Source organism: Pseudophryne corroboree, unplaced genomic scaffold (genome assembly GCF_028390025.1).
Source record: "Pseudophryne corroboree isolate aPseCor3 unplaced genomic scaffold, aPseCor3.hap2 scaffold_611, whole genome shotgun sequence".
Classification (NCBI taxonomy): Eukaryota; Metazoa; Chordata; class Amphibia; order Anura; family Myobatrachidae; genus Pseudophryne; species Pseudophryne corroboree.
The window spans coordinates 111,798-183,886 of record NW_026970207.1 but is presented as its reverse complement, the minus strand read 5'-3'; the positions used below and the strand labels follow the sequence as shown (position 1 = coordinate 183,886).

The 72,089-nt window shown below is 36.8% G+C and overlaps 7 non-coding genes across 7 annotated transcripts; 5 read left to right on the top strand and 2 right to left on the bottom strand.

Moving 5' to 3' along the window:
- Positions 1-24,909: 24,909 nt before the first annotated feature.
- Positions 24,910-24,983, bottom strand: TRNAN-AUU (transfer RNA asparagine (anticodon AUU)). The gene has a single exon. It is a non-coding gene; the product is annotated as a tRNA-Asn (tRNA).
- A 2,262-nt stretch (positions 24,984-27,245) lies between these two features.
- Positions 27,246-27,319, bottom strand: TRNAN-AUU (transfer RNA asparagine (anticodon AUU)). Its single transcript has one exon. It is a non-coding gene; the product is annotated as a tRNA-Asn (tRNA).
- Positions 27,320-31,713: 4,394 nt separating this feature from the next.
- On the top strand, positions 31,714-31,787 carry TRNAN-AUU (transfer RNA asparagine (anticodon AUU)). Its single transcript has one exon. It is a non-coding gene; the product is annotated as a tRNA-Asn (tRNA).
- Positions 31,788-43,409: 11,622 nt separating this feature from the next.
- TRNAN-AUU (transfer RNA asparagine (anticodon AUU)) lies at positions 43,410-43,483 on the top strand. The gene has a single exon. It is a non-coding gene; the product is annotated as a tRNA-Asn (tRNA).
- A 5,774-nt stretch (positions 43,484-49,257) lies between these two features.
- On the top strand, positions 49,258-49,331 carry TRNAN-AUU (transfer RNA asparagine (anticodon AUU)). The gene has a single exon. It is a non-coding gene; the product is annotated as a tRNA-Asn (tRNA).
- Positions 49,332-55,105: 5,774 nt separating this feature from the next.
- On the top strand, positions 55,106-55,179 carry TRNAN-AUU (transfer RNA asparagine (anticodon AUU)). The gene has a single exon. It is a non-coding gene; the product is annotated as a tRNA-Asn (tRNA).
- Positions 55,180-63,292: 8,113 nt separating this feature from the next.
- TRNAN-AUU (transfer RNA asparagine (anticodon AUU)) lies at positions 63,293-63,366 on the top strand. The gene has a single exon. It is a non-coding gene; the product is annotated as a tRNA-Asn (tRNA).
- The last annotated feature ends 8,723 nt before the right edge of the window (positions 63,367-72,089 follow it).

Here is a 72,089-nt window from a genome sequence, read left to right as displayed (position 1 = left end):
AAGCAATTAATCTCTCCTTGCACAAACTGGCTCTACAGAGGCAAGATTTCCACCTCATCTTCACCCTCCGATATATCACCGTGTACATCCCCCTCCTCACAGATTATCAATTCGTCCCCACTGGAATCCACCATCTCAGCTCCCTGTGTACTTTGTGGAGGCAATTGCTGCTGGTCAATGTCTCCGCGGAGGAATTGATTATAATTCATTTTAATGAACATCATCTTCTCCACATTTTCTGGATGTAACCTCGTACGCCGATTGCTGACAAGGTGAGCGGCGGCACTAAACACTCTTTCGGAGTACACACTTGTGGGAGGGCAACTTAGGTAGAATAAAGCCAGTTTGTGCAAGGGCCTCCAAATTGCCTCTTTTTCCTGCCAGTATAAGTACGGACTGTGTGACGTGCCTACTTGGATGCGGTCACTCATATAATCCTCCACCATTCTATCAATGTTGAGAGAATCATATGCAGTGACAGTAGACGACATGTCCGTAATCGTTGTCAGGTCCTTCAGTCCGGACCAGATGTCAGCATCAGCAGTCGCTCCAGACTGCCCTGCATCACCGCCAGCGGGTGGGCTCGGAATTCTGAGCCTTTTCCTCGCACCCCCAGTTGCGGGAGAATGTGAAGGAGGAGATGTTGACAGGTCGCGTTCCGCTTGACTTGACAATTTTGTCACCAGCAGGTCTTTCAACCCCAGCAGACCTGTGTCTGCCGGAAAGAGAGATCCAAGGTAGGCTTTAAATCTAGGATCGAGCACGGTGGCCAAAATGTAGTGCTCTGATTTCAACAGATTGACCACCCGTGAATCCTTGTTAAGCGAATTAAGGGCTGCATCCACAAGTCCCACATGCCTAGCGGAATCGCTCCGTGTTAGCTCCTCCTTCAATGCCTCCAGCTTCTTCTGCAAAAGCCTGATGAGGGGAATGACCTGACTCAGGCTGGCAGTGTCTGAACTGACTTCACGTGTGGCAAGTTCAAAGGGCATCAGAACCTTGCACAACGTTGAAATCATTCTCCACTGCACTTGAGACAGGTGCATTCCACCTACTATATCGTGCTCAATTGTATAGGCTTGAATGGCCTTTTGCTGCTCCTCCAACCTCTGAAGCATATAGAGGGTTGAATTCCACCTCGTTACCACTTCTTGCTTCAGATGATGGCAGGGCAGGTTCAGTAGTTTTTGGTGGTGCTCCAGTTTTCTGTACGTGGTGCCTGTACGCCGAAAGTGTCCCGCAATTCTTCTGGCCACCGACAGCATCTCTTTTCACGCCCCTGTCGTTTTTTAAAAAATTCTGCACCACCAAATTCAAGGTATGTGCAAAACATGGGACGTGCTGGAATTGGCCCAGATTTAATGCACACACAATATTGCTGGCGTTGTCCGATGCCACAAATCCACAGGAGAGTCCAATTGGGGTAAGCCATTCCGCGATGATCTTCCTCAGTTGCCGTAAGAGGTTTTCAGCTGTGTGCGTATTCTGGAAAGCGGTGATACAAAGCGTAGCCTGCCTAGGAAAGAGTTGGCATTTGCGAGATGCTGCTACTGGTGCCGCCGCTGCTGTTCTTGCGGCGGGAGTCCATACATCTACCCAGTGGGCTGTCACAGTCATATAGTCCTGACCCTGCCCTGCTCCACTTGTCCACATGTCCATGGTTAAGTGGACATTGGGTACAGCTGCATTTTTTAGGACACTGGTGACTCTTTTTCTGAGGTCTGTGTACATTTTCGGTATCGCCTGCCTAGAGAAATGGAACCTAGATGGTATTTGGTACCGGGGACACAGTACCTCCAACAAGTCTCTAGTTGGCTCTGCAGTAATGATGGATACCGGAACCACGTTTCTCACCACCCAGGATGCCAAGGCCTCAGTTATCCGCTTTGCAGTAGGATGACTGCTGTGATATTTCATCTTCCTCGCAAAGGACTGTTGAACAGTCAATTGCTTACTGGAAGTAGTACAAGTGGGCTTACGACTTCCCCTCTGGGATGACCATCGACTCCCAGCGGCAACAACAGCAGCGCCAGCAGCAGTAGGCGTTACACGCAAGGATGCATCGGAGGAATCCCAGGCAGGAGAGGACTCGTCAGACTTGCCAGTGACATGGCCTGCAGGACTATTGGCATTCCTGGGGAAGGAGGAAATTGACACTGAGGGAGTTGGTGGGGTGGTTTGCGTGAGCTTGGTTACAAGAGGAAGGGATTTACTGGTCAGTGGACTGCTTCCGCTGTCACCCAAAGTTTTTGAACTTGTCACTGACTTATTATGAATGCGCTGCAGGTGACGTATAAGGGAGGATGTTCCGAGGTGGTTAACGTCCTTACCCCTACTTATTACAGCTTGACAAAGGGAACACACGGCTTGACACCTGTTGTCCGCATTTCTGGTGAAATACCTCCACACCGAAGAGCTGATTTTTTTGGTATTTTCACCTGGCATGTCAACGGCCATATTCCTCCCACGGACAACAGGTGTCTCCCCGGGTGCCTGACTTAAACAAACCACCTCACCATCAGAATCCTTCTGGTCAATTTCCTCCCCAGCGCCAGCAACACCCATATCCTCCTCATCCTGGTGTACTTCAACACTGACATCTTCAATCTGACTATCAGGAACTGGACTGCGGGTGCTCCTTCCAGCACTTGCAGGGGGCATGCAAATAGTGGAAGGCGCATGCTCTTCACGTCCAGTGTTGGGAAGGTCAGGCATCGCAAACGACACAATTGGACTCTCCTTGTGGATTTGGGATTTCAAAGAACGCACAGTTCTTTGCGGTGCTTTTGCCAGCTTGAGTCTTTTCAGTTTTCTAGCGAGAGGCTGAGTGCTTCCATCCTCATGTGAAGCTGAACCACTAGCCATGAACATAGGCCAGGGCCTCAGCCGTTCCTTGCCACTCCGTGTGGTAAATGGCATATTGGCAAGTTTACGCTTCTCCTCCGACAATTTTATTTTAGGTTTTGGAGTCCTTTTTTTTCTGATATTTGGTGTTTTGGATTTGACATGATCTGTACTATGACATTGGGCATCGGCCTTGGCAGACGACGTTGCTGGCATTTCATCGTCTCGGCCATGACTAGTGGCAGCAGCTTCAGCACGAGGTGGAAGTGGATCTTGATCTTTCCCTAATTTTGGAACCTCAACTTTTTTGTTCTCCATATTTTATAGGCAGAACTAAAAGGCACCTCAGGTAAACAATGGAGATGGATGGATTGGATACTAGTATACAATTATGGACGGACTGCCACGGTTAGGTGGTATAAAAAAACCACGGTTAGGTGGTATATATTGTAATACAATTATGGATGGACGGACTGCCTGCCGTGTGCCGACACAGAGGTAGCCACAGCCGTGAACTACCGCACTGTACACTGGTTGATAAAGAGATAGTAGTATACTCGTAACAACTAGTATGACTGACTATGACGGTATAAAGAATGAAAAAAAAACCACGGTTAGGTGGTATATATTATAATACAATTATGGATGGACGGACTGCCTGCCGACTGCCGACACAGAGGTAGCCACAGCCGTGAACTACCGCACTGTACACTGGTTGATAAAGAGATAGTAGTATACTCGTAACAACTAGTATGACACTATGACGGTATAAAGAATGAAAAAAAAACCACGGTTAGGTGGTATATATTATAATAATACAATTATGGATGGACGGACTGCCTGCCGAGTTCCGACACAGAGGTAGCCACAGCCGTGAACTACCGCACTGTACACTGGTTGATAAAGAGATAGTAGTATACTCGTAACAACTAGTATGACTGACTATGACGGTATAAAGAATGAAAAAAAAACCACGGTTAGGTGGTATATATTGTAATACAATTATGGATGGATTGACTGCCTGCCGAGTTCCGACACAGAGGTAGCCACAGCCGTGAACTACCGCACTGTACACTGGTTGATAAAGAGATAGTAGTATACTCGTAACAACTAGTATGACTGACTATGACGGTATAAAGAATGAAAAAAAAACCACGGTTAGGTGGTTTATATTGTAATACAATTATGGATGGACGGACTGCCTGCCGAGTTCCGACACAGAGGTAGCCACAGCCGTGAACTACCGCACTGTACACTGGTTGATAAAGAGATAGTAGTATACTCGTAACAACTAGTATGACTGACTATGACGGTATAAAGAATGAAAAAAAAACCACGGTTAGGTGGTATATATTATAATACAATTATGGATGGACGGACTGCCTGCCGACTGCCGACACAGAGGTAGCCACAGCCGTGAACTACCGCACTGTACACTGGTTGATAAAGAGATAGTAGTATACTCGTAACAACTAGTATGACACTATGACGGTATAAAGAATGAAAAAAAAACCACGGTTAGGTGGTATATATTATAATACAATTATGGATGGACGGACTGCCTGCCGACTGCCGACACAGAGGTAGCCACAGCCGTGAACTACCGCACTGTACACTGGTTGATAAAGAGATAGTAGTATACTCGTAACAACTAGTATGACACTATGACGGTATAAAGAATGAAAAAAAAACCACGGTTAGGTGGTATATATTATAATACAATTATGGATGGACGGACTGCCTGCCGAGTGCCGACACAGAGGTAGCCACAGCCGTGAACTACCGCACTGTACACTGGTTGATAAAGAGATAGTAGTATACTCGTAACAACTAGTATGACTGACTATGACGGTATAAAGAATGAAAAAAAAACCACGGTTAGGTGGTATATATTATAATACAATTATGGATGGACGGACTGCCTGCCGACTGCCGACACAGAGGTAGCCACAGCCGTGAACTACCGCACTGTACACTGGTTGATAAAGAGATAGTAGTATACTCGTAACAACTAGTATGACACTATGACGGTATAAAGAATGAAAAAAAACCCACGGTTAGGTGGTATATATTATAATACAATTATGGATGGACGGACTGCCTGCCGACTGCCGACACAGAGGTAGCCACAGCCGTGAACTACCGCACTGTACACTGGTTGATAAAGAGATAGTAGTATACTCGTAACAACTAGTATGACACTATGACGGTATAAAGAATGAAAAAAAAACCACGGTTAGGTGGTATATATTATAATAATACAATTATGGATGGACGGACTGCCTGCCGACTGCCGACACAGAGGTAGCCACAGCCGTGAACTACCGCACTGTACACTGGTTGATAAAGAGATAGTAGTATACTCGTAACAACTAGTATGACTATGACGACGGTATAAAGAAAGAAAAAAAAATACCACGGTTAGGTGGTATATAATTATACAATTATGGATGGACGGACTGCCTGCCGAGTGCCGACTGCCGACACAGAGGTAGCCACAGCCGTGAACTACCGCACTGTACTGTGTCTGCTGCTAATATAGACTGGTTGATAAAGAGATAGTATACAACAATATACTACTATACTGGTGGTCAGGCACTGGTCACCACTAGTCACACTGGCAGTGGCACTCCTGCAGCAAAAGTGTGCACTGTTTAATTTTAAATTAATATAATATTATGTACTCCTGGCTCCTGCTATAACAACCTGCAGTGCTCCCCAGTCTCCCCCACAATTATTATAAGCTTTTATACATTGATGTGCAGCACACTGGGCTGAGCTGAGTGCACACAGACTGAGTCACACTGTGTGACTGCTGTGTATCGTTTTTTTCAGGCAGAGAACGGATATAGCAGAGAACGGATATATTAAATAAAAGTTAACTTAACAACAACTGCACTGGTCACTGTGGTAAACTCTGTCTGCACAATCTCTCTCTCTCTCTCTCTCTTCTAATCTATTCTAATGGAGAGGACGCCAGCCACGTCCTCTCCCTATCAATCTCAATGCACGTGTGAAAATGGCGGCGACGCGCGGCTCCTTATATAGAATCCGAGTCTCGCGAGAATCCGACAGCGTCATGATGACGTTCGGGCGCGCTCGGGTTAACCGAGCAAGGCGGGAAGATCCGAGTCGCTCGGACCCGTGAAAAAAAAGTGAAGTTCGTGCGGGTTCGGATTCAAAGAAACCGAACCCGCTCATCTCTACTTAGAACACTTCTTGAATTAAGACACAACCTGCAAGAAAAAGTATGCAATATGGGTGAAAAGGCAAATGTCAAAGGTCTGATACAAGTGACCAGCTCCACACCTTGCACCACATAGCGTTATGTTAAACTGGGATATGTTCTTTTTTGGTGTGTGTGTGTGTGTGTGTGTGTGTGTGTGTGTGTGTGTATGTGTGTGTGTGTGGGGGGGGGGGGGGGGGGGGGGTGCCAAAGGAAATTTTTGCCATTGGCTCCTTTGGTCTAGAACCAGCCCTGATCACAAAATATTTTTGTCTGAGCAGACTGGACACTGATCAGCGTTGGCTCATTCTCAGCCCCCCGCCCAGCCTCTGCTGCCAACAGACTGCTATTAGCTAGTTAACCTTCTGCCTTCCCTATCTATGACACAGACTGCTGCTAATGCTACCAGAATGTTCCCAGTGGCTTCACACCAACAGTGAATCCCAGCCGATGATGTAGGGCAGCGTGTGGGGGAGGGGGTCAGTTGCTGTGGCTCCAACATGGTAACCGCCAATGGACTGCAATGCTTTATCGAAAGGGGGGGCGCCAGTCCCTTACTTTGCCAGGGGCGCTTGGACCCCTAGCTACACCTCTGTTGACCCTAACCGATACCCCTAAACTAACCATAATTCCTGCAGTAAAAATCCATGTTTCTATGTATATAGGGGGTCATTCCGAGTTGATCGCTTGCTGCCGTTGTTCGCTGCGTAGCAATCAGTTGAAAAAAAATGGCTAATCTGTGCATGCGCATGCTCCGTAATGTGCATGCGCATCGTACGGGTACAAAGTCCATTGTGGTTTTGCACTAGTTCTAGCGATTATTCCAATCACAGAACAGGCCACAAGGAGATTGACAGAAAGAGGGCGTTTCTGGGTGTCAACTGACCGTTTTCAGGGAGTGCTTGGAAAAATGCAGGCGTGGCAGAAGAAATGCAGACGTGGCTGGGCATTCGCTGGATGGGTGTGTGACATCAAAAGCCGTCCCTCGGTTGTTAGAATCAACGCACACGAAGTGTAACTACAGTGCTGGTCTTATTTTGAAACGATTTTGCAGGCGCTCTGCTACTCAAGTATTCGCACTTCTCCAAAGTGAATATACACTCTCCAGTGGGCAGCGACAATGCGTTTGCATGGCTGCTAAAAACTGCTAGCGAGCAATCAACTCAGAATGACCCCCATAGTGTATTGCAAGAAAATATCTGTAAATCCAATGGTACCGTAAGTGCGGTATATACTCGCACTTCTTTGCGGGGTGAGAACATCTCCCCTAAGTGAAGTCAGCCCTATGAATAGAGTTTGTGTGATCCCTGTGCAGCAGTCACAGAAAGGGTTCATCTCTGCAGTTTATCACTCAAATTACATTGCTGCATTTTTTCTAGAAGTGGATCTGAGAGCTGTTACCCGCAGACCAGCTACAATAATTATCCTGGGTACTCACTAGACCAGTGGTTCTCAAACTGCACCCTGGGGTGCCTCAGGACACTTGCAGGGGTGCCTTGGATTGGTGGTCCAGGACCAATTCAAAATATTTATAGTTAGTGTTATAGGCAAAACCAGTGCTGTTGGCTGGCAATCATAACATATGTGCACAAGCAGAAGCAAATCCTGTCCCCTACCAAAGGGCCAGTGCTAGGGTATTTGGCGCCTCCCTGCAAACTATTAATTTGGGCCCTCTCTCCAATACTTAATAAAGGGACAGTGCGCTCCTTAAAAAAAGAAGGTGTGGTATCACAAGGAAGGGGCATGGCCACACAATAGCACCCCAAATCAAAATACGCCACACAGTAGCACTATCTTATTGTCATTACACCGCATGTAATAATAATAATAATAATAATACCCACAGTCGCAGTGCCCTTTATACACATAACCACCATATCAGTGCAGTTTACACACATAATGCCAACAGTAGCAGTGCCCCTTCTACACATGCCCACGGTGGCAATCCTTTACATGGCAAATATCAACCTGGTTTTGCCATGTAAAGGATTGCCACTTTAAAAACAAACAATCAAACAAACAAAAAAAAAAACAACAGGAAAAAACACAAAATCTCTCACTTTCTGATTCTCACACCCTATTACATTCCTCCCTATATATTTAAATGTTTCTATTACTGTATGTTCCCTCTTCCCTTCTCCAAACTATACACATCAACATTTTTTAGTATTTCCAGGTAAGTTTTGTGATGTAGGCCATGCACAATTTTAGTTGCCCTAATGTATTTACAGCCTTCTGGAGATATGGCTTCTGGAACTGAACACAGGATTCTAAATGTGGCTGTACCAAGGACCTATACAGTGGCATTACAGGTTGAGTATCCCTTATCCAAAATGCTTGGGACCAGAGGAATTTTGGATATCGGATTTTTCTGTATTTTGGAATAATTGCATACCATAACGAGATATTATGGTGATGGGACCTAAATCTAAGCACAGAAGGCATTTATGTTTCATATACACCTTATACACACAGCCTGAAGGTCATTTTAGCCAATATTTTTTATAACTTTGTGCATTAAACAAAGTGTGTGTACATTCACAGAATTCATTTATGTTTCATATACACCTTATACACACAGTCTGAAGTTCATTTAATACAATATTTTTAATAACTTTGAGTATTAAACAAAGTTTGTGTACACTGAGCCATCAAAACACAAAGGTTTCACTATCTCAGTCTCACTCAAAAAAGTCCGTATTTCGGAATATTCCATATTTCGGAATATTTGGATATGGGATACTCAACCTGTATTACTTTTTTCTGCTACTGGTTCTTTAACCTATGCAAACAAGCATCTGACTTGCCTTTCCTATTGCTTTGTTACATTGCTCACCTGAAATAGTAATACTTAGATAGCTTTCCTCTTGCCATTATAATGCCCTTAATATTATAGTTAGCCTTTGCATTTTTGAGACGTGTATGATTTTGCATTTTTTGGCATTAAATGTTGCCATGTTCTTGACCATTCCTCTAGTCCAGGGGCGGAACTGCTCTGGCAGTCAACGGAGTCAGTTGCCGCCGGGCTCCAGCCCTAAAGGGGCTTCCTCCATTGCCCCCCGGCTGTTACGTGCCCTTCCTACTAAATAGACAAAGGCGCTACCAGCAGGGTCTCGCAGTTTGTACATTCCATGCCGTAACACCCTTCTTTCCACCTTCACAATGAAGCTATTGGTACTTTGCAAAAAAAAAATTATTAGCATTGCAACTCAGCAGATCTATGCAGTGTGCAGCCACACACTCCATATATCTGCTCAGCCACAAAGCTGATTATTTCTTCACAAAGTACAAGGTGAGCTCCAAATAGAATTCTCTAGCTTAGATTATACCTTTCTATGCAAGGGTAAATAGTAGAGATGAGCGCCTGAAATTTTTCGGGTTTTGTGTTTTGGTTTTGGGTTCGGTTCCGCGGCCGTGTTTTGGGTTCGAACGCGTTTTGGCAAAACCTCACCGAATTTTTTTTGTCGGATTCGGGTGTGTTTTGGATTCGGGTGTTTTTTTCAAAAAACACTAAAAAACAGCTTAAATCATAGAATTTGGGGGTCATTTTGATCCCAAAGTATTATTAACCTCAAAAACCATAATTTACACTCATTTTCAGTCTATTCTGAATACCTCACACCTCACAATATTATTTTTAGTCCTAAAATTTGCACCGAGGTCGCTGTGTGAGTAAGATAAGCGACCCTAGTGGCCGACACAAACACCGGGCCCATCTAGGAGTGGCACTGCAGTGTCACGCAGGATGTCCCTTCCAAAAAACCCTCCCCAAACAGCACATGACGCAAAGAAAAAAAGAGGCGCAATGAGGTAGCTGTGTGAGTAAGATTAGCGACCCTAGTGGCCGACACAAACACCGGGCCCATCTAGGAGTGGCACTGCAGTGTCACGCAGGATGGCCCTTCCAAAAAACCCTCCCCAAACAGCACATGACGCAAAGAAAAAAAGAGGCGCAATGAGGTAGCTGTGTGAGTAAGATTAGCGACCCTAGTGGCCGACACAAACACCGGGCCCATCTAGGAGTGGCACTGCAGTGTCACGCAGGATGTCCCTTCCAAAAAACCCTCCCCAAACAGCACATGACGCAAAGAAAAAAAGAGGCGCAATGAGGTAGCTGACTGTGTGAGTAAGATTAGCGACCCTAGTGGCCGACACAAACACCGGGCCCATCTAGGAGTGGCACTGCAGTGTCACGCAGGATGTCCCTTCCAAAAAACCCTCCCCAATCAGCACATGATGCAAAGAAAAAGAAAAGAAAAAAGAGGTGCAAGATGGAATTGTCCTTGGGCCCTCCCACCCACCCTTATGTTGTATAAACAAAACAGGACATGCACACTTTAACCAACCCATCATTTCAGTGACAGGGTCTGCCACACGACTGTGACTGATATGACGGGTTGGTTTGGACCCCCCCCAAAAAAGAAGCAATTAATCTCTCCTTGCACAAACTGGCTCTACAGAGGCAAGATGTCCACCTCATCTTCACCCTCCGATATATCACCGTGTACATCCCCCTCCTCACAGATTATCAATTCGTCCCCACTGGAATCCACCATCTCAGCTCCCTGTGTACTTTGTGGAGGCAATTGCTGCTGGTCAATGTCTCCGCGGAGGAATTGATTATAATTCATTTTAATGAACATCATCTTCTCCACATTTTCTGGATGTAACCTCGTACGCCGATTGCTGACAAGGTGAGCGGCGGCACTAAACACTCTTTCGGAGTACACACTTGTGGGAGGGCAACTTAGGTAGAATAAAGCCAGTTTGTGCAAGGGCCTCCAAATTGCCTATTTTTCCTGCCAGTATAAGTAGGGACTGTGTGACGTGCCTACTTGGATGCGGTCACTCATATAATCCTCCACCATTCTATCAATGTTGAGAGAATCATATGCAGTGACAGTAGACGACATGTCCGTAATCGTTGTCAGGTCCTTCAGTCCGGACCAGATGTCAGCATCAGCAGTCACTCCAGACTGCCCTGCATCACCGCCAGCGGGTGGGCTCGGAATTCTGAGCCTTTTCCTTGCACCCCCAGTTGCGGGAGAATGTGAAGGAGGAGATGTTGACAGGTCGCGTTCCGCTTGACTTGACAATTTTGTCACCAGCAGGTCTTTCAACCCCAGCAGACCTGTGTCTGCCGGAAAGAGAGATCCAAGGTAGGCTTTAAATCTAGGATCGAGCACGGTGGCCAAAATGTAGTGCTCTGATTTCAACAGATTGACCACCCGTGAATCCTTGTTAAGCGAATTAAGGGCTGCATCCACAAGTCCCACATGCCTAGCGGAATCGCTCCCTTTTAGCTCCTTCTTCAATGCCTCCAGCTTCTTCTGCAAAAGCCTGATGAGGGGAATGACCTGACTCAGGCTGGCAGTGTCTGAACTGACTTCACGTGTGGCAAGTTCAAAGGGCATCAGAACCTTGCACAACGTTGAAATCATTCTCCACTGCACTTGAGACAGGTGCATTCCACCTCCTATATCGTGCTCAATTGTATAGGCTTGAATGGCCTTTTGCTGCTCCTCCAACCTCTGAAGCATATAGAGGGTTGAATTCCACCTCGTTACCACTTCTTGCTTCAGATGATGGCAGGGCAGGTTCAGTAGTTTTTGGTGGTGCTCCAGTCTTCTGTACGTGGTGCCTGTACGCCGAAAGTGTCCCGCAATTTTTCTGGCCACCGACAGCATCTCTTGCACGCCCCTGTCGTTTTTTAAAAAATTCTGCACCACCAAATTCAAGGTATGTGCAAAACATGGGACGTGCTGGAATTTGCCCATATTTAATGCACACACAATATTGCTGGCGTTGTCCGATGCCACAAATCCACAGGAGAGTCCAATTGGGGTAAGCCATTCCGCGATGATCTTCCTCAGTTGCCGTAAGAGGTTTTCAGCTGTGTGCGTATTCTGGAAAGCGGTGATACAAAGCGTAGCCTGCCTAGGAAAGAGTTGGCGTTTGCGAGATGCTGCTACTGGTGCCGCCGCTGCTGTTCTTGCGGCGGGAGTCCATACATCTACCCAGTGGGCTGTCACAGTCATATAGTCCTGACCCTGCCCTGCTCCACTTGTCCACATGTCCGTGGTTAAGTGGACATTGGGTACAACTGCATTTTTTAGGACACTGGTGAGTCTTTTTCTGACGTCCGTGTACATTCTCGGTATCGCCTGCCTAGAGAAGTGGAACCTAGATGGTATTTGGTAACGGGGGCACACTGCCTCAATAAATTGTCTAGTTCCCTGTGAACTAACGGCGGATACCGGACGCACGTCTAACACCAACATAGTTGTCAAGGCCTCAGTTATCCGCTTTGCAGTAGGATGACTGCTGTGATATTTCATCTTCCTCGCAAAGGACTGTTGAACAGTCAATTGCTTACTGGAAGTAGTACAAGTGGGTTTACGACTTCCCCTCTGGGATGACCATCGACTCCCAGCGGCAACAACAGCAGCGCCAGCAGCAGTAGGCGTTACACGCAAGGATGCATCGGAGGAATCCCAGGCAGGAGAGGACTCGTCAGAATTGCCAGTGACATGGCCTGCAGGACTATTGGCATTCCTGGGGAAGGAGGAAATTGACACTGAGGGAGTTGGTGGGGTGGTTTGCGTTAGCTTGGTTACAAGAGGAAGGGATTTACTGGTCAGTGGACTGCTTCCGCTGTCACCCAAAGTTTTTGAACTTGTCACTGACTTATTATGAATGCGCTGCAGGTGACGTATAAGGGAGGATGTTCCGAGGTGGTTAACGTCCTTACCCCTACTTATTACAGCTTGACAAAGGGAACACACGGCTTGACACCTGTTGTCCGCATTTCTGGTGAAATACCTCCACACCGAAGAGCTGATTTTTTTGGTATTTTCACCTGGCATGTCAACGGCCATATTCCTCCCACGGACAACAGGTGTCTCCCCGGGTGCCTGACTTAAACAAACCACCTCACCATCAGAATCCTCCTGGTCAATTTCCTCCCCAGCGCCAGCAACACCCATATCCTCCTCATCCTGGTGTACTTCAACACTGACATCTTCAATCTGACTATCAGGAACTGGACTGCGGGTGCTCCTTCCAGCACTTGCAGGGGAGATCAGATTTTGGTGATATTTAAGTAGACAAGTCAAAATTTCAAACCCCCTGTTATGGTGTGGGTACCTGGCCTTCTCTGATGTAATCAGAGTTAGATTTGATTCAGTGATTTTATAAAAACAGATAGGAAGCACAATTTAGCAGTGGGTTGCAGAGAAAAAGAAATATGCTGGCAAAAAAATCCAATTGAGTGATTAAACAGCTCTTCATTTTCTGGCTTTATTTTTATGCTAACAAATTTGTTCTCTGAAAAGTGTCCACAAAGCCAAGTCTCTGTTTAACACCTTTGTAGGGATGGTTTTTCACCTATTACTAAATTAAACTTGCTTCATTGGAAAGGCAGCAAGATGCATCGTCATTTCAATATCTACTGAAATAATACAGGTTGACACCAGGAAACATTAACGCCACTGCATCCTTGCTGCTTTCTCATGTGGAAGTCTGTTTAATGTGAAAACAAGGTGATATCTAATTAGCACACAGGTAAGGTATTAAGAAAATCATTATTTAAGGGTGAAGATGTTTCTCACAAAATCGTTGCCCCAATGCATCATTGAAATTCAAGCTGGAAAGATGATTTTAATATATCACTTGTACATTTTGTATTGCTCTTCTGGTGACAATGTAGTTTGTTTTTGTCAATTACCATTTTAATAATAGGGTAAAGAAAATTAAGTGGATTTTTGAAAGAAAACAATACTGTCAATATACTATTAAACAAATTAAAATGGTAAAAGTTATTGTACTTTAAGTAAAAATAAAAGAGCTAAAATATCAATCCCAATTTTGGATTACTTTAATTAAAAAAAAATGCATATAGCAGAGGATAGTTTCAATCTGCCTACCTCTGGGTTATCGGCCCAGCATGCTTCCATTGCAGTACTCTGCTGCACATGTAAGTGCAAGAGATCCTGAAGCACTCACTCATCATGGGAAAGTACCAATGTGTTTCTTCGTTGGTTGATGGAAGAAACATCTTACAAAAACTCTCCAGATTATTGACTTTTTAAAGTTTTTCTAGGAAACGTTCTAGATGAATGCTTATTAGCCTTTGTCAGTATGAACTTTTTGCAAAGTGTCTCTGTGGCGCAATCGGTTAGTGTGTTCGGCTATTAACCAAAAGGTAGGTGGTTCAATCCCACCCAGGGATGTAATTGACCTTGTGATCAGATTTTGGTGATATTTAAGTAGACAAGTCAAAATTTCAAACCCCCTGTTATGGTGTGGGTACCTGGCCTTCTCTGATGTAATCAGAGTTAGATTTGATTCAGTGATTTTATAAAAACAGATAGGAAGCACAATTTAGCAGTGGGTTGCAGAGAAAAAGAAATATGCTGGCAAAAAAATCCAATTGAGTGATTAAACAGCTCTTCATTTCTGGCTTTATTTTTATGCTAACAAATTTGTTCTCTGAAAAGTGTCCACAAAGCCAAGTCTCTGTTTAACACCTTTGTAGGGATGGTTTTTCACATATTACTAAATTAAACTTGCTTCATTGGAAAGGCAGCAAGATGCATCCTCATTTCAATGTCTACTGAAATAATACAAGTTGACACCAGGAAACATTAACGCCACTGCATCCTTGCTGCTTTCTCATGTGGAAGTCTGTTTAATGTGAAAACAAGGTGATATCTAATTAGCACACAAGCAAGGAATTAAGAAAATCTTTATTTAAGGGTGAAGATGTTTCTCACAAAATCGTTGCCCCAATGCATCATTGAAATTCAAGCTGGAAAGATGATTTTAATGTATCACTTGTACATTTTGTATTGCTCTTCTGGTGACAATGTAGTTTGTTTTTGTCAATTACCATTTTAATAATAGGGTAAAGAAAATTAAGTGGATTTTTGAAAGAAAACAATACTGTCAATATACTATTAAAACAAATTAATTGGTAAAAGTTATTGTACTTTAAGTAAAAATAAAAGAGGCAAAATATCAATCCCAGTTTTGGATTACTTTAATTAACAAAAAAAAATGCATATAGCAGAGGATAGTTTCAATCTGCCTACCTCTGGGTTATGGGCCCAGCATGCTTCCATTGCTGTACTCTGCTGCACATGTAAGTGCAAGAGATCCTGAAGCACTCACTCATCATGGGAAAGTACCAATGTGTTTCTTCGTTGGTTGATGGAAGAAACATCTTACAAAAACTCTCCAGATTATTGACTTTTTAAAGTTTTTCTAGGAAACGTTTTAGATGAATGCTTATTAGCCTTTGTCAGTATTTACTTCTGCAAAGTGTCTCTGTGGCGCAATCAGTTAGTATGTACAGCTATTAACCAAAAGGTTGGTGGTTCAATCCCACCCAGGGACCTAATTGACCTTGTTATCAGATTTTGGTGATCTTTAAGTAGACAAGTCAAAATTTCAAACCCCCTGTTATGGTGTAGGGTACCTGGCCTTCTCTGATGTAATCAGAGTTAGATTTGATTCAGTGATTTTATAAAAACAGCTAGGAAGCACAATTTAGCAGTGGGTTGCAGAGAAAAAAAATATGCTGGCAGAAAAATCCAATTGAGTGATTAAACAGCTCTTTATTTTCTGGCTTTATTTTTATGCTAACAAATTTGTTCTCTGAAAGGTGTCCACAAAGCCAAGTCTCTGATTAACACCTTTGTAAGGATGTTTTTTCACCTATTACTAAATTAAACTTGCTTCATTGGAAAGGCAGCAAGATGCATCCTCATTTCAATGTCTACTGAAATAATACAAGTTGACACCAGGAAACATTAACGCCACTGCATCCTTGCTGCTTTCTCATGTGGAAGTCTGTTTAATGCGAAAACAAGGTGATATCTAATTAGCACACAGGTAAGGAATTAAGAAAATCTTTATTTTAGGGTGAAGATGTTTCTCACAAAATCGTTGCCCCAATGCATCATTGAAATTCAAGCTGGAAAGATGATTTTAATATATCACTTGTACATTTTGTATTGCTCTTCTGGTGACAATGTAGTTTGTTTTTGTCAATTACCATTTTAATAATAGGGTAAAGAAAATGAAGTGGATTTTTGAAAGAAAACAATACTGTCAATATACTATTAAAACAAATTAAAATGGTAAAAGTTATTGTACTTTAAGTAAAAATAAAAGAGCCAAAATATCAATCCCAGTTTTGGATTACTTTAATTAACAAAAAAAAAATGCATATAGCAGAGGATAGTTTCAATCTGCCTACCTCTGGGTTATGGGCCCAGCATGCTTCCATTGCAGTACTCTGCTGCACATGTAAGTGCAAGAGATCCTGAAGCACTCACTCATCATGGGAAAGTACCAATGTGTTTCTTCGTTGGTTGATGGAAGAAACATCTTACAAAAACTCTCCAGATTATTGACTTTTTAAAGTTTTTCTAGGAAACGTTTTAGATGAATGCTTATTAGCCCTTGTCGGTATATGCTTTTGCAATGTGTCTATGTGGCGCAATTAGTTAGTGTGTACGGCTATTAACCAAAAGGTTGGTGGTTCAATCCCACCCAGGTACGTAATTGACCTTGTTATCAGATTTTGGTGATCTTTAAGTAGACAAGTCAAAATTTCAAACCCCCTGTTATGGTGTAGGGTACCTGGCCTTCTCTGATGTAATCAGAGTTAGATTTGATTCAGTGATTTTATAAAAACAGCTAGGAAGCACAATTTAGCAGTGGGTTGCAGAGAAAAAGAAATATGCTGGCAGAAAAATCCAATTGAGTGATTAAACAGCTCTTCATTTTCTGGCTTTATTTTTATGCTAACAAATTTGTTCTCTGAAAAGTGTCCACAAAGCAAAGTCTCTGATTAACACCTTTGTAGGGATGGTTTTTCACCTATTACTAAATTAAACTTGCTTCATTGGAAAGACAGCAAGATGCATCCTCATTTCAATGTCTACTGAAATAATACAGGTTGACACCAGGAAACATTAACGCCACTGCATCCTTGCTGCTTTCTCATGTGGAAGTCTGTTTAATGTGAAAACAAGGTGATATCTAATTAGCACACAGGTAAGGATTTAAGAAAATCTTTATTTAAGGGTGAAGATGTTTCTCACAAAATCGTTGCCCCAATGCATCATTGAAATTCAAGCTGGAAAGATGATTTTAATATATCACTTGTACATTTTGTATTGCTCTTCTGGTGACAATGTAGTTTGTTTTTGTCAATTACCATTTTAATAATAGGGTAAAGAAAATGAAGTGGATTTTTGAAAGAAAACAATACTGTCAATATACTATTAAAACAAATTAAAATGGTAAAAGTTATTGTACTTTAAGTAAAAATAAAAGAGCCAAAATATCAATCCCAGTTTTGGATTACTTTAATTAACAAAAAAAAATGCATATAGCAGAGGATAGTTTCAATCTGCCTACCTTTGGGTTATGGGTCCAGCATGCTTCCATTGCAGTACTCTGCTGCACATGTAAGTGCAAGAGATCCTGAAGCACTCACTCATCATGGGAAAGTACCAATGTGTTTATTCGTTGGTTGATGGAAGAAACATCTTACAAAAACTCTCCAGATTATTGATTTTTTAATGTTTTTCTAGGAAATGTTCTAGATGTATGCTTATTAGCCTTTGTCAGTATGTACTTTTTGCAAAGTGTCTCTGTGGCGCAATCGGTTAGTGTGTTCGGCTATTAACCAAAAGGTTGGTGGTTCAATCCCACCCAGGGACGTAATTGACCTTGTGATCAGATTTTGGTGATATTTAAGTAGACAAGTCAAAATTTCAAACCCCCTCTTATTGTGTAGGGTACCTGGCCTTCTCTGATGTAATCAGAGTTAGATTTGATTCAGTGATTTTATAAAAAACAGCTAGGAAGCACAATTTAGTAGTGGGTTGCAGAGAAAAAAAATATGCTGGCAGAAAAATCCAATTGACTGATTAAACAGCTCTTCATTTTCTGGATTTATTTTTATGCTAACAAATTTGTTCTCTGAAAAGTGTCCACAAAGCCAAGTCTCTGATTAACACCTTTGTAAGGATGGTTTTTCACCTATTACTAAATTAAACTTGCATCATTGGAAAGGCAGCAAGATGCATCCTCATTTCAATGTCTACTGAAATAATACAAGTTGACACCAGGAAACATTAACGCCACTGCATCCTTGCTGCTTTCTCATGTGGAAGTCTGTTTAATGTGAAAACAAGGTGATATCTAATTAGCACACAGGTAAGGAATTAAGAAAATCTTTATTTAAGGGTGAAGATGTTTCTCACAAAATTGTTGACCCAATGCATCATTGAAATTCAAGCTGGAAAGATGAATTTAATATATCATTTGTACATTTTGTATTGCTCTTCTGGTGACAATGTAGTTTGTTTTTGTCAATTACCATTTTAATAATAGGGTAAAGAAAATGAAGTGGATTTTTGAAAGAAAACAATACTGTCAATATACTATTAAAACAAATTAAAATGGTAAAAGTTATTGTACTTTAAGTAAAAATAAAAGAGACAAAATATCAATCCCAGTTTTGGATTACTTTAATTAACAAACTAAAAAATGCATATAGCAGAGGATAGTTTCAATCTGCCTACCTCTGGGTTATGGGCCCAGCATGCTTCCATTGCTGTACTCTGCTGCACATGTAAGTGCAAGAGATCCTGAAGCACTCACTCATCATGGGAAAGTACCAATGTGTTTCTTCGTTGGTTGATAGAAGAAACATCTTACAAAAACTCTCCAGATTATTGACTTTATTAATTTTTTCTAGGAAACGTTTTAGATGAATGCTTATTAGCCTTTGTCAGTATGTACTTTTGCAAAGTGTCTCTGTGGCGCAATCAGTTAGTATGTACGGCTATTAACCAAAAGGTTGGTGGTTCAATCCCACCCAGGGACCTAATTGACCTTGTTATCAGATTTTGGTGATCTTTAAGTAGACAAGTCAAAATTTCAAACCCCCTGTTATGGTGTAGGGTACCTGGCCTTCTCTGATGTAATCAGAGTTAGATTTGATTCAGTGATTTTATAAAAACAGCTAGGAAGCACAATTTAGCAGTGGGTTGCAGAGAAAAAAAATATGCTGGCAGAAAAATCCAATTGAGTGATTAAACAGCTCTTTATTTTCTGGCTTTATTTTTATGCTAACAAATTTGTTCTCTGAAAGGTGTCCACAAAGCCAAGTCTCTGATTAACACCTTTGTAAGGATGTTTTTTCACCTATTACTAAATTAAACTTGCTTCATTGGAAAGGCAGCAAGATGCATCCTCATTTCAATGTCTACTGAAATAATACAAGTTGACACCAGGAAACATTAACGCCACTGCATCCTTGCTGCTTTCTCATGTGGAAGTCTGTTTAATGCGAAAACAAGGTGATATCTAATTAGCACACAGGTAAGGAATTAAGAAAATCTTTATTTTAGGGTGAAGATGTTTCTCACAAAATCGTTGCCCCAATGCATCATTGAAATTCAAGCTGGAAAGATGATTTTAATATATCACTTGTACATTTTGTATTGCTCTTCTGGTGACAATGTAGTTTGTTTTTGTCAATTACCATTTTAATAATAGGGTAAAGAAAATGAAGTGGATTTTTGAAAGAAAACAATACTGTCAATATACTATTAAAACAAATTAAAATGGTAAAAGTTATTGTACTTTAAGTAAAAATAAAAGAGCCAAAATATCAATCCCAGTTTTGGATTACTTTAATTAACAAAAAAAAAATGCATATAGCAGAGGATAGTTTCAATCTGCCTACCTCTGGGTTATGGGCCCAGCATGCTTCCATTGCAGTACTCTGCTGCACATGTAAGTGCAAGAGATCCTGAAGCACTCACTCATCATGGGAAAGTACCAATGTGTTTCTTCGTTGGTTGATGGAAGAAACATCTTACAAAAACTCTCCAGATTATTGACTTTTTAAAGTTTTTCTAGGAAACGTTTTAGATGAATGCTTATTAGCCCTTGTCGGTATATACTTTTGCAATGTGTCTCTGTGGCGCAATTAGTTAGTGTGTACGGCTATTAACCAAAAGGTTGGTGGTTCAATCCCACCCAGGTACGTAATTGACTTTGTTATCAGATTTTGGTGATCTTTAAGTAGACAAGTCAAAATTTCAAACCCCCTGTTATGGTGTAGGGTACCTGGCCTTCTCTGATGTAATCAGAGTTAGATTTGATTCAGTGATTTTATAAAAACAGCTAGGAAGCACAATTTAGCAGTGGGTTGCAGAGAAAAAGAAATATGCTGGCAGAAAAATCCAATTGAGTGATTAAACAGCTCTTCATTTTCTGGCTTTATTTTTATGCTAACAAATTTGTTCTCTGAAAAGTGTCCACAAAGCAAAGTCTCTGATTAACACCTTTGTAGGGATGGTTTTTCACCTATTACTAAATTAAACTTGCTTCATTGGAAAGGCAGCAAGATGCATCCTCATTTCAATGTCTACTGAAATAATACAGGTTGACACCAGGAAACATTAACGCCACTGCATCCTTGCTGCTTTCTCATGTGGAAGTCTGTTTAATGTGAAAACAAGGTGATATCTAATTAGCACACAGGTAAGGATTTAAGAAAATCTTTATTTAAGGGTGAAGATGTTTCTCACAAAATCGTTGCCCCAATGCATCATTGAAATTCAAGCTGGAAAGATGATTTTAATATATCACTTGTACATTTTGTATTGCTCTTCTGGTGACAATGTAGTTTGTTTTTGTCAATTACCATTTTAATAATAGGGTAAAGAAAATGAAGTGGATTTTTGAAAGAAAACAATACTGTCAATATACTATTAAAACAAATTAAAATGGTAAAAGTTATTGTACTTTAAGTAAAAATAAAAGAGCCAAAATATCAATCCCAGTTTTGGATTACTTTAATTAACAAAAAAAAAATGCATATAGCAGAGGATAGTTTCAATCTGCCTACCTTTGGGTTATGGGTCCAGCATGCTTCCATTGCAGTACTCTGCTGCACATGTAAGTGCAAGAGATCCTGAAGCACTCACTCATCATGGGAAAGTACCAATGTGTTTATTCGTTGGTTGATGGAAGAAACATCTTACAAAAACTCTCCAGATTATTGATTTTTTAATGTTTTTCTTGGAAATGTTCTAGATGTATGCTTATTAGCCTTTGTCAGTATGTACTTTTTGCAAAGTGTCTCTGTGGCGCAATCGGTTAGTGTGTTCGGCTATTAACCAAAAGGTTGGTGGTTCAATCCCACCCAGGGACGTAATTGACCTTGTGATCAGATTTTGGTGATATTTAAGTAGACAAGTCAAAATTTCAAACCCCCTCTTATTGTGTAGGGTACCTGGCATTCTCTGATGTAATCAGAGTTAGATTTGATTCAGTGATTTTATAAAAAACAGCTAGGAAGCACAATTTAGTAGTGGGTTGCAGAGAAAAAAAATATGCTGGCAGAAAAATCCAATTGAGTGATTAAACAGCTCTTCATTTTCTGGATTTATTTTTATGCTAACAAATTTGTTCTCTGAAAAGTGTCCACAAAGCCAAGTCTCTGATTAACACCTTTGTAAGGATGGTTTTTCACCTATTACTAAATTAAACTTGCACCATTGGAAAGGCAGCAAGATGCATCCTCATTTCAATGTCTACTGAAATAATACAAGTTGACACCAGGAAACATTAACGCCACTGCATCCTTGCTGCTTTCTCATGTGGAAGTCTGTTTAATGTGAAAACAAGGTGATATCTAATTAGCACACAGGTAAGGAATTAAGAAAATCTTTATTTAAGGGTGAAGATGTTTCTCACAAAATTGTTGACCCAATGCATCATTGAAATTCAAGCTGGAAAGATGAATTTAATATATCATTTGTACATTTTGTATTGCTCTTCTGGTGACAATGTAGTTTGTTTTTGTCAATTACCATTTTAATAATAGGGTAAAGAAAATGAAGTGGATTTTTGAAAGAAAACAATACTGTCAATATACTATTAAAACAAATTAAAATGGTAAAAGTTATTGTACTTTAAGTAAAAATAAAAGAGACAAAATATCAATCCCAGTTTTGGATTACTTTAATTAACAAACAAAAAAATGCATATAGCAGAGGATAGTTTCAATCTGCCTACCTCTGGGTTATGGGCCCAGCATGCTTCCATTGCTGTACTCTGCTGCACATGTAAGTGCAAGAGATCCTGAAGCACTCACTCATCATGGGAAAGTACCAATGTGTTTCTTCGTTGGTTGATAGAAGAAACATCTTACAAAAACTCTCCAGATTATTGACTTTATTAATTTTTTCTAGGAAACGTTTTAGATGAATGCTTATTAGCCTTTGTCAGTATGTACTTTTGCAAAGTGTCTCTGTGGCGCAATCAGTTAGTATGTACGGCTATTAACCAAAAGGTTGGTGGTTCAATCCCACCCAGGGACCTAATTGACCTTGTTATCAGATTTTGGTGATCTTTAAGTAGACAAGTCAAAATTTCAAACCCCCTGTTATGGTGTAGGGTACCTGGCCTTCTCTGATGTAATCAGAGTTAGATTTGATTCAGTGATTTTATAAAAACAGCTAGGAAGCACAATTTAGCAGTGGGTTGCAGAGAAAAAAAATATGCTGGCAGAAAAATCCAATTGAGTGATTAAACAGAAAAACTTTAAAAAGTCAATAATCTGGAGAGTTTTTGTAAGATGTTTCTTCCATCAACCAACGAAGAAACACATTGGTACTTTCCCATGATGAGTGAGTGCTTCAGGATCTCTTGAACTTACATGTGCAGCAGAGTACTGCAATGGAAGCATGCTGGGCTCATAACCGAGAGGTAGGCAGATTGAAACTATCCTCTGCTATATGCATTTTTTTTTTGTTAATTAAAGTAATCCAAAACTGGGATTGATATTTTGTCTCTTTTATTTTTACTTAAAGTACAATAACTTTTACCATTTTAATTTGTTTTAATAGTATATTGACAGTATTGTTTTCTTTCAAAAATCCACTTCATTTTCTTTACCCTATTATTAAAATGGTAATTGACAAAAACAAACTACATTGTCACCAGAAGAGCAATACAAAATGTACAAGTGATATATTAAAATCATCTTTCCAGCTTGAATTTCAATGATGCATTGGGGCAACGATTTTGTGAGAAACATCTTCACCCTTAAATAAAGATTTTCTTAATTCCTTACCTGTGTGCTAATTAGATATCACCTTGTTTTCACATTAAACAGACTTCCACATGAGAAAGCAGCAAGGATGCAGTGGCGTTAATGTTTCCTGGTGTCAACCTGTATTATTTCAGTAGACATTGAAATGAGGATGCATCTTGCTGCCTTTCCAATGAAGCAAGTTTAATTTAGTAATAGGTGAAAAACCATCCTTACAAAGGTGTTAATCAGAGACTTGGCTTTGTGGACACTTTTCAGAGAACAAATTTGTTAGCATAAAAATAAAGCCAGAAAATAAAGAGCTGTTTAATCACTCAATTGGATTTTTCTGCCAGCATATTTTTTTTCTCTGCAACCCACTGCTAAATTGTGCTTCCTAGCTGTTTTTATAAAATCACTGAATCAAATCTAACTCTGATTACATCAGAGAAGGCCAGGTACCCTACACCATAACAGGGGGTTTGAAATTTTGACTTGTCTACTTAAAGATCACCAAAATCTGATAACAAGGTCAATTAGGTCCCTGGGTGCGATTGAACCACCAACCTTTTGGTTAATAGCCGTACATACTAACTGATTGCGCCACAGAGACACTTTGCAAAAGTCCATACTGACAAAGGCTAATAAGCATTCATCTAAAACGTTTCCTAGAAAAACTTTAAAAAGTCAATAATCTGGAGAGTTTTTGTAAGATGTTTCTTCCATTAACCAACGAAGAAACACATTGGTACTTTCCCATGATGAGTGAGTGCTTCAGGATCTCTTGAACTTACATGTGCAGCAGAGTACTGCAATGGAAGCATGCTGGGCCCATAACCCAGAGGTAGGCAGATTGAAACTATCCTCTGCTATATGCATTTTTTTTGTTAATTAAAGTAATCCAAAACTGGGATTGATATTTTGTCTCTTTTATTTTTACTTAAAGTACAATAACTTTTACCATTTTAATTTGTTTTAATAGTATATTGACAGTATTGTTTTCTTTCAAAAATCCACTTCATTTTCTTTACCCTATTATTAAAATGGTAATTGACAAAAACAAACTACATTGTCACCAGAAGAGCAATACAAAATGTACAAGTGATATATTAAAATCATCTTTCCAGCTTGAATTTCAATGATGCATTGGGTCAACAATTTTGTGAGAAACATCTTCTCCCTTAAATAAAGATTTTCTTAATTCCTTACCTGTGTGCTAATTAGATATCACCTTGTTTTCACATTAAACAGACTTCCACATGAGAAAGCAGCAAGGATGCAGTGGCGTTAATGTTTCCTGGTGTCAACTTGTATTATTTCAGTACACATTGAAATGAGGATGCATCTTGCTGCCTTTCCAATGAAGCAAGTTTAATTTAGTAATAGGTGAAAAACCATCCTTACAAAGGTGTTAATCAGAGACTTGGCTTTGTGGACACTTTTCAGAGAACAAATTTGTTAGCATAAAAATAAAGCCAGAAAATGAAGAGCTGTTTAATCACTCAATTGGATTTTTTTGCCAGCATATTTCTTTTTCTCTGCAACCCACTGCTAAATTGTGCTTCCTAGCTGTTTTTTATAAAATCACTGAATCAAATCTAACTCTGATTACATCAAAGAAGGCCATGTACCCTACACCATAAGAGGAGGTTTGAAATTTTGACTTGTCTACTTAAATATCACCAAAATCTGATCACAAGGTTAATTACGTCCCTGGGTGGGATTGAACCACCAACCTTTTGGTTAATAGCCAAACACACTAACCGATTGCGCCACAGAGACACTTTGCAAAAGTCCATACTGACAAAGGCTAATAAGCATTCATCTAAAACGTTTCCTAGAAAAACTTTAAAAAGTCAATAATCTGGAGAGTTTTTGTAAGATGTTTCTTCCATCAACCAACGAAGAAACACATTGGTACTTTCCCATGATGAGTGAGTGCTTCAGGATCTCTTGCACTTACATGTGCAGCAGAGTACTGCAATGGAAGCATGCTGGGCCCATAACCCAGAGGTAGGCAGATTGAAACTATCCTCTGCTATATGCATTTTTTTTGTTAATTAAAGTAATCCAAAACTGGGATTGATATTTTGTCTCTTTTATTTTTACTTAAAGTACAATAACTTTTACCATTTTAATTTGTTTTAATAGTATATTGACAGTATTGTTTTCTTTCAAAAATCCACTTCATTTTCTTTACCCTATTATTAAAATGGTAATTGACAAAAACAAACTACATTGTCACCAGAAGAGCAATACAAAATGTACAAGTGATATATTAAAATCATCTTTCCAGCTTGAATTTCAATGATGCATTGGGGCAACGATTTTGTGAGAAACATCTTCACCCTTAAATAAAGATTTTCTTAATTCCTTACCTGTGTGCTAATTAGATATCACCTTGTTTTCACATTAAACAGACTTCCACATGAGAAAGCAGCAAGGATGCAGTGGCGTTAATGTTTCCTGGTGTCAACCTGTATTATTTCAGTAGACATTGAAATGAGGATGCATCTTGCTGCCTTTCCAATGAAGCAAGTTTAATTTAGTAATAGGTGAAAAACCATCCTTACAAAGGTGTTAATCAGAGACTTGGCTTTGTGGACACTTTTCAGAGAACAAATTTGTTAGCATAAAAATAAAGCCAGAAAATAAAGAGCTGTTTAATCACTCAATTGGATTTTTCTGCCAGCATATTTTTTTTCTCTGCAACCCACTGCTAAATTGTGCTTCCTAGCTGTTTTTATAAAATCACTGAATCAAATCTAACTCTGATTACATCAGAGAAGGCCAGGTACCCTACACCATAACAGGGGGTTTGAAATTTTGACTTGTCTACTTAAAGATCACCAAAATCTGATAACAAGGTCAATTAGGTCCCTGGGTGCGATTGAACCACCAACCTTTTGGTTAATAGCCGTACATACTAACTGATTGCGCCACAGAGACACTTTGCAAAAGTCCATACTGACAAAGGCTAATAAGCATTCATCTAAAACGTTTCCTAGAAAAACTTTAAAAAGTCAATAATCTGGAGAGTTTTTGTAAGATGTTTCTTCCATTAACCAACGAAGAAACACATTGGTACTTTCCCATGATGAGTGAGTGCTTCAGGATCTCTTGAACTTACATGTGCAGCAGAGTACTGCAATGGAAGCATGCTGGGCCCATAACCCAGAGGTAGGCAGATTGAAACTATCCTCTGCTATATGCATTTTTTTTGTTAATTAAAGTAATCCAAAACTGGGATTGATATTTTGTCTCTTTTATTTTTACTTAAAGTACAATAACTTTTACCATTTTAATTTGTTTTAATAGTATATTGACAGTATTGTTTTCTTTCAAAAATCCACTTCATTTTCTTTACCCTATTATTAAAATGGTAATTGACAAAAACAAACTACATTGTCACCAGAAGAGCAATACAAAATGTACAAGTGATATATTAAAATCATCTTTCCAGCTTGAATTTCAATGATGCATTGGGTCAACAATTTTGTGAGAAACATCTTCTCCCTTAAATAAAGATTTTCTTAATTCCTTACCTGTGTGCTAATTAGATATCACCTTGTTTTCACATTAAACAGACTTCCACATGAGAAAGCAGCAAGGATGCAGTGGCGTTAATGTTTCCTGGTGTCAACTTGTATTATTTCAGTACACATTGAAATGAGGATGCATCTTGCTGCCTTTCCAATGAAGCAAGTTTAATTTAGTAATAGGTGAAAAACCATCCTTACAAAGGTGTTAATCAGAGACTTGGCTTTGTGGACACTTTTCAGAGAACAAATTTGTTAGCATAAAAATAAAGCCAGAAAATGAAGAGCTGTTTAATCACTCAATTGGATTTTTTTGCCAGCATATTTCTTTTTCTCTGCAACCCACTGCTAAATTGTGCTTCCTAGCTGTTTTTTATAAAATCACTGAATCAAATCTAACTCTGATTACATCAAAGAAGGCCATGTACCCTACACCATAAGAGGAGGTTTGAAATTTTGACTTGTCTACTTAAATATCACCAAAATCTGATCACAAGGTTAATTACGTCCCTGGGTGGGATTGAACCACCAACCTTTTGGTTAATAGCCAAACACACTAACCGATTGCGCCACAGAGACACTTTGCAAAAGTCCATACTGACAAAGGCTAATAAGCATTCATCTAAAACGTTTCCTAGAAAAACTTTAAAAAGTCAATAATCTGGAGAGTTTTTGTAAGATGTTTCTTCCATCAACCAACGAAGAAACACATTGGTACTTTCCCATGATGAGTGAGTGCTTCAGGATCTCTTGCACTTACATGTGCAGCAGAGTACTGCAATGGAAGCATGCTGGGCCCATAACCCAGAGGTAGGCAGATTGAAACTATCCTCTGCTATATGCATTTTTTTTGTTAATTAAAGTAATCCAAAACTGGGATTGATATTTTGTCTCTTTTATTTTTACTTAAAGTACAATAACTTTTACCATTTTAATTTGTTTTAATAGTATATTGACAGTATTGTTTTCTTTCAAAAATCCACTTCATTTTCTTTACCCTATTATTAAAATGGTAATTGACAAAAACAAACTACATTGTCACCAGAAGAGCAATACAAAATGTACAAGTGATATATTAAAATCATCTTTCCAGCTTGAATTTCAATGATGCATTGGGTCAACAATTTTGTGAGAAACATCTTCACCCTTAAATAAAGATTTTCTTAATTCCTTACCTGTGTGCTAATTAGATATCACCTTGTTTTCACATTAAACAGACTTCCACATGAGAATGCAGCAAGGATGCAGTGGCGTTAATGTTTCCTGGTGTCAACCTGTATTATTTCAGTAGACATTGAAATGAGGATACATCTTGCTGCCTTTCCAATGAAGCAAGTTTAATTTAGTAATAGGTGAAAAACCATCCCTACAAAGGTGTTAATCAGAGACTTGGCTTTGTGGACACTTTTCAGAGAACAAATTTGTTAGCATAAAAATAAAGCCAGAAAATGAAGAGCTGTTTAATCACGCAATTTGATTTTTTTGCCAGCATATTTCTTTTTCTCTGCAACCCAATGCTAAATTGTGCTTCCTAGATGTTTTTATAAAATCACTGAATCAAATCTAACTCTGATTACATCAGAGAAGGCCAGGTACCCTACACCATAACAGGGGGTATGAAATTTGACTTGTCTACTTAAAGATCACCAAAATCTGATAACAAGGTCAATTACGTCCTTGAGTGGGATTGAACCACCAACCTTTTGGTTAATAGCCGTACACACTAACTGATTGCGCCACAGAGACACTTTGCAAAAGTACATACTGACAAATGCTAATAAGCATTCATCTAAAACGTTTCCTAGAAAAACTTAAAAAAGTCAATAATCTGGAGAGTTTTTGTAAGATGTTTCTTCTATCAACCAACGAAGAAACACATTGGTACTTTCCCATGATGAGTGAGTGCTTCAGGATCTCTTGCACTTACATGTGCAGCAGAGTACAGCAATGGAAGCATGCTGGGCCCATAACCCAGAGGTAGGCAGATTGAAACTATCCTCTGCTATATGCATTTTTTTTGTTTGTTAATTAAAGTAATCCAAAACTGGGATTGATATTTTGGCTCTTTTATTTTTACTTAAAGTACAATAACTTTTACCATTTTAATTTGTTTTAATAGTATATTGACAGTATTGTTTTCTTTCAAAAATCCACTTCATTTTCTTTACCCTATTATTAAAATGGTAATTGACAAAAACAAACTACATTGTCACCAGAAGAGCAATACAAAATGTACAAGTGATATATTAAAATCATCTTTCCAGCTTGAATTTCAATGATGCATTGGGGCAACGATTTTGTGAGAAACATCTTCACCCTTAAATAAAGATTTTCTTAATTCCTTACCTGTGTGCTAATTAGATATCACCTTGTTTTCACATTAAACAGACTTCCACATGAGAAAGCAGCAAGGATGCAGTGGCGTTAATGTTTCCTGGTGTCAACCTGTATTAGTTCAGTAGACATTGAAATGAGGATGCATCTTGCTGCCTTTCCAATGAAGCAAGTTTAATTTAGTAATAGGTGAAAAACCATCCTTACAAAGGTGTTAATCAGAGACTTGGCTTTGTGGACACTTTTCAGAGAACAAATTTGTTAGCATAAAAATAAAGCCAGAAAATAAAGAGCTGTTTAATCACTCAATTGGATTTTTCTGCCAGCTTATTTTTTTTCTCTGCAACCCACTGCTAAATTGTGCTTCCTAGCTGTTTTTATAAAATCACTGAATCAAATCTAACTCTGATTACATCAGAGAAGGCCAGGTACCCTACACCATAACAGGGGGTTTGAAATTTTGACTTGTCTACTTAAAGATCACCAAAATCTGATAACAAGGTCAATTAGGTCCCTGGGTGCGATTGAACCACCAACCTTTTGGTTAATAGCCGTACATACTAACTGATTGCGCCACAGAGACACTTTGCAAAAGTCTATACTGACAAAGGCTAATAAGCATTCATCTAAAACGTTTCCTAGAAAAACTTTAAAAAGTCAATAATCTGGAGAGTTTTTGTAAGATGTTTCTTCCATTAACCAACGAAGAAACACATTGGTACTTTCCCATGATGAGTGAGTGCTTCAGGATCTCTTGAACTTACATGTGCAGCAGAGTACTGCAATGGAAGCATGCTGGGCCCATAACCCAGAGGTAAGCAGATTGAAACTATCCTCTGCTATATGCATTTTTTTTGTTAATTAAAGTAATCCAAAACTGGGATTGATATTTTGTCTCTTTTATTTTTACTTAAAGTACAATAACTTTTACCATTTTAATTTGTTTTAATAGTATATTGACAGTATTGTTTTCTTTCAAAAATCCACTTCATTTTCTTTACCCTATTATTAAAATGGTAATTGACAAAAACAAACTACATTGTCACCAGAAGAGCAATACAAAATGTACAAGTGATATATTAAAATCATCTTTCCAGCTTGAATTTCAATGATGCATTGGGTCAACAATTTTGTGAGAAACATCTTCTCCCTTAAATAAAGATTTTCTTAATTCCTTACCTGTGTGCTAATTAGATATCACCTTGTTTTCACATTAAACAGACTTCCACATGAGAAAGCAGCAAGGATGCAGTGGCATTAATGTTTCCTGGTGTCAACTTGTATTATTTCAGTAGACATTGAAATGAGGATGCATCTTGCTGCCTTTCCAATGAAGCAAGTTTAATTTAGTAATAGGTGAAAAACCATCCTTACAAAGGTGTTAATCAGAGACTTGGCTTTGTGGACACTTTTCAGAGAACAAATTTGTTAGCATAAAAATAAAGCCAGAAAATAAAGAGCTGTTTAATCACTCAATTGGATTTTTCTGCCAGCATATTTTTTTTCTCTGCAACCCACTGCTAAATTGTGCTTCCTAGCTGTTTTTATAAAATCACTGAATCAAATCTAACTCTGATTAAGTAGACAAGTCAAAATTTCAAACCCCCTGTTATGGTGTAGGGTACCTGGCCTTCTCTGATGTAATCAGAGTTAGATTTGATTCAGTGATTTTATAAAAAACATCTAGGAAGCACAATTTAGCAGTGGGTTGCAGAGAAAAAGAAATATGCTGGCAAAAAAATCAAATTGCGTGATTAAACAGCTCTTCATTTTCTGGCTTTATTTTTATGCTAACAAATTTGTTCTCTGAAAAGTGTCCACAAAGCCAAGTCTCTGATTAACACCTTTGTAGGGATGGTTTTTCACCTATTACTAAATTAAACTTGCTTCATTGGAAAGGCAGCAAGATGTATCCTCATTTCAATGTCTACTGAAATAATACAGGTTGACACCAGGAAACATTAACGCCACTGCATCCTTGCTGCTTTCTCATGTGGAAGTCTGTTTAATGTGAAAACAAGGTGATATCTAATTAGCACACAGGTAAGGAATTAAGAAAATCTTTATTTAAGGGTGAAGATGTTTCTCACAAAATTGTTGACCCAATGCATCATTGAAATTCAAGCTGGAAAGATGATTTTAATATATCACTTGTACATTTTGTATTGCTCTTCTGGTGACAATGTAGTTTGTTTTTGTCAATTACCATTTTAATAATAGGGTAAAGAAAATGAAGTTGATTTTTGAAAGAAAACAATACTGTCAATATACTATTAAAACAAATTAAAATGGTAAAAGTTATTGTACTTTAAGTAAAAATAAAAGAGACAAAATATCAATCCCAGTTTTGGATTACTTTAATTAACAAAAAAAATGCATATAGCAGAGGATAGTTTCAATCTGCCTACCTCTGGGTTATGGGCCCAGCATGCTTCCATTGCAGTACTCTGCTGCACATGTAAGTGCAAGAGATCCTGAAGCACTCACTCATCATGGGAAAGTACCAATGTGTTTCTTCGTTGGTTGATGGAAGAAACATCTTACAAAAACTCTCCAGATTATTGACTTTTTAAAGTTTTTCTAGGAAACGTTTTAGATGAATGCTTATTAGCCTTTGTCAGTATGGACTTTTGCAAAGTGTCTCTGTGGCGCAATCGGTTAGTGTGTTTGGCTATTAACCAAAATGTTGGTGGTTCAATCCCACCCAGGGACGTAATTAACCTTGTGATCAGATTTTGGTGATATTTAAGGAGACAAGTCAAAATTTCAAACCTCCTCTTATGGTGTAGGGTACATGGCCTTCTCTGATGTAATCAGAGTTAGATTTGATTCAGTGATTTTATAAAAAACAGCTAGGAAGCACAATTTAGCAGTGGGTTGCAGAGAAAAAAAATATGCTGGCAGAAAAATCCAATCGAGTGATTAAACAGCTCTTCATTTTCTGGCTTTATTTTTATGCTAACAAATTTGTTCTCTGAAAAGTGTCCACAAAGCCAAGTCTCTGATTAACACCTTTGTAAGGATGGTTTTTCACCTATTACTAAATTAAACTTGCTTCATTGGAAAGGCAGCAAGATGCATCCTCATTTCAATGTCTACTGAAATAATACAAGTTGACACCAGGAAACATTAACGCCACTGCATCCTTGCTGCTTTCTCATGTGGAAGTCTGTTTAATGTGAAAACAAGGTGATATCTAATTAGCACACAGGTAAGGAATTAAGAAAATCTTTATTTAAGGGTGAAGATGTTTCTCACAAAATTGTTGACCCAATGCAACATTGAAATTCAAGCTGGAAAGATGATTTTAATATATCACTTGTACATTTTGTATTGCTCTTCTGGTGACAATGTAGTTTGTTTTTGTCAATTACCATTTTAATAATAGGGTAAAGAAAATGAAGTGGATTTTTGAAAGAAAACAATACTGTCAATATACTATTAAAACAAATTAAAATGGTAAAAGTTATTGTACTTTAAGTAAAAATAAAAGAGACAAAATATCATTCCCAGTTTTGGATTACTTTAATTAACAAAAAAAAAAATGCATATAGCAGAGGATAGTTTCAATCTGCCTACCTCTCGGTTATGGGCCCAGCATGCTTCCATTGCAGTACTCTGCTGCACATGTAAGTTCAAGCGATCCTGAAGCACTCACTCATCATGGGAAAGTACCAATGTGTTTCTTCGTTGGTTGATGGAAGAAACATCTTACAAAAACTCTCCAGATTATTGACTTTTTAAAGTTTTTCTAGGAAACGTTTTAGATGAATGCTTATTAGCCTTTGTCAGTATGGACTTTTTGCAAAGTGTCTCTGTGGCGCAATCAGTTAGTGTGTACGGCTATTAACCAAAAGGTTGGTGGTTCAATCCCACCCAGGGACCTAATTGACCTTGTTATCAGATTTTGGTGATCTTTAAGTAGACAAGTCAAAATTTCAAACCCCCTGTTATGGTGTAGGGTACCTGGCCTTCTCTGATGTAATCAGAGTTAGATTTGATTCAGTGATTTTATAAAAACAGCTAGGAAGCACAATTTAGCAGTGGGTTGCAGAGAAAAAAAATATGCTGGCAGAAAAATCCAATTGAGTGATTAAACAGCTTTTTATTTTCTGGCTTTATTTTTATGCTAACAAATTTGTTCTCTGAAAAGTGTCCACAAAGCCAAGTCTCTGATTAACACCTTTGTAAGGATGGTTTTTCACCTATTACTAAATTAAACTTGCTTCATTGGAAAGGCAGCAAGATGCATCCTCATTTCAATGTCTACTGAAATAATACAGGTTGACACCAGGAAACATTAACGCCACTGCATCCTTGCTGCTTTCTCATGTGGAAGTCTGTTTAATGTGAAAACAAGGTGATATCTAATTAGCACACAGGTAAGGAATTAAGAAAATCTTTATTTAAGGGTGAAGATGTTTCTCACAAAATCGTTGCCCCAATGCATCATTGAAATTCAAGCTGGAAAGATGATTTTAATATATCACTTGTACATTTTGTATTGCTCTTCTGGTGACAATGTAGTTTGTTTTTGTCAATTACCATTTTAATAATAGGGTAAAGAAAATTAAGTGGATTTTTGAAAGAAAACAATACTGTCAATATACTATTAAAACAAATTAAAATGGTAAAAGTTATTGTACTTTAAGTAAAAATAAAAGAGCCAAAATATCAATCCCAGTTTTGGATTACTTTAATTAACAAACAAAAAAATGCATATAGCAGAGGATAGTTTCAATCTGCCTACCTCTGGGTTATGGGCCCAGCATGCTTCCATTGCTGTACTCTGCTGCACATGTAAGTGCAAGAGATCCTGAAGCACTCACTCATCATGGGAAAGTACCAATGTGTTTCTTCGTTGGTTGATAGAAGAAACATCTTACAAAAACTCTCCAGATTATTGACTTTTTTAAGTTTTTCTAGGAAACGTTTTAGATGAATGCTTATTAGCATTTGTCAGTAAGTACTTTTTGCAAAGTGTCTCTGTGGCGCAATCAGTTAGTGTGTACGGCTATTAACCAAAAGGTTGGTGGTTCAATCCCACCCAGGGACGTAATTGACATTGTTATCAGATTTTGGTGATCTTTAAGTAGACAAGTCAAATTTCATACCCCCTGTTATGGTGTAGGGTACCTGGCCTTCTCTGATGTAATCAGAGTTAGATTTGATTCAGTGATTTTATAAAAACATCTAGGAAGCACAATTTAGCAGTGGGTTGCAGAGAAAAAAAATATGCTGGCAGAAAAATCCAATTGAGTGATTAAACAGCTCTTCATTTTCTGGCTTTATTTTTATGCTAACAAATTTGTTCTCTGAAAAGTGTCCACAAAGCCAAGTCTCTGATTAACACCTTTGTAAGGATGGTTTTTCACCTATTACTAAATTAAACTTGCTTCATTGGAAAGGCAGCAAGATGCATCCTCATTTCAATGTCTACTGAAATAATACAAGTTGACACCAGGAAACATTAACGCCACTGCATCCTTGCTGCTTTCTCATGTGGAAGTCTGTTTAATGTGAAAACAAGGTGATATCTAATTAGCACACAGGTAAGGAATTAAGAAAATCTTTATTTAAGGGTGAAGATGTTTCTCACAAAATCGTTGCCCCAATGCATCATTGAAATTCAAGCTGGAAAGATGATTTTAATATATCACTTGTACATTTTGTATTGCTCTTCTGGTGACAATGTAGTTTGTTTTTGTCAATTACCATTTTAATAATAGGGTAAAGAAAATGAAGTGGATTTTTGAAAGAAAACAATACTGTCAATATACTATTAAAACAAATTAAAATGGTAAAAGTTATTGTACTTAAAGTAAAAATAAAAGAGACAAAATATCAATCCCAGTTTTGGATTACTTTAATTAACAAACAAAAAAATGCATATAGCAGAGGATAGTTTCAATCTGCCTACCTCTGGGTTATGGGCCCAGCATGCTTCCATTGCAGTACTCTGCTGCACATGTAAGTGCAAGAGATCCTGAAGCACTCACTCATCATGGGAAAGTACCAATGTGTTTCTTCGTTGGTTGATGGAAGAAACATCTTACAAAAACTCTCCAGATTATTGACTTTTTAAAGTTTTTCTAGGAAACGTTTTAGATGAATGCTTATTAGCCTTTGTCAGTATGGACTTTTGCAAAGTGTTTCTGTGGCGCAATCAGTTAGTATGTATGGCTATTAACCATAAGGTTGGTGGTTCAATCCCACCGAGGGACCTAATTGACCTTGTTATCAGATTTTGGTGATCTTTAAGTAGACAAGTCAAAATTTCAAACCCCCTGTTATGGTGTAGGGTACCTGGCCTTCTCTGATGTAATCAGAGTTAGATTTGATTCAGTGATTTTATAAAAACAGCTAGGAAGCACAATTTAGCAGTGGGTTGCAGAGAAAAAAAATATGCTGGCAGAAAAATCCAATTGAGTGATTAAACAGCTCTTCATTTTCTGGCTTTATTTTTATGCTAACAAATTTGTTCTCTGAAAAGTGTCCACAAAGCCAAGTCTCTGATTAACACCTTTGTAAGGATGGTTTTTCACCTATTACTAAATTAAACTTGCTTCATTGGAAAGGCAGCAAGATGCATCCTCATTTCAATGTCTACTGAAATAATACAAGTTGACACCAGGAAACATTAACGCCACTGCATCCTTGCTGCTTTCTCATGTGGAAGTCTGTTTAATATGAAAACAAGGTGATATCTAATTAGCACACAGGTAAGGAATTAAGAAAATCTTTATTTAAGGGTGAAGATGTTTCTCACAAAATCGTTGCCCCAATGCATCATTGAAATTCAAGCTGGAAATATGATTTTAATATATCACTTGTACATTTTGTATTGCTCTTCTGGTGACAATGTAGTTTGTTTTTGTCAATTACCATTTTAATAATAGGGTAAAGAAAATGAAGTGGATTTTTGAAAGAAAACAATACTGTCAATATACTATTAAAACAAATTAAAATGGTAAAAGTTATTGTACTTTAAGTAAAAATAAAAGAGACAAAATATCAATCCCAGTTTTGGATTACTTTAATTAACAAAAAAAATGCATATAGCAGAGGATAGTTTCAATCTGCCTACCTCTGGGTTATGGGCCCAGCATGCTTCCATTGCAGTACTCTGCTGCACATGTAAGTGCAAGAGATCCTGAAGCACTCACTCATCATGGGAAAGTACCAATGTGTTTCTTCGTTGGTTGATGGAAGAAACATCTTACAAAAACTCTCCAGATTATTGACTTTTTAAAGTTTTTCTAGGAAACGTTTTAGATGAATGCTTATTAGCCTTTGTCAGTATGGAATTTTGCAAAGTGTCTCTGTGGCGCAATCAGTTAGTATGTACGGCTATTAACCATAAGGTTGGTGGTTCAATCCCATCCAGGGACCTAATTGACCTTGTTATCAGATTTTGGTGATCTTTAAGTAGACAAGTCAAAATTTCAAACCCCCTGTTATGGTGTAGGGTACCTGGCCTTCTCTGATGTAATCAGAGTTAGATTTGATTCAGTGATTTTATAAAAAACATCTAGGAAGCACAATTTAGCAGTGGGTTGCAGAGAAAAAGAAATATGCTGGCAAAAAAATCAAATTGCGTGATTAAACAGCTCTTCATTTTCTGGCTTTATTTTTATGCTAACAAATTTGTTCTCTGAAAAGTGTCCACAAAGCCAAGTCTCTGATTAACACCTTTGTAGGGATGGTTTTTCACCTATTACTAAATTAAACTTGCTTCATTGGAAAGGCAGCAAGATGTATCCTCATTTCAATGTCTACTGAAATAATACAGGTTGACACCAGGAAACATTAACGCCACTGCATCCTTGCTGCTTTCTCATGTGGAAGTCTGTTTAATGTGAAAACAAGGTGATATCTAATTAGCACACAGGTAAGGAATTAAGAAAATCTTTATTTAAGGGTGAAGATGTTTCTCACAAAATTGTTGACCCAATGCATCATTGAAATTCAAGCTGGAAAGATGATTTTAATATATCACTTGTACATTTTGTATTGCTCTTCTGGTGACAATGTAGTTTGTTTTTGTCAATTACCATTTTAATAATAGGGTAAAGAAAATGAAGTTGATTTTTGAAAGAAAACAATACTGTCAATATACTATTAAAACAAATTAAAATGGTAAAAGTTATTGTACTTTAAGTAAAAATAAAAGAGACAAAATATCAATCCCAGTTTTGGATTACTTTAATTAACAAAAAAAATGCATATAGCAGAGGATAGTTTCAATCTGCCTACCTCTGGGTTATGGGCCCAGCATGCTTCCATTGCAGTACTCTGCTGCACATGTAAGTGCAAGAGATCCTGAAGCACTCACTCATCATGGGAAAGTACCAATGTGTTTCTTCGTTGGTTGATGGAAGAAACATCTTACAAAAACTCTCCAGATTATTGACTTTTTAAAGTTTTTCTAGGAAACGTTTTAGATGAATGCTTATTAGCCTTTGTCAGTATGGACTTTTGCAAAGTGTCTCTGTGGCGCAATCGGTTAGTGTCTTTGGCTATTAACCAAAATGTTGGTGGTTCAATCCCACCCAGGGACGTAATTAACCTTGTGATCAGATTTTGGTGATATTTAAGGAGACAAGTCAAAATTTCAAACCTCCTCTTATGGTGTAGGGTACATGGCCTTCTCTGATGTAATCAGAGTTAGATTTGATTCAGTGATTTTATAAAAAACAGCTAGGAAGCACAATTTAGCAGTGGGTTGCAGAGAAAAAAAATATGCTGGCAGAAAAATCCAATCGAGTGATTAAACAGCTCTTCATTTTCTGGCTTTATTTTTATGCTAACAATTTTGTTCTCTGAAAAGTGTCCACAAAGCCAAGTCTCTGATTAACACCTTTGTAAGGATGGTTTTTCACCTATTACTAAATTAAACTTGCTTCATTGGAAAGGCAGCAAGATGCATCCTCATTTCAATGTCTACTGAAATAATACAAGTTGACACCAGGAAACATTAACGCCACTGCATCCTTGCTGCTTTCTCATGTGGAAGTCTGTTTAATGTGAAAACAAGGTGATATCTAATTAGCACACAGGTAAGGAATTAAGAAAATCTTTATTTAAGGGTGAAGATGTTTCTCACAAAATTGTTGACCCAATGCAACATTGAAATTCAAGCTGGAAAGATGATTTTAATATATCACTTGTACATTTTGTATTGCTCTTCTGGTGACAATGTAGTTTGTTTTTGTCAATTACCATTTTAATAATAGGGTAAAGAAAATGAAGTGGATTTTTGAAAGAAAACAATACTGTCAATATACTATTAAAACAAATTAAAATGGTAAAAGTTATTGTACTTTAAGTAAAAATAAAAGAGACAAAATATCATTCCCAGTTTTGGATTACTTTAATTAACAAAAAAAAAAATGCATATAGCAGAGGATAGTTTCAATCTGCCTACCTCTCGGTTATGGGCCCAGCATGCTTCCATTGCAGTACTCTGCTGCACATGTAAGTTCAAGCGATCCTGAAGCACTCACTCATCATGGGAAAGTACCAATGTGTTTCTTCGTTGGTTGATGGAAGAAACATCTTACAAAAACTCTCCAGATTATTGACTTTTTAAAGTTTTTCTAGGAAACGTTTTAGATGAATGCTTATTAGCCTTTGTCAGTATGGACTTTTTGCAAAGTGTCTCTGTGGCGCAATCAGTTAGTGTGTACGGCTATTAACCAAAAGGTTGGTGGTTCAATCCCACCCAGGGACCTAATTGACCTTGTTATCAGATTTTGGTGATCTTTAAGTAGACAAGTCAAAATTTCAAACCCCCTGTTATGGTGTAGGGTACCTGGCCTTCTCTGATGTAATCAGAGTTAGATTTGATTCAGTGATTTTATAAAAACAGCTAGGAAGCACAATTTAGCAGTGGGTTGCAGAGAAAAAAAATATGCTGGCAGAAAAATCCAATTGAGTGATTAAACAGCTTTTTATTTTCTGGCTTTATTTTTATGCTAACAAATTTGTTCTCTGAAAAGTGTCCACAAAGCCAAGTCTCTGATTAACACCTTTGTAAGGATGGTTTTTCACCTATTACTAAATTAAACTTGCTTCATTGGAAAGGCAGCAAGATGCATCCTCATTTCAATGTCTACTGAAATAATACAGGTTGACACCAGGAAACATTAACGCCACTGCATCCTTGCTGCTTTCTCATGTGGAAGTCTGTTTAATGTGAAAACAAGGTGATATCTAATTAGCACACAGGTAAGGAATTAAGAAAATCTTTATTTAAGGGTGAAGATGTTTCTCACAAAATCGTTGCCCCAATGCATCATTGAAATTCAAGCTGGAAAGATGATTTTAATATATCACTTGTACATTTTGTATTGCTCTTCTGGTGACAATGTAGTTTGTTTTTGTCAATTACCATTTTAATAATAGGGTAAAGAAAATTAAGTGGATTTTTGAAAGAAAACAATACTGTCAATATACTATTAAAACAAATTAAAATGGTAAAAGTTATTGTACTTTAAGTAAAAATAAAAGAGCCAAAATATCAATCCCAGTTTTGGATTACTTTAATTAACAAACAAAAAAATGCATATAGCAGAGGATAGTTTCAATCTGCCTACCTCTGGGTTATGGGCCCAGCATGCTTCCATTGCTGTACTCTGCTGCACATGTAAGTGCAAGAGATCCTGAAGCACTCACTCATCATGGGAAAGTACCAATGTGTTTCTTCGTTGGTTGATAGAAGAAACATCTTACAAAAACTCTCCAGATTATTGACTTTTTTAAGTTTTTCTAGGAAACGTTTTAGATGAATGCTTATTAGCATTTGTCAGTAAGTACTTTTTGCAAAGTGTCTCTGTGGCGCAATCAGTTAGTGTGTACGGCTATTAACCAAAAGGTTGGTGGTTCAATCCCACCCAGGGACGTATTTGACATTGTTATCAGATTTTGGTGATCTTTAAGTAGACAAGTCAAATTTCATACCCCCTGTTATGGTGTAGGGTACCTGGCCTTCTCTGATGTAATCAGAGTTAGATTTGATTCAGTGATTTTATAAAAACATCTAGGAAGCACAATTTAGCAGTGGGTTGCAGAGAAAAAAAATATGCTGGCAGAAAAATCCAATTGAGTGATTAAACAGCTCTTCATTTTCTGGCTTTATTTTTATGCTAACAAATTTGTTCTCTGAAAAGTGTCCACAAAGCCAAGTCTCTGATTAACACCTTTGTAAGGATGGTTTTTCACCTATTACTAAATTAAACTTGCTTCATTGGAAAGGCAGCAAGATGCATCCTCATTTCAATGTCTACTGAAATAATACAAGTTGACACCAGGAAACATTAACGCCACTGCATCCTTGCTGCTTTCTCATGTGGAAGTCTGTTTAATGTGAAAACAAGGTGATATCTAATTAGCACACAGGTAAGGAATTAAGAAAATCTTTATTTAAGGGTGAAGATGTTTCTCACAAAATCGTTGCCCCAATGCATCATTGAAATTCAAGCTGGAAAGATGATTTTAATATATCACTTGTACATTTTGTATTGCTCTTCTGGTGACAATGTAGTTTGTTTTTGTCAATTACCATTTTAATAATAGGGTAAAGAAAATGAAGTGGATTTTTGAAAGAAAACAATACTGTCAATATACTATTAAAACAAATTAAAATGGTAAAAGTTATTGTACTTAAAGTAAAAATAAAAGAGACAAAATATCAATCCCAGTTTTGGATTACTTTAATTAACAAACAAAAAAATGCATATAGCAGAGGATAGTTTCAATCTGCCTACCTCTGGGTTATGGGCCCAGCATGCTTCCATTGCAGTACTCTGCTGCACATGTAAGTGCAAGAGATCCTGAAGCACTCACTCATCATGGGAAAGTACCAATGTGTTTCTTCGTTGGTTGATGGAAGAAACATCTTACAAAAACTCTCCAGATTATTGACTTTTTAAAGTTTTTCTAGGAAACGTTTTAGATGAATGCTTATTAGCCTTTGTCAGTATGGACTTTTGCAAAGTGTTTCTGTGGCGCAATCAGTTAGTATGTATGGCTATTAACCATAAGGTTGGTGGTTCAATCCCACCGAGGGACCTAATTGACCTTGTTATCAGATTTTGGTGATCTTTAAGTAGACAAGTCAAAATTTCAAACCCCCTGTTATGGTGTAGGGTACCTGGCCTTCTCTGATGTAATCAGAGTTAGATTTGATTCAGTGATTTTATAAAAACAGCTAGGAAGCACAATTTAGCAGTGGGTTGCAGAGAAAAAAAATATGCTGGCAGAAAAATCCAATTGAGTGATTAAACAGCTCTTCATTTTCTGGCTTTATTTTTATGCTAACAAATTTGTTCTCTGAAAAGTGTCCACAAAGCCAAGTCTCTGATTAACACCTTTGTAAGGATGGTTTTTCACCTATTACTAAATTAAACTTGCTTCATTGGAAAGGCAGCAAGATGCATCCTCATTTCAATGTCTACTGAAATAATACAAGTTGACACCAGGAAACATTAACGCCACTGCATCCTTGCTGCTTTCTCATGTGGAAGTCTGTTTAATATGAAAACAAGGTGATATCTAATTAGCACACAGGTAAGGAATTAAGAAAATCTTTATTTAAGGGTGAAGATGTTTCTCACAAAATCGTTGCCCCAATGCATCATTGAAATTCAAGCTGGAAATATGATTTTAATATATCACTTGTACATTTTGTATTGCTCTTCTGGTGACAATGTAGTTTGTTTTTGTCAATTACCATTTTAATAATAGGGTAAAGAAAATGAAGTGGATTTTTGAAAGAAAACAATACTGTCAATATACTATTAAAACAAATTAAAATGGTAAAAGTTATTGTACTTTAAGTAAAAATAAAAGAGACAAAATATCAATCCCAGTTTTGGATTACTTTAATTAACAAAAAAAATGCATATAGCAGAGGATAGTTTCAATCTGCCTACCTCTGGGTTATGGGCCCAGCATGCTTCCATTGCAGTACTCTGCTGCACATGTAAGTGCAAGAGATCCTGAAGCACTCACTCATCATGGGAAAGTACCAATGTGTTTCTTCGTTGGTTGATGGAAGAAACATCTTACAAAAACTCTCCAGATTATTGACTTTTTAAAGTTTTTCTAGGAAACGTTTTAGATGAATGCTTATTAGCCTTTGTCAGTATGGAATTTTGCAAAGTGTCTCTGTGGCGCAATCAGTTAGTATGTACGGCTATTAACCATAAGGTTGGTGGTTCAATCCCATCCAGGGACCTAATTGACCTTGTTATCAGATTTTGGTGATCTTTAAGTAGACAAGTCAAAATTTCAAACCCCCTGTTATGGTGTAGGGTACCTGGCCTTCTCTGATGTAATCAGAGTTAGATTTGATTCAGTGATTTTATAAAAAACATCTAGGAAGCACAATTTAGCAGTGGGTTGCAGAGAAAAAGAAATATGCTGGCAAAAAAATCAAATTGCGTGATTAAACAGCTCTTCATTTTCTGGCTTTATTTTTATGCTAACAAATTTGTTCTCTGAAAAGTGTCCACAAAGCCAAGTCTCTGATTAACACCTTTGTAGGGATGGTTTTTCACCTATTACTAAATTAAACTTGCTTCATTGGAAAGGCAGCAAGATGTATCCTCATTTCAATGTCTACTGAAATAATACAGGTTGACACCAGGAAACATTAACGCCACTGCATCCTTGCTGCTTTCTCATGTGGAAGTCTGTTTAATGTGAAAACAAGGTGATATCTAATTAGCACACAGGTAAGGAATTAAGAAAATCTTTATTTAAGGGTGAAGATGTTTCTCACAAAATTGTTGACCCAATGCATCATTGAAATTCAAGCTGGAAAGATGATTTTAATATATCACTTGTACATTTTGTATTGCTCTTCTGGTGACAATGTAGTTTGTTTTTGTCAATTACCATTTTAATAATAGGGTAAAGAAAATGAAGTTGATTTTTGAAAGAAAACAATACTGTCAATATACTATTAAAACAAATTAAAATGGTAAAAGTTATTGTACTTTAAGTAAAAATAAAAGAGACAAAATATCAATCCCAGTTTTGGATTACTTTAATTAACAAAAAAAATGCATATAGCAGAGGATAGTTTCAATCTGCCTACCTCTGGGTTATGGGCCCAGCATGCTTCCATTGCAGTACTCTGCTGCACATGTAAGTGCAAGAGATCCTGAAGCACTCACTCATCATGGGAAAGTACCAATGTGTTTCTTCGTTGGTTGATGGAAGAAACATCTTACAAAAACTCTCCAGATTATTGACTTTTTAAAGTTTTTCTAGGAAACGTTTTAGATGAATGCTTATTAGCCTTTGTCAGTATGGACTTTTGCAAAGTGTCTCTGTGGCGCAATCGGTTAGTGTGTTTGGCTATTAACCAAAATGTTGGTGGTTCAATCCCACCCAGGGACGTAATTAACCTTGTGATCAGATTTTGGTGATATTTAAGGAGACAAGTCAAAATTTCAAACCTCCTCTTATGGTGTAGGGTACATGGCCTTCTCTGATGTAATCAGAGTTAGATTTGATTCAGTGATTTTATAAAAAACAGCTAGGAAGCACAATTTAGCAGTGGGTTGCAGAGAAAAAAAATATGCTGGCAGAAAAATCCAATCGAGTGATTAAACAGCTCTTCATTTTCTGGCTTTATTTTTATGCTAACAAATTTGTTCTCTGAAAAGTGTCCACAAAGCCAAGTCTCTGATTAACACCTTTGTAAGGATGGTTTTTCACCTATTACTAAATTAAACTTGCTTCATTGGAAAGGCAGCAAGATGCATCCTCATTTCAATGTCTACTGAAATAATACAAGTTGACACCAGGAAACATTAACGCCACTGCATCCTTGCTGCTTTCTCATGTGGAAGTCTGTTTAATGTGAAAACAAGGTGATATCTAATTAGCACACAGGTAAGGAATTAAGAAAATCTTTATTTAAGGGTGAAGATGTTTCTCACAAAATTGTTGACCCAATGCAACATTGAAATTCAAGCTGGAAAGATGATTTTAATATATCACTTGTACATTTTGTATTGCTCTTCTGGTGACAATGTAGTTTGTTTTTGTCAATTACCATTTTAATAATAGGGTAAAGAAAATGAAGTGGATTTTTGAAAGAAAACAATACTGTCAATACACTATTAAAACAAATTAAAATGGTAAAAGTTATTGTACTTTAAGTAAAAATAAAAGAGACAAAATATCAATCCCAGTTTTGGATTACTTTAATTAACAAAAAAAAAAATGCATATAGCAGAGGATAGTTTCAATCTGCCTACCTCTCGGTTATGAGCCCAGCATGCTTCCATTGCAGTACTCTGCTGCACATGTAAGTTCAAGAGATCCTGAAGCACTCACTCATCATGGGAAAGTACCAATGTGTTTCTTCGTTGGTTGATGGAAGAAACATCTTACAAAAACTCTCCAGATTATTGACTTTTTAAAGTTTTTCTAGGAAACGTTTTAGATGAATGCTTATTAGCCTTTGTCAGTATGGACTTTTTGCAAAGTGTCTCTGTGGCGCAATCAGTTAGTGTGTACGGCTATTAACCAAAAGGTTGGTGGTTCAATCCCACCTAGGGACCTAATTGACCTTGTTATCAGATTTTGGTGATCTTTAAGTAGACAAGTCATAATTTCAAACCCCCTGTTATGGTGTAGGGTACCTGGCCTTCTCTGATGTAATCAGAGTTAGATTTGATTCAGTGATTTTATAAAAACAGCTAGGAAGCACAATTTAGCAGTGGGTTGCAGAGAAAAAAAATATGCTGGCAGAAAAATCCAATTGAGTGATTAAACAGCTTTTTATTTTCTGGCTTTATTTTTATGCTAACAAATTTGTTCTCTGAAAAGTGTCCACAAAGCCAAGTCTCTGATTAACACCTTTGTAAGGATGGTTTTTCACCTATTACTAAATTAAACTTGCTTCATTGGAAAGGCAGCAAGATGCATCCTCATTTCAATGTCTACTGAAATAATACAGGTTGACACCAGGAAACATTAACGCCACTGCATCCTTGCTGCTTTCTCATGTGGAAGTCTGTTTAATGTGAAAACAAGGTGATATCTAATTAGCACACAGGTAAGGAATTAAGAAAATCTTTATTTAAGGGTGAAGATGTTTCTCACAAAATCGTTGCCCCAATGCATCATTGAAATTCAAGCTGGAAAGATGATTTTAATATATCACTTGTACATTTTGTATTGCTCTTCTGGTGACAATGTAGTTTGTTTTTGTCAATTACCATTTTAATAATAGGGTAAAGAAAATTAAGTGGATTTTTGAAAGAAAACAATACTGTCAATATACTATTAAAACAAATTAAAATGGTAAAAGTTATTGTACTTTAAGTAAAAATAAAAGAGCCAAAATATCAATCCCAGTTTTGGATTACTTTAATTAACAAACAAAAAAATGCATATAGCAGAGGATAGTTTCAATCTGCCTACCTCTGGGTTATGGGCCCAGCATGCTTCCATTGCTGTACTCTGCTGCACATGTAAGTGCAAGAGATCCTGAAGCACTCACTCATCATGGGAAAGTACCAATGTGTTTCTTCGTTGGTTGATAGAAGAAACATCTTACAAAAACTCTCCAGATTATTGACTTTTTTAAGTTTTTCTAGGAAACGTTTTAGATGAATGCTTATTAGCATTTGTCAGTAAGTACTTTTTGCAAAGTGTCTCTGTGGCGCAATCAGTTAGTGTGTACGGCTATTAACCAAAAGGTTGGTGGTTCAATCCCACCCAGGGACGTAATTGACATTGTTATCAGATTTTGGTGATCTTTAAGTAGACAAGTCAAATTTCATACCCCCTGTTATGGTGTAGGGTACCTGGCCTTCTCTGATGTAATCAGAGTTAGATTTGATTCAGTGATTTTATAAAAACATCTAGGAAGCACAATTTAGCAGTGGGTTGCAGAGAAAAAAAATATGCTGGCAGAAAAATCCAATTGAGTGATTAAACAGCTCTTCATTTTCTGGCTTTATTTTTATGCTAACAAATTTGTTCTCTGAAAAGTGTCCACAAAGCCAAGTCTCTGATTAACACCTTTGTAAGGATGGTTTTTCACCTATTACTAAATTAAACTTGCTTCATTGGAAAGGCAGCAAGATGCATCCTCATTTCAATGTCTACTGAAATAATACAAGTTGACACCAGGAAACATTAACGCCACTGCATCCTTGCTGCTTTCTCATGTGGAAGTCTGTTTAATGTGAAAACAAGGTGATATCTAATTAGCACACAGGTAAGGAATTAAGAAAATCTTTATTTAAGGGTGAAGATGTTTCTCACAAAATCGTTGCCCCAATGCATCATTGAAATTCAAGCTGGAAAGATGATTTTAATATATCACTTGTACATTTTGTATTGCTCTTCTGGTGACAATGTAGTTTGTTTTTGTCAATTACCATTTTAATAATAGGGTAAAGAAAATGAAGTGGATTTTTGAAAGAAAACAATACTGTCAATATACTATTAAAACAAATTAAAATGGTAAAAGTTATTGTACTTAAAGTAAAAATAAAAGAGACAAAATATCAATCCCAGTTTTGGATTACTTTAATTAACAAACAAAAAAATGCATATAGCAGAGGATAGTTTCAATCTGCCTACCTCTGGGTTATGGGCCCAGCATGCTTCCATTGCAGTACTCTGCTGCACATGTAAGTGCAAGAGATCCTGAAGCACTCACTCATCATGGGAAAGTACCAATGTGTTTCTTCGTTGGTTGATGGAAGAAACATCTTACAAAAACTCTCCAGATTATTGACTTTTTAAAGTTTTTCTAGGAAACGTTTTAGATGAATGCTTATTAGCCTTTGTCAGTATGGACTTTTGCAAAGTGTTTCTGTGGCGCAATCAGTTAGTATGTATGGCTATTAACCATAAGGTTGGTGGTTCAATCCCACCGAGGGACCTAATTGACCTTGTTATCAGATTTTGGTGATCTTTAAGTAGACAAGTCAAAATTTCAAACCCCCTGTTATGGTGTAGGGTACCTGGCCTTCTCTGATGTAATCAGAGTTAGATTTGATTCAGTGATTTTATAAAAACAGCTAGGAAGCACAATTTAGCAGTGGGTTGCAGAGAAAAAAAATATGCTGGCAGAAAAATCCAATTGAGTGATTAAACAGCTCTTCATTTTCTGGCTTTATTTTTATGCTAACAAATTTGTTCTCTGAAAAGTGTCCACAAAGCCAAGTCTCTGATTAACACCTTTGTAAGGATGGTTTTTCACCTATTACTAAATTAAACTTGCTTCATTGGAAAGGCAGCAAGATGCATCCTCATTTCAATGTCTACTGAAATAATACAAGTTGACACCAGGAAACATTAACGCCACTGCATCCTTGCTGCTTTCTCATGTGGAAGTCTGTTTAATATGAAAACAAGGTGATATCTAATTAGCACACAGGTAAGGAATTAAGAAAATCTTTATTTAAGGGTGAAGATGTTTCTCACAAAATCGTTGCCCCAATGCATCATTGAAATTCAAGCTGGAAATATGATTTTAATATATCACTTGTACATTTTGTATTGCTCTTCTGGTGACAATGTAGTTTGTTTTTGTCAATTACCATTTTAATAATAGGGTAAAGAAAATGAAGTGGATTTTTGAAAGAAAACAATACTGTCAATATACTATTAAAACAAATTAAAATGGTAAAAGTTATTGTACTTTAAGTAAAAATAAAAGAGACAAAATATCAATCCCAGTTTTGGATTACTTTAATTAACAAAAAAAATGCATATAGCAGAGGATAGTTTCAATCTGCCTACCTCTGGGTTATGGGCCCAGCATGCTTCCATTGCAGTACTCTGCTGCACATGTAAGTGCAAGAGATCCTGAAGCACTCACTCATCATGGGAAAGTACCAATGTGTTTCTTCGTTGGTTGATGGAAGAAACATCTTACAAAAACTCTCCAGATTATTGACTTTTTAAAGTTTTTCTAGGAAACGTTTTAGATGAATGCTTATTAGCCTTTGTCAGTATGGAATTTTGCAAAGTGTCTCTGTGGCGCAATCAGTTAGTATGTACGGCTATTAACCATAAGGTTGGTGGTTCAATCCCATCCAGGGACCTAATTGACCTTGTTATCAGATTTTGGTGATCTTTAAGTAGACAAGTCAAAATTTCAAACCCCCTGTTATGGTGTAGGGTACCTGGCCTTCTCTGATGTAATCAGAGTTAGATTTGATTCAGTGATTTTATAAAAAACATCTAGGAAGCACAATTTAGCAGTGGGTTGCAGAGAAAAAGAAATATGCTGGCAAAAAAATCAAATTGCGTGATTAAACAGCTCTTCATTTTCTGGCTTTATTTTTATGCTAACAAATTTGTTCTCTGAAAAGTGTCCACAAAGCCAAGTCTCTGATTAACACCTTTGTAGGGATGGTTTTTCACCTATTACTAAATTAAACTTGCTTCATTGGAAAGGCAGCAAGATGTATCCTCATTTCAATGTCTACTGAAATAATACAGGTTGACACCAGGAAACATTAACGCCACTGCATCCTTGCTGCTTTCTCATGTGGAAGTCTGTTTAATGTGAAAACAAGGTGATATCTAATTAGCACACAGGTAAGGAATTAAGAAAATCTTTATTTAAGGGTGAAGATGTTTCTCACAAAATTGTTGACCCAATGCATCATTGAAATTCAAGCTGGAAAGATGATTTTAATATATCACTTGTACATTTTGTATTGCTCTTCTGGTGACAATGTAGTTTGTTTTTGTCAATTACCATTTTAATAATAGGGTAAAGAAAATGAAGTTGATTTTTGAAAGAAAACAATACTGTCAATATACTATTAAAACAAATTAAAATGGTAAAAGTTATTGTACTTTAAGTAAAAATAAAAGAGACAAAATATCAATCCCAGTTTTGGATTACTTTAATTAACAAAAAAAATGCATATAGCAGAGGATAGTTTCAATCTGCCTACCTCTGGGTTATGGGCCCAGCATGCTTCCATTGCAGTACTCTGCTGCACATGTAAGTGCAAGAGATCCTGAAGCACTCACTCATCATGGGAAAGTACCAATGTGTTTCTTCGTTGGTTGATGGAAGAAACATCTTACAAAAACTCTCCAGATTATTGACTTTTTAAAGTTTTTCTAGGAAACGTTTTAGATGAATGCTTATTAGCCTTTGTCAGTATGGACTTTTGCAAAGTGTCTCTGTGGCGCAATCGGTTAGTGTGTTTGGCTATTAACCAAAATGTTGGTGGTTCAATCCCACCCAGGGACGTAATTAACCTTGTGATCAGATTTTGGTGATATTTAAGGAGACAAGTCAAAATTTCAAACCTCCTCTTATGGTGTAGGGTACATGGCCTTCTCTGATGTAATCAGAGTTAGATTTGATTCAGTGATTTTATAAAAAACAGCTAGGAAGCACAATTTAGCAGTGGGTTGCAGAGAAAAAAAATATGCTGGCAGAAAAATCCAATCGAGTGATTAAACAGCTCTTCATTTTCTGGCTTTATTTTTATGCTAACAAATTTGTTCTCTGAAAAGTGTCCACAAAGCCAAGTCTCTGATTAACACCTTTGTAAGGATGGTTTTTCACCTATTACTAAATTAAACTTGCTTCATTGGAAAGGCAGCAAGATGCATCCTCATTTCAATGTCTACTGAAATAATACAAGTTGACACCAGGAAACATTAACGCCACTGCATCCTTGCTGCTTTCTCATGTGGAAGTCTGTTTAATGTGAAAACAAGGTGATATCTAATTAGCACACAGGTAAGGAATTAAGAAAATCTTTATTTAAGGGTGAAGATGTTTCTCACAAAATTGTTGACCCAATGCAACATTGAAATTCAAGCTGGAAAGATGATTTTAATATATCACTTGTACATTTTGTATTGCTCTTCTGGTGACAATGTAGTTTGTTTTTGTCAATTACCATTTTAATAATAGGGTAAAGAAAATGAAGTGGATTTTTGAAAGAAAACAATACTGTCAATACACTATTAAAACAAATTAAAATGGTAAAAGTTATTGTACTTTAAGTAAAAATAAAAGAGACAAAATATCAATCCCAGTTTTGGATTACTTTAATTAACAAAAAAAAAAATGCATATAGCAGAGGATAGTTTCAATCTGCCTACCTCTCGGTTATGAGCCCAGCATGCTTCCATTGCAGTACTCTGCTGCACATGTAAGTTCAAGAGATCCTGAAGCACTCACTCATCATGGGAAAGTACCAATGTGTTTCTTCGTTGGTTGATGGAAGAAACATCTTACAAAAACTCTCCAGATTATTGACTTTTTAAAGTTTTTCTAGGAAACGTTTTAGATGAATGCTTATTAGCCTTTGTCAGTATGGACTTTTTGCAAAGTGTCTCTGTGGCGCAATCAGTTAGTGTGTACGGCTATTAACCAAAAGGTTGGTGGTTCAATCCCACCTAGGGACCTAATTGACCTTGTTATCAGATTTTGGTGATCTTTAAGTAGACAAGTCATAATTTCAAACCCCCTGTTATGGTGTAGGGTACCTGGCCTTCTCTGATGTAATCAGAGTTAGATTTGATTCAGTGATTTTATAAAAACAGCTAGGAAGCACAATTTAGCAGTGGGTTGCAGAGAAAAAAAATATGCTGGCAGAAAAATCCAATTGAGTGATTAAACAGCTTTTTATTTTCTGGCTTTATTTTTATGCTAACAAATTTGTTCTCTGAAAAGTGTCCACAAAGCCAAGTCTCTGATTAACACCTTTGTAAGGATGGTTTTTCACCTATTACTAAATTAAACTTGCTTCATTGGAAAGGCAGCAAGATGCATCCTCATTTCAATGTCTACTGAAATAATACAGGTTGACACCAGGAAACATTAACGCCACTGCATCCTTGCTGCTTTCTCATGTGGAAGTCTGTTTAATGTGAAAACAAGGTGATATCTAATTAGCACACAGGTAAGGAATTAAGAAAATCTTTATTTAAGGGTGAAGATGTTTCTCACAAAATCGTTGCCCCAATGCATCATTGAAATTCAAGCTGGAAAGATGATTTTAATATATCACTTGTACATTTTGTATTGCTCTTCTGGTGACAATGTAGTTTGTTTTTGTCAATTACCATTTTAATAATAGGGTAAAGAAAATTAAGTGGATTTTTGAAAGAAAACAATACTGTCAATATACTATTAAAACAAATTAAAATGGTAAAAGTTATTGTACTTTAAGTAAAAATAAAAGAGCCAAAATATCAATCCCAGTTTTGGATTACTTTAATTAACAAACAAAAAAATGCATATAGCAGAGGATAGTTTCAATCTGCCTACCTCTGGGTTATGGGCCCAGCATGCTTCCATTGCTGTACTCTGCTGCACATGTAAGTGCAAGAGATCCTGAAGCACTCACTCATCATGGGAAAGTACCAATGTGTTTCTTCGTTGGTTGATAGAAGAAACATCTTACAAAAACTCTCCAGATTATTGACTTTTTTAAGTTTTTCTAGGAAACGTTTTAGATGAATGCTTATTAGCATTTGTCAGTAAGTACTTTTTGCAAAGTGTCTCTGTGGCGCAATCAGTTAGTGTGTACGGCTATTAACCAAAAGGTTGGTGGTTCAATCCCACCCAGGGACGTAATTGACATTGTTATCAGATTTTGGTGATCTTTAAGTAGACAAGTCAAATTTCATACCCCCTGTTATGGTGTAGGGTACCTGGCCTTCTCTGATGTAATCAGAGTTAGATTTGATTCAGTGATTTTATAAAAACATCTAGGAAGCACAATTTAGCAGTGGGTTGCAGAGAAAAAAAATATGCTGGCAGAAAAATCCAATTGAGTGATTAAACAGCTCTTCATTTTCTGGCTTTATTTTTATGCTAACAAATTTGTTCTCTGAAAAGTGTCCACAAAGCCAAGTCTCTGATTAACACCTTTGTAAGGATGGTTTTTCACCTATTACTAAATTAAACTTGCTTCATTGGAAAGGCAGCAAGATGCATCCTCATTTCAATGTCTACTGAAATAATACAAGTTGACACCAGGAAACATTAACGCCACTGCATCCTTGCTGCTTTCTCATGTGGAAGTCTGTTTAATGTGAAAACAAGGTGATATCTAATTAGCACACAGGTAAGGAATTAAGAAAATCTTTATTTAAGGGTGAAGATGTTTCTCACAAAATCGTTGCCCCAATGCATCATTGAAATTCAAGCTGGAAAGATGATTTTAATATATCACTTGTACATTTTGTATTGCTCTTCTGGTGACAATGTAGTTTGTTTTTGTCAATTACCATTTTAATAATAGGGTAAAGAAAATGAAGTGGATTTTTGAAAGAAAACAATACTGTCAATATACTATTAAAACAAATTAAAATGGTAAAAGTTATTGTACTTAAAGTAAAAATAAAAGAGACAAAATATCAATCCCAGTTTTGGATTACTTTAATTAACAAACAAAAAAATGCATATAGCAGAGGATAGTTTCAATCTGCCTACCTCTGGGTTATGGGCCCAGCATGCTTCCATTGCAGTACTCTGCTGCACATGTAAGTGCAAGAGATCCTGAAGCACTCACTCATCATGGGAAAGTACCAATGTGTTTCTTCGTTGGTTGATGGAAGAAACATCTTACAAAAACTCTCCAGATTATTGACTTTTTAAAGTTTTTCTAGGAAACGTTTTAGATGAATGCTTATTAGCCTTTGTCAGTATGCACTTTTGCAAAGTGTTTCTGTGGCGCAATCAGTTAGTATGTATGGCTATTAACCATAAGGTTGGTGGTTCAATCCCACCGAGGGACCTAATTGACCTTGTTATCAGATTTTGGTGATCTTTAAGTAGACAAGTCAAAATTTCAAACCCCCTGTTATGGTGTAGGGTACCTGGCCTTCTCTGATGTAATCAGAGTTAGATTTGATTCAGTGATTTTATAAAAACAGCTAGGAAGCACAATTTAGCAGTGGGTTGCAGAGAAAAAAAATATGCTGGCAGAAAAATCCAATTGAGTGATTAAACAGCTCTTCATTTTCTGGCTTTATTTTTATGCTAACAAATTTGTTCTCTGAAAAGTGTCCACAAAGCCAAGTCTCTGATTAACACCTTTGTAAGGATGGTTTTTCACCTATTACTAAATTAAACTTGCTTCATTGGAAAGGCAGCAAGATGCATCCTCATTTCAATGTCTACTGAAATAATACAAGTTGACACCAGGAAACATTAACGCCACTGCATCCTTGCTGCTTTCTCATGTGGAAGTCTGTTTAATATGAAAACAAGGTGATATCTAATTAGCACACAGGTAAGGAATTAAGAAAATCTTTATTTAAGGGTGAAGATGTTTCTCACAAAATCGTTGCCCCAATGCATCATTGAAATTCAAGCTGGAAATATGATTTTAATATATCACTTGTACATTTTGTATTGCTCTTCTGGTGACAATGTAGTTTGTTTTTGTCAATTACCATTTTAATAATAGGGTAAAGAAAATGAAGTGGATTTTTGAAAGAAAACAATACTGTCAATATACTATTAAAACAAATTAAAATGGTAAAAGTTATTGTACTTTAAGTAAAAATAAAAGAGACAAAATATCAATCCCAGTTTTGGATTACTTTAATTAACAAAAAAAATGCATATAGCAGAGGATAGTTTCAATCTGCCTACCTCTGGGTTATGGGCCCAGCATGCTTCCATTGCAGTACTCTGCTGCACATGTAAGTGCAAGAGATCCTGAAGCACTCACTCATCATGGGAAAGTACCAATGTGTTTCTTCGTTGGTTGATGGAAGAAACATCTTACAAAAACTCTCCAGATTATTGACTTTTTAAAGTTTTTCTAGGAAACGTTTTAGATGAATGCTTATTAGCCTTTGTCAGTATGGAATTTTGCAAAGTGTCTCTGTGGCGCAATCAGTTAGTATGTACGGCTATTAGCCATAAGGTTGGTGGTTCAAGCCCATCCAGGGACCTAATTGACCTTGTTATCAGATTTTGGTGATCTTTAAGTAGACAAGTCAAAATTTCAAACCCCCTGTTATGGTGTAGGGTACCTGGCCTTCTCTGATGTAATCAGAGTTAGATTTGATTCAGTGATTTTATAAAAAACATCTAGGAAGCACAATTTAGCAGTGGGTTGCAGAGAAAAAGAAATATGCTGGCAAAAAAATCAAATTGCGTGATTAAACAGCTCTTCATTTTCTGGCTTTATTTTTATGCTAACAAATTTGTTCTCTGAAAAGTGTCCACAAAGCCAAGTCTCTGATTAACACCTTTGTAGGGATGGTTTTTCACCTATTACTAAATTAAACTTGCTTCATTGGAAAGGCAGCAAGATGTATCCTCATTTCAATGTCTACTGAAATAATACAGGTTGACACCAGGAAACATTAACGCCACTGCATCCTTGCTGCTTTCTCATGTGGAAGTCTGTTTAATGTGAAAACAAGGTGATATCTAATTAGCACACAGGTAAGGAATTAAGAAAATCTTTATTTAAGGGTGAAGATGTTTCTCACAAAATTGTTGACCCAATGCATCATTGAAATTCAAGCTGGAAAGATGATTTTAATATATCACTTGTACATTTTGTATTGCTCTTCTGGTGACAATGTAGTTTGTTTTTGTCAATTACCATTTTAATAATAGGGTAAAGAAAATGAAGTTGATTTTTGAAAGAAAACAATACTGTCAATATACTATTAAAACAAATTAAAATGGTAAAAGTTATTGTACTTTAAGTAAAAATAAAAGAGACAAAATATCAATCCCAGTTTTGGATTACTTTAATTAACAAAAAAAATGCATATAGCAGAGGATAGTTTCAATCTGCCTACCTCTGGGTTATGGGCCCAGCATGCTTCCATTGCAGTACTCTGCTGCACATGTAAGTGCAAGAGATCCTGAAGCACTCACTCATCATGGGAAAGTACCAATGTGTTTCTTCGTTGGTTGATGGAAGAAACATCTTACAAAAACTCTCCAGATTATTGACTTTTTAAAGTTTTTCTAGGAAACGTTTTAGATGAATGCTTATTAGCCTTTGTCAGTATGGACTTTTGCAAAGTGTCTCTGTGGCGCAATCGGTTAGTGTGTTTGGCTATTAACCAAAATGTTGGTGGTTCAATCCCACCCAGGGACGTAATTAACCTTGTGATCAGATTTTGGTGATATTTAAGGAGACAAGTCAAAATTTCAAACCTCCTCTTATGGTGTAGGGTACATGGCCTTCTCTGATGTAATCAGAGTTAGATTTGATTCAGTGATTTTATAAAAAACAGCTAGGAAGCACAATTTAGCAGTGGGTTGCAGAGAAAAAAAATATGCTGGCAGAAAAATCCAATCGAGTGATTAAACAGCTCTTCATTTTCTGGCTTTATTTTTATGCTAACAAATTTGTTCTCTGAAAAGTGTCCACAAAGCCAAGTCTCTGATTAACACCTTTGTAAGGATGGTTTTTCACCTATTACTAAATTAAACTTGCTTCATTGGAAAGGCAGCAAGATGCATCCTCATTTCAATGTCTACTGAAATAATACAAGTTGACACCAGGAAACATTAACGCCACTGCATCCTTGCTGCTTTCTCATGTGGAAGTCTGTTTAATGTGAAAACAAGGTGATATCTAATTAGCACACAGGTAAGGAATTAAGAAAATCTTTATTTAAGGGTGAAGATGTTTCTCACAAAATTGTTGACCCAATGCAACATTGAAATTCAAGCTGGAAAGATGATTTTAATATATCACTTGTACATTTTGTATTGCTCTTCTGGTGACAATGTAGTTTGTTTTTGTCAATTACCATTTTAATAATAGGGTAAAGAAAATGAAGTGGATTTTTGAAAGAAAACAATACTGTCAATACACTATTAAAACAAATTAAAATGGTAAAAGTTATTGTACTTTAAGTAAAAATAAAAGAGACAAAATATCAATCCCAGTTTTGGATTACTTTAATTAACAAAAAAAAAAATGCATATAGCAGAGGATAGTTTCAATCTGCCTACCTCTCGGTTATGAGCCCAGCATGCTTCCATTGCAGTACTCTGCTGCACATGTAAGTTCAAGAGATCCTGAAGCACTCACTCATCATGGGAAAGTACCAATGTGTTTCTTCGTTGGTTGATGGAAGAAACATCTTACAAAAACTCTCCAGATTATTGACTTTTTAAAGTTTTTCTAGGAAACGTTTTAGATGAATGCTTATTAGCCTTTGTCAGTATGGACTTTTTGCAAAGTGTCTCTGTGGCGCAATTAGTTAGTGTGTACGGCTATTAACCAAAAGGTTGGTGGTTCAATCCCACCTAGGGACCTAATTGACCTTGTTATCAGATTTTGGTGATCTTTAAGTAGACAAGTCATAATTTCAAACCCCCTGTTATGGTGTAGGGTACCTGGCCTTCTCTGATGTAATCAGAGTTAGATTTGATTCAGTGATTTTATAAAAACAGCTAGGAAGCACAATTTAGCAGTGGGTTGCAGAGAAAAAAAATATGCTGGCAGAAAAATCCAATTGAGTGATTAAACAGCTCTTCATTTTCTGGCTTTATTTTTATGCTAACAAATTTGTTCTCTGAAAAGTGTCCACAAAGCCAAGTCTCTGATTAACACCTTTGTAAGGATGGCTTTTCACCTATTACTAAATTAAACTTGCTTCATTGGAAAGGCAGCAAGATGCATCCTCATTTCAATGTCTACTGAAATAATACAGGTTGACACCAGGAAACATTAACGCCACTGCATCCTTGCTGCTTTCTCATGTGGAAGTCTGTTTAATGTGAAAACAAGGTGATATCTAATTAGCACACAGGTAAGGAATTAAGAAAATCTTTATTTAAGGGTGAAGATGTTTCTCACAAAATCGTTGCCCCAATGCATCATTGAAATTCAAGCTGGAAAGATGATTTTAATATATCACTTGTACATTTTGTATTGCTCTTCTGGTGACAATGTAGTTTGTTTTTGTCAATTACCATTTTAATAATAGGGTAAAGAAAATTAAGTGGATTTTTGAAAGAAAACAATACTGTCAATATACTATTAAAACAAATTAAAATGGTAAAAGTTATTGTACTTTAAGTAAAAATAAAAGAGCCAAAATATCAATCCCAGTTTTGGATTACTTTAATTAACAAACAAAAAAATGCATATAGCAGAGGATAGTTTCAATCTGCCTACCTCTGGGTTATGGGCCCAGCATGCTTCCATTGCTGTACTCTGCTGCACATGTAAGTGCAAGAGATCCTGAAGCACTCACTCATCATGGGAAAGTACCAATGTGTTTCTTCGTTGGTTGATGGAAGAAACATCTTACAAAAACTCTCCAGATTATTGACTTTTTAAAGTTTTTCTAGGAAACGTTTTAGATGAATGCTTATTAGCCTTTGTCAGTATGGACTTTTGCAAAGTGTCTCTGTGGCGCAATCGGTTAGTGTGTTTGGCTATTAACCAAAATGTTGGTGGTTTAATCCCACCCAGGGACGTAATTAACCTTGTGATCAGATTTTGGTGATATTTAAGGAGACAAGTCAAAATTTCAAACCTCCTCTTATGGTGTAGGGTACATGGCCTTCTCTGATGTAATCAGAGTTAGATTTGATTCAGTGATTTTATAAAAAACAGCTAGGAAGCACAATTTAGCAGTGGGTTGCAGAGAAAAAAAATATGCTGGCAGAAAAATCCAATCGAGTGATTAAACAGCTCTTCATTTTCTGGCTTTATTTTTATGCTAACAAATTTGTTCTCTGAAAAGTGTCCACAAAGCCAAGTCTCTGATTAACACCTTTGTAAGGATGGTTTTTCACCTATTACTAAATTAAACTTGCTTCATTGGAAAGGCAGCAAGATGCATCCTCATTTCAATGTCTACTGAAATAATACAAGTTGACACCAGGAAACATTAACGCCACTGCATCCTTGCTGCTTTCTCATGTGGAAGTCTGTTTAATGTGAAAACAAGGTGATATCTAATTAGCACACAGGTAAGGAATTAAGAAAATCTTTATTTAAGGGTGAAGATGTTTCTCACAAAATTGTTGACCCAATGCAACATTGAAATTCAAGCTGGAAAGATGATTTTAATATATCACTTGTACATTTTGTATTGCTCTTCTGGTGACAATGTAGTTTGTTTTTGTCAATTACCATTTTAATAATAGGGTAAAGAAAATGAAGTGGATTTTTGAAAGAAAACAATACTGTCAATACACTATTAAAACAAATTAAAATGGTAAAAGTTATTGTACTTTAAGTAAAAATAAAAGAGACAAAATATCAATCCCAGTTTTGGATTACTTTAATTAACAAACAAAAAAATGCATATAGCAGAGGATAGTTTCAATCTGCCTACCTCTCGGTTATGAGCCCAGCATGCTTCCATTGCAGTACTCTGCTGCACATGTAAGTTCAAGAGATCCTGAAGCACTCACTCATCATGGGAAAGTACCAATGTGTTTCTTCGTTGGTTGATGGAAGAAACATCTTACAAAAACTCTCCAGATTATTGACTTTTTAAAGTTTTTCTAGGAAACGTTTTAGATGAATGCTTATTAGCCTTTGTCAGTATGGACTTTTTGCAAAGTGTCTCTGTGGCGCAATCAGTTAGTGTGTACGGCTATTAACCAAAAGGTTGGTGGTTCAATCCCACCTAGGGACCTAATTGACCTTGTTATCAGATTTTGGTGATCTTTAAGTAGACAAGTCATAATTTCAAACCCCCTGTTATGGTGTAGGGTACCTGGCCTTCTCTGATGTAATCAGAGTTAGATTTGATTCAGTGATTTTATAAAAACAGCTAGGAAGCACAATTTAGCAGTGGGTTGCAGAGAAAAAAAATATGCTGGCAGAAAAATCCAATTGAGTGATTAAACAGCTCTTCATTTTCTGGCTTTATTTTTATGCTAACAAATTTGTTCTCTGAAAAGTGTCCACAAAGCCAAGTCTCTGATTAACACCTTTGTAAGGATGGCTTTTCACCTATTACTAAATTAAACTTGCTTCATTGGAAAGGCAGCAAGATGCATCCTCATTTCAATGTCTACTGAAATAATACAGGTTGACACCAGGAAACATTAACGCCACTGCATCCTTGCTGCTTTCTCATGTGGAAGTCTGTTTAATGTGAAAACAAGGTGATATCTAATTAGCACACAGGTAAGGAATTAAGAAAATCTTTATTTAAGGGTGAAGATGTTTCTCACAAAATCGTTGCCCCAATGCATCATTGAAATTCAAGCTGGAAAGATGATTTTAATATATCACTTGTACATTTTGTATTGCTCTTCTGGTGACAATGTAGTTTGTTTTTGTCAATTACCATTTTAATAATAGGGTAAAGAAAATTAAGTGGATTTTTGAAAGAAAACAATACTGTCAATATACTATTAAAACAAATTAAAATGGTAAAAGTTATTGTACTTTAAGTAAAAATAAAAGAGCCAAAATATCAATCCCAGTTTTGGATTACTTTAATTAACAAACAAAAAAATGCATATAGCAGAGGATAGTTTCAATCTGCCTACCTCTGGGTTATGGGCCCAGCATGCTTCCATTGCTGTACTCTGCTGCACATGTAAGTGCAAGAGATCCTGAAGCACTCACTCATCATGGGAAAGTACCAATGTGTTTCTTCGTTGGTTGATAGAAGAAACATCTTACAAAAACTCTCCAGATTATTGACTTTTTTACGTTTTTCTAGGAAACATTTTAGATGAATGCTTATTAGCATTTGTCAGTAAGTACTTTTTGCAAAGTGTCTCTGTGGCGCAATCAGTTAGTGTGTACGGCTATTAACCAAAAGGTTGGTGGTTCAATCCCACCCAGGGACGTAATTGACATTGTTATCAGATTTTGGTGATCTTTAAGTAGACAAGTCAAATTTCATACCCCCTGTTATGGTGTAGGGTACCTGGCCTTCTCTGATGTAATCAGAGTTAGATTTGATTCAGTGATTTTATAAAAACATCTAGGAAGCACAATTTAGGAGTGGGTTGCAGAGAAAAAGAAATATGCTGGCAAAAAAACCAAATTGCGTGATTAAACAGCTCTTCATTTTCTGGCTTTATTTTTATGCTAACAAATTTGTTCTCTGAAAAGTGTCCACAAAGCCAAGTCTCTGATTAACACCTTTGTAGGGATGGTTTTTCACCTATTACTAAATTAAACTTGCTTCATTGGAAAGGCAGCAAGATGTATCCTCATTTCAATGTCTACTGAAATAATACAGGTTGACACCAGGAAACATTAACGCCACTGCATCCTTGCTGCTTTCTCATGTGGAAGTCTGTTTAATGTGAAAACAAGGTGATATCTAATTAGCACACAGGTAAGGAATTAAGAAAATCTTTATTTAAGGGTGAAGATGTTTCTCACAAAATCGTTGCCCCAATGCATCATTGAAATTCAAGCTGGAAAGATGATTTTAATATATCACTTGTACATTTTGTATTGCTCTTCTGGTGACAATGTAGTTTGTTTTTGTCAATTACCATTTTAATAATAGGGTAAAGAAAATGAAGTGGATTTTTGAAAGAAAACAATACTGTCAATATACTATTAAAACAAATTAAAATGGTAAAAGTTATTGTACTTAAAGTAAAAATAAAAGAGACAAAATATCAATCCCAGTTTTGGATTACTTTAATTAACAAACAAAAAAATGCATATAGCAGAGGATAGTTTCAATCTGCCTACCTCTGGGTTATGGGCCCAGCATGCTTCCATTGCAGTACTCTGCTGCACATGTAAGTGCAAGAGATCCTGAAGCACTCACTCATCATGGGAAAGTACCAATGTGTTTCTTCGTTGGTTGATGGAAGAAACATCTTACAAAAACTCTCCAGATTATTGACTTTTTAAAGTTTTTCTAGGAAACGTTTTAGATGAATGCTTATTAGCCTTTGTCAGTATGGACTTTTGCAAAGTGTTTCTGTGGCGCAATCAGTTAGTATGTATGGCTATTAACCATAAGGTTGGTGGTTCAATCCCACCGAGGGACCTAATTGACCTTGTTATCAGATTTTGGTGATCTTTAAGTAGACAAGTCAAAATTTCAAACCCCCTGTTATGGTGTAGGGTACCTGGCCTTCTCTGATGTAATCAGAGTTAGATTTGATTCAGTGATTTTATAAAAACAGCTAGGAAGCACAATTTAGCAGTGGGTTGCAGAGAAAAAAAATATGCTGGCAGAAAAATCCAATTGAGTGATTAAACAGCTCTTCATTTTCTGGCTTTATTTTTATGCTAACAAATTTGTTCTCTGAAAAGTGTCCACAAAGCCAAGTCTCTGATTAACACCTTTGTAAGGATGGTTTTTCACCTATTACTAAATTAAACTTGCTTCATTGGAAAGGCAGCAAGATGCATCCTCATTTCAATGTCTACTGAAATAATACAAGTTGACACCAGGAAACATTAACGCCACTGCATCCTTGCTGCTTTCTCATGTGGAAGTCTGTTTAATATGAAAACAAGGTGATATCTAATTAGCACACAGGTAAGGAATTAAGAAAATCTTTATTTAAGGGTGAAGATGTTTCTCACAAAATCGTTGCCCCAATGCATCATTGAAATTCAAGCTGGAAATATGATTTTAATATATCACTTGTACATTTTGTATTGCTCTTCTGGTGACAATGTAGTTTGTTTTTGTCAATTACCATTTTAATAATAGGGTAAAGAAAATGAAGTGGATTTTTGAAAGAAAACAATACTGTCAATATACTATTAAAACAAATTAAAATGGTAAAAGTTATTGTACTTTAAGTAAAAATAAAAGAGACAAAATATCAATCCCAGTTTTGGATTACTTTAATTAACAAAAAAAATGCATATAGCAGAGGATAGTTTCAATCTGCCTACCTCTGGGTTATGGGCCCAGCATGCTTCCATTGCAGTACTCTGCTGCACATGTAAGTGCAAGAGATCCTGAAGCACTCACTCATCATGGGAAAGTACCAATGTGTTTCTTCGTTGGTTGATGGAAGAAACATCTTACAAAAACTCTCCAGATTATTGACTTTTTAAAGTTTATCTAGGAAACGTTTTAGATGAATGCTTATTAGCCTTTGTCAGTATGGAATTTTGCAAAGTGTCTCTGTGGCGCAATCAGTTAGTATGTACGGCTATTAACCATAAGGTTGGTGGTTCAATCCCATCCAGGGACCTAATTGACCTTGTTATCAGATTTTGGTGATCTTTAAGTAGACCAGTCAAATTTTCAAACCCCCTGTTATGGTGTAGGGTACCTGGCCTTCTCTGATGTAATCAGAGTTAGATTTGATTCAGTGATTTTATAAAAAACATCTAGGAAGCACAATTTAGCAGTGGGTTGCAGAGAAAAAGAAATATGCTGGCAAAAAAATCAAATTGCGTGATTAAACAGCTCTTCATTTTCTGGCTTTATTTTTATGCTAACAAATTTGTTCTCTGAAAAGTGTCCACAAAGCCAAGTCTCTGATTAACACCTTTGTAGGGATGGTTTTTCACCTATTACTAAATTAAACTTGCTTCATTGGAAAGGCAGCAAGATGTATCCTCATTTCAATGTCTACTGAAATAATACAGGTTGACACCAGGAAACATTAACGCCACTGCATCCTTGCTGCTTTCTCATGTGGAAGTCTGTTTAATGTGAAAACAAGGTGATATCTAATTAGCACACAGGTAAGGAATTAAGAAAATCTTTATTTAAGGGTGAAGATGTTTCTCACAAAATTGTTGACCCAATGCATCATTGAAATTCAAGCTGGAAAGATGATTTTAATATATCACTTGTACATTTTGTATTGCTCTTCTGGTGACAATGTAGTTTGTTTTTGTCAATTACCATTTTAATAATAGGGTAAAGAAAATGAAGTTGATTTTTGAAAGAAAACAATACTGTCAATATACTATTAAAACAAATTAAAATGGTAAAAGTTATTGTACTTTAAGTAAAAATAAAAGAGACAAAATATCAATCCCAGTTTTGGATTACTTTAACAAAAAAAATGCATATAGCAGAGGATAGTTTCAATCTGCCTACCTCTGGGTTATGGGCCCAGCATGCTTCCATTGCAGTACTCTGCTGCACATGTAAGTGCAAGAGATCCTGAAGCACTCACTCATCATGGGAAAGTACCAATGTGTTTCTTCGTTGGTTGATGGAAGAAACATCTTACAAAAACTCTCCAGATTATTGACTTTTTAAAGTTTTTCTAGGAAACGTTTTAGATGAATGCTTATTAGCCTTTGTCAGTATGGACTTTTGCAAAGTGTCTCTGTGGCGCAATCGGTTAGTGTGTTTGGCTATTAACCAAAATGTTGGTGGTTCAATCCCACCCAGGGACGTAATTAACCTTGTGATCAGATTTTGGTGATATTTAAGGAGACAAGTCAAAATTTCAAACCTCCTCTTATGGTGTAGGGTACATGGCCTTCTCTGATGTAATCAGAGTTAGATTTGATTCAGTGATTTTATAAAAAACAGCTAGGAAGCACAATTTAGCAGTGGGTTGCAGAGAAAAAAAATATGCTGGCAGAAAAATCCAATCGAGTGATTAAACAGCTCTTCATTTTCTGGCTTTATTTTTATGCTAACAAATTTGTTCTCTGAAAAGTGTCCACAAAGCCAAGTCTCTGATTAACACCTTTGTAAGGATGGTTTTTCACCTATTACTAAATTAAACTTGCTTCATTGGAAAGGCAGCAAGATGCATCCTCATTTCAATGTCTACTGAAATAATACAAGTTGACACCAGGAAACATTAACGCCACTGCATCCTTGCTGCTTTCTCATGTGGAAGTCTGTTTAATGTGAAAACAAGGTGATATCTAATTAGCACACAGGTAAGGAATTAAGAAAATCTTTATTTAAGGGTGAAGATGTTTCTCACAAAAATGTTGACCCAATGCAACATTGAAATTCAAGCTGGAAAGATGATTTTAATATATCACTTGTACATTTTGTATTGCTCTTCTGGTGACAATGTAGTTTGTTTTTGTCAATTACCATTTTAATAATAGGGTAAAGAAAATGAAGTGGATTTTTGAAAGAAAACAATACTGTCAATATACTATTAAAACAAATTAAAATGGTAAAAGTTATTGTACTTTAAGTAAAAATAAAAGAGACAAAATATCAATCCCAGTTTTGGATTACTTTAATTAACAAAAAAAAAATGCATATAGCAGAGGATAGTTTCAATCTGCCTACCTCTCGGTTATGAGCCCAGCATGCTTCCATTGCAGTACTCTGCTGCACATGTAAGTTCAAGAGATCCTGAAGCACTCACTCATCATGGGAAAGTACCAATGTGTTTCTTCGTTGGTTGATGGAAGAAACATCTTACAAAAACTCTCCAGATTATTGACTTTTTAAAGTTTTTCTAGGAAACGTTTTAGATGAATGCTTATTAGCCTTTGTCAGTATGGACTTTTTGCAAAGTGTCTCTGTGGCGCAATCAGTTAGTGTGTACGGCTATTAACCAAAAGGTTGGTGGTTCAATCCCACCCAGGGACCTAATTGACCTTGTTATCAGATTTTGGTGATCTTTAAGTAGACAAGTCAAAATTTCAAACCCCCTGTTATGGTGTAGGGTACCTGGCCTTCTCTGATGTAATCAGAGTTAGATTTGATTCAGTGATTTTATAAAAACAGCTAGGAAGCACAATTTAGCAGTGGGTTGCAGAGAAAAAAAATATGCTGGCAGAAAAATCCAATTGAGTGATTAAACAGCTCTTTATTTTCTGGCTTTATTTTTATGCTAACAAATTTGTTCTCTGAAAAGTGTCCACAAAGCCAAGTCTCTGATTAACACCTTTGTAAGGATGGTTTTTCACCTATTACTAAATTAAACTTGCTTCATTGGAAAGGCAGCAAGATGCATCCTCATTTCAATGTCTACTGAAATAATACAGGTTGACACCAGGAAACATTAACGCCACTGCATCCTTGCTGCTTTCTCATGTGGAAGTCTGTTTAATGTGAAAACAAGGTGATATCTAATTAGCACACAGGTAAGGAATTAAGAAAATCTTTATTTAAGGGTGAAGATGTTTCTCACAAAATCGTTGCCCCAATGCATCATTGAAATTCAAGCTGGAAAGATGATTTTAATATATCACTTGTACATTTTGTATTGCTCTTCTGGTGACAATGTAGTTTGTTTTTGTCAATTACCATTTTAATAATAGGGTAAAGAAAATTAAGTGGATTTTTGAAAGAAAACAATACTGTCAATATACTATTAAAACAAATTAAAATGGTAAAAGTTATTGTACTTTAAGTAAAAATAAAAGAGCCAAAATATCAATCCCAGTTTTGGATTACTTTAATTAACAAACAAAAAAATGCATATAGCAGAGGATAGTTTCAATCTGCCTACCTCTGGGTAATGGGCCCAGCATGCTTCCATTGCTGTACTCTGCTGCACATGTAAGTGCAAGAGATCCTGAAGCACTCACTCATCATGGGAAAGTACCAATGTGTTTCTTCGTTGGTTGATAGAAGAAACATCTTACAAAAACTCTCCAGATTATTGACTTTTTAAAGTTTTTCTAGGAAACGTTTTAGATGAATGCTTATTAGCATTTGTCAGTATGTAGTTTTGCAAAGTGTCTCTGTGGCGCAATCAGTTAGTGTGTACGGCTATTAACCAAAAGGTTGGTGGTTCAATCCCACCCAGGGACGTAATTGACCTTGTTATCAGATTTTGGTGATCTTTAAGTAGACAAGTCAAATTTCATACCCCCTGTTATGGTGTAGGGTACCTGGCCTTCTCTGATGTAATCAGAGTTAGATTTGATTCAGTGATTTTATAAAAACATCTAGGAAGCACAATTTAGCAGTGGGTTGCAGAGAAAAAGAAATATGCTGGCAAAAAAATCAAATTGCGTGATTAAACAGCTCTTCATTTTCTGGCTTTATTTTTATGCTAACAAATTTGTTCTCTGAAAAGTGTCCACAAAGCCAAGTCTCTGATTAACACCTTTGTAGGGATGGTTTTTCACCTATTACTAAATTAAACTTGCTTCATTGGAAAGGCAGCAAGATGTATCCTCATTTCAATGTCTACTGAAATAATACAGGTTGACACCAGGAAACATTAACGCCACTGCATCCTTGCTGCTTTCTCATGTGGAAGTCTGTTTAATGTGAAAACAAGGTGATATCTAATTAGCACACAGGTAAGGAATTAAGAAAATCTTTATTTAAGGGTGAAGATGTTTCTCACAAAATTGTTGACCCAATGCATCGTTGAAATTCAAGCTGGAAAGATGATTTTAATATATCACTTGTACATTTTGTATTGCTCTTCTGGTGACAATGTAGTTTGTTTTTGTCAATTACCATTTTAATAATAGGGTAAAGAAAATGAAGTGGATTTTTGAAAGAAAACAATACTGTCAATATACTATTAAAACAAATTAAAATGGTAAAAGTTATTGTACTTTAAGTAAAAATAAAAGAGACAAAATATCAATCCCAGTTTTGGATTACTTTAATTAACAAAAAAAAAATGCATATAGCAGAGGATAGTTTCAATCTGCCTACCTCTGGGTTATGGGCCCAGCATGCTTCCATTGCAGTACTCTGCTGCACATGTAAGTTCAAGAGATCCTGAAGCACTCACTCATCATGGGAAAGTACCAATGTGTTTCTTCGTTGGTTGATGGAAGAAACATCTTACAAAAACTCTCCAGATTATTGACTTTTTAAAGTTTTTCTAGGAAACGTTTTAGATGAATGCTTATTAGCCTTTGTCAGTATGGACTTTCGCAAAGTGTCTCTGTGGCGCAATCAGTTAGTATGTACGGCTATTAACCATAAGGTTGGTGGTTCAATCCCATCCAGGGACCTAATTGACCTTGTTATCAGATTTTGGTGATCTTTAAGTAGACAAGTCAAAATTTCAAACCCCCTGTTATGGTGTAGGGTACCTGGCCTTCTCTGATGTAATCAGAGTTAGATTTGATTCAGTGATTTTATAAAAACAGCTAGGAAGCACAATTTAGCAGTGGGTTGCAGAGAAAAAAAATATGCTGGCAGAAAAATCCAATTGAGTGATTAAACAGCTCTTCATTTTCTGGCTTTATTTTTATGCTAACAAATTTGTTCTCTGAAAAGTGTCCACAAAGCCAAGTCTCTGATTAACACCTTTGTAAGGATGGTTTTTCACCTATTACTAAATTAAACTTGCTTCATTGGAAAGGCAGCAAGATGCATCCTCATTTCAATGTCTACTAAAATAATACAAGTTGACACCAGGAAACATTAACGAAACTGCATCCTTGCTGCTTTCTCATGTGGAAGTCTGTTTTATATGAAAACAAGGTGATATCTAATTAGCACACAGGTAAGGAATTAAGAAAATCTTTATTTAAGGGTGAAGATGTTTCTCACAAAATCGTTGCCACAATGCATCATTGAAATTCAAGCTGGAAATATGATTTTAATATATCACTTGTACATTTTGTATTGCTCTTCTGGTGACAATGTAGTTTGTTTTTGTCAATTACCATTTTAATAATAGGGTAAAGAAAATTAAGTGGATTTTTGAAAGAAAACAATACTGTCAATATACTATTAAAACAAATTAAAATGGTAAAAGTTATTGTACTTTAAGTAAAAATAAAAGAGCCAAAATATCAATCCCAGTTTTGGATTACTTTAATTAACAAACAAAAAAATGCATATAGCAGAGGATAGTTTCAACCTGCCTACCTCTGGGTTATGGGCCCAGCATGCTTCCATTGCTGTACTCTGCTGCACATGTAAGTGCAAGAGATCCTGAAGCACTCACTCATCATGGGAAAGTACCAATGTGTTTCTTCGTTGGTTGATAGAAGAAACATCTTACAAAAACTCTCCAGATTATTGACTTTTTTAAGTTTTTCTAGGAAACGTTTTAGATGAATGCTTATTAGCATTTGTCAGTATGTACTTTTGCAAAGTGTCTCTGTGGCGCAATCAGTTAGTATGTACGGCTATTAACCAAAAGGTTGGTGGTTCAATCCCACCCAGGGACGTAATTGACCTTGTTATCAGATTTTGGTGATCTTTAAGTAGACAAGTCAAATTTCATACCCCCTGTTATGGTGTAGGGTACTTGGCCTTCTCTGATGTAATCAGAGTTAGATTTGATTCAGTGATTTTATAAAAACATCTAGGAAGCACAATTTAGCAGTGGGTTGCAGAGAAAAAGAAATATGCTGGCAAAAAAATCAAATTGCGTGATTAAACAGCTCTTCATTTTCTGGCTTTATTTTTATGCTAACAAATTTGTTCTCTGAAAAGTGTCCACAAAGCCAAGTCTCTGATTAACACCTTTGTAGGGATGGTTTTTCACCTATTACTAAATTAAACTTGCTTCATTGGAAAGGCAGCAAGATGTATCCTCATTTCAATGTCTACTGAAATAATACAGGTTGACACCAGGAAACATTAACGCCACTGCATCCTTGCTGCTTTCTCATGTGGAAGTCTGTTTAATGTGAAAACAAGGTGATATCTAATTAGCACACAGGTAAGGAATTAAGAAAATCTTTATTTAAGGGTGAAGATGTTTCTCACAAAATTGTTGACCCAATGCAACATTGAAATTCAAGCTGGAAAGATGATTTTAATATATCACTTGTACATTTTGTATTGCTCTTCTGGTGACAATGTAGTTTGTTTTTGTCAATTACCATTTTAATAATAGGGTAAAGAAAATGAAGTGGATTTTTGAAAGAAAACAATACTGTCAATATACTATTAAAACAAATTAAAATGGTAAAAGTTATTGTACTTTAAGTAAAAATAAAAGAGACAAAATATCAATCCCAGTTTTGGATTACTTTAATTAACAAAAAAAAAATGCATATAGCAGAGGATAGTTTCAATCTGCCTACCTCTCGGTTATGAGCCCAGCATGCTTCCATTGCAGTACTCTGCTGCACATGTAAGTTCAAGAGATCCTGAAGCACTCACTCATCATGGGAAAGTACCAATGTGTTTCTTCGTTGGTTGATGGAAGAAACATCTTACAAAAACTCTCCAGATTATTGACTTTTTAAAGTTTTTCTAGGAAACGTTTTAGATGAATGCTTATTAGCCTTTGTCAGTATGGACTTTTTGCAAAGTGTCTCTGTGGCGCAATCAGTTAGTGTGTACGGCTATTAACCAAAAGGTTGGTGGTTCAATCCCACCCAGGGACCTAATTGACCTTGTTATCAGATTTTGGTGATCTTTAAGTAGACAAGTCAAAATTTCAAACCCCCTGTTATGGTGTAGGGTACCTGGCCTTCTCTGATGTAATCAGAGTTAGATTTGATTCAGTGATTTTATAAAAACAGCTAGGAAGCACAATTTAGCAGTGGGTTGCAGAGAAAAAAAATATGCTGGCAGAAAAATCCAATTGAGTGATTAAACAGCTCTTTATTTTCTGGCTTTATCTTTATGCTAACAAATTTGTTCTCTGAAAAGTGTCCACAAAGCCAAGTCTCTGATTAACACCTTTGTAAGGATGGTTTTTCACCTATTACTAAATTAAACTTGCTTCATTGGAAAGGCAGCAAGATGCATCCTCATTTCAATGTCTACTGAAATAATACAGGTTGACACCAGGTAACATTAGCGCCACTGCATCCTTGCTGCTTTCTCATGTGGAAGTCTGTTTAATGTGAAAACAAGGTGATATCTAATTAGCACACAGGTAAGGAATTAAGAAAATCTTTATTTAAGGGTGAAGATGTTTCTCACAAAATCGTTGCCCCAATGCATCATTGAAATTCAAGCTGGAAAGATGATTTTAATATATCACTTGTACATTTTGTATTGCTCTTCTGGTGACAATGTAGTTTGTTTTTGTCAATTACCATTTTAATAATAGGGTAAAGAAAATTAAGTGGATTTTTGAAAGAAAACAATACTGTCAATATACTATTAAAACAAATTAAAATGGTAAAAGTTATTGTACTTTAAGTAAAAATAAAAGAGCCAAAATATCAATCCCAGTTTTGGATTACTTTAATTAACAAACAAAAAAATGCATATAGCAGAGGATAGTTTCAATCTGCCTACCTCTGGGTTATGGGCCCAGCATGCTTCCATTGCTGTACTCTGCTGCACATGTAAGTGCAAGAGATCCTGAAGCACTCACTCATCATGGGAAAGTACCAATGTGTTTCTTCGTTGGTTGATAGAAGAAACATCTTACAAAAACTCTCCAGATTATTGACTTTTTAAAGTTTTTCTAGGAAACGTTTTAGATGAATGCTTATTAGCATTTGTCAGTATGTAGTTTTGCAAAGTGTCTCTGTGGCGCAATCAGTTAGTGTGTACGGCTATTAACCAAAAGGTTGGTGGTTCAATCCCACCCAGGGACGTAATTGACCTTGTTATCAGATTTTGGTGATCTTTAAGTAGACAAGTCAAATTTCATACCCCCTGTTATGGTGTAGGGTACCTGGCCTTCTCTGATGTAATCAGAGTTAGATTTGATTCAGTGATTTTATAAAAACATCTAGGAAGCACAATTTAGCAGTGGGTTGCAGAGAAAAAGAAATATGCTGGCAAAAAAATCAAATTGCGTGATTAAACAGCTCTTCATTTTCTGGCTTTATTTTTATGCTAACAAATTTGTTCTCTGAAAAGTGTCCACAAAGCCAAGTCTCTGATTAACACCTTTGTAGGGATGGTTTTTCACCTATTACTAAATTAAACTTGCTTCATTGGAAAGGCAGCAAGATGTATCCTCATTTCAATGTCTACTGAAATAATACAGGTTGACACCAGGAAACATTAACGCCACTGCATCCTTGCTGCTTTCTCATGTGGAAGTCTGTTTAATGTGAAAACAAGGTGATATCTAATTAGCACACAGGTAAGGAATTAAGAAAATCTTTATTTAAGGGTGAAGATGTTTCTCACAAAATTGTTGACCCAATGCATCATTGAAATTCAAGCTGGAAAGATGATTTTAATATATCACTTGTACATTTTGTATTGCTCTTCTGGTGACAATGTAGTTTGTTTTTGTCAATTACCATTTTAATAATAGGGTAAAGAAAATGAAGTGGATTTTTGAAAGAAAACAATACTGTCAATATACTATTAAAACAAATTAAAATGGTAAAAGTTATTGTACTTTAAGTAAAAATAAAAGAGCCAAAATATCAATCCCAGTTTTGGATTACTTTAATTAACAAAAAAAAATGCATATAGCAGAGGATAGTTTCAATCTGCCTACCTCTGGGTTATGGGCCCAGCATGCTTCCATTGCAGTACTCTGCTGCACATGTAAGTTCAAGAGATCCTGAAGCACTCACTCATCATGGGAAAGTACCAATGTGTTTCTTCGTTGGTTGATGGAAGAAACATCTTACAAAAACTCTCCAGATTATTGACTTTTTAAAGTTTTTCTAGGAAACGTTTTAGATGAATGCTTATTAGCCTTTGTCAGTATGGACTTTTGCAAAGTGTCTCTGTGGCGCAATCAGTTAGTATGTGCGGCTATTAACCAAAAGGTTGGTGGTTCAATCCCACCCAGGGACCTAATTGACCTTGTTATCAGATTTTGGTGATCTTTAAGTAGACAAGTCAAAATTTCAAACCCCCTGTTATGGTGTAGGGTACCTGGCCTTCTCTGATGTAATCAGAGTTAGATTTGATTCAGTGATTTTATAAAAACAGCTAGCTGAATTTTCCAATGCGTAGCTCTTTGCAAAAGAGAGATATTGGCAAGGAAAAGCTGTCTTGTACCTTTGCATTTTTCTCCCAAACGAAGGACACTAGAAAGAAAATTTTAGAGCCTCCTGTTAGGCCATCATCTACACGACATAGTCCTGAATTTTCCAATGCGCAGCTCTTTGCAAAAGAGAGATATTGGCAAGGAAAAGCTGTCTTGTACCTTTGCATTTTTCTCCCAAACGAAGGACACTAGAAAGAAAATTTTAAAGCCTCCTGTTAGGCCATCATCTACACGACATAGTCCTGAATTTTCCAATGCGCAGCTCTTTGCAAAAAAGAGAGATATTGGCAAGGAAAAGCTGTATTGTACCTTTGCATTTTTCTCCCAAACGAAGGTCAC